The sequence below is a fragment of the Vespula pensylvanica genome, chromosome 2 (genome assembly GCF_014466175.1).
Source record: "Vespula pensylvanica isolate Volc-1 chromosome 2, ASM1446617v1, whole genome shotgun sequence".
NCBI classification, from domain to species: domain Eukaryota; kingdom Metazoa; phylum Arthropoda; class Insecta; order Hymenoptera; family Vespidae; genus Vespula; species Vespula pensylvanica.
In genome coordinates this window covers 10,153,170-10,219,902 of record NC_057686.1, presented here as the reverse complement: position 1 = coordinate 10,219,902, position 66,733 = coordinate 10,153,170, and the positions used below count along the sequence as shown (strand labels likewise).

The following is a 66,733-nucleotide window of genomic DNA, read 5'->3' as shown; positions in this document are numbered from 1 at the left end:
TCAAAAGAGGATCGTTTAATACGAACACTTTTTATCGGTCATTCACAGTTGCCATTGTGTGTAAATATCACGGGCGTAATGCTTTCACCCCCTTCCTTTCTCTCTACCCCACCTTCCTTTCCTTCCTCCTTCTTCTTTCAAAGACGTCGCTAACTTGTAACGCGTATGTAGTGCACGTAATGTCAGTCCGTAGCGTGTTAATAAATCTTGGAAGGAAGGAAGGAGCAAAAGAAAAAGAGCGAAGAAGAGTAAAGAGAATAGTAAGAAAAGACCAGCAGAGGATGAGAGAGAGAGAGAGAGAGAGAGAGAAAGAGAGAGAGATGAAGAGATGTTGCTCGACGCAACACATGCCACCACACACGAAGGGCGCAAAGAGGCGGCATCGTTTGCATTCGCTCGATCGGTTCATTAACGTCCAACGTAATTTCAAGCGAGCATGGAACTTTGACAACGTAACCTTGCCGAGAGAGAGAAGAGAGTCTCCTTTTATCTTCTTTTTTTCTTCTTTTTCTTTTTCTGCTTCTACTTCTTCTTCTTATTCTTCTTCTTCTCCTTCTTCTTCGATGAGATCGTTCCATTCTGGAAAACATATCTATATCACGGTATTCATATTTTTATTGAATAAATGTAAAGATATATAGCAATAGATTTGTCTCGTTTTTGTTTTCCTAATATTTTTGAAATTTAAAAATGATGTATTTAGTATCATATAAAATTATTATTTATTAAGTTTCTGAATAAATAATTTGTTTATACTAATATTTTGAAAATTTAAGAATGATACGTAATATCGTTAAAAATTATCTAGTAAGTTCTTGTAGAGTAATTTACAGGTGAGATGGTTCTACGAGTGAGATAAATCGGTCTCATACATTACGAATATTATCCGATTTTCAACTATTTTTAATGATAAGACTAATCATTATTAACAAGTGTTATTAATATTTTTTGTTTGCTTTCTATTGAGAAATTAAATTATTTGTAATAAGATCATTTCGGAAATGCAGGCCCACTTTTTTTTTTAAAGCTTCATTACGTTGTCAATTTAATCGATATTTGAAGAAAAGAAAATATATCTTCAGTAGTAGATGAAAAATTATTATATAAATAATTTTCAATTTTCATGATAAAAATAATTATAGATTTCTATAAAAAAAAAAAAATAAATAAATTATTTCCTATGCAAAAGGCCATACCATCCATACTGTCCGAATGAGATGAGCCATAATTCAAAATGTCATGGTCCAAATAATAAAAGAAGTTTTGAACATAACAGAAAGAAAAATGATTTCTTCTGCTTGCATAAAACCTCTTTGCAAAAATCACATAAGTTCGAAAATCTTAAATATCCTTCGTAAAACCATTTATCACATCTCACAACTATACATCGAATCCAATTGTCTTGTTTCAATGTATACCTATACCTAACTCATTCAACATTATCTTTTTCCTCATAACTTTCTTTAGGCTTTTGGGCTATAAACTCTGAACAATTTTCATCTGTAAATAAATCTTCTATAAGGGAGACATTTATCTTAATTTTGGGGTTTACTTGAATTTTTGGGTTTTCCTGAATTTTTAAAGGTTTGTTACTTTTATCATTTGAAACATTTCTTACGTTTTCTAACTCGTTGAATTACGATATACAGTAGATTGGATTAATTTTATTTACCATTGTCTTTTTATTAATAGCTTGCGAACAATCAAGTGAGACAGATTGTCTTTATTTTCCTTCGTATTTTTTTCAGTTACATGAAGTACACCTGGATTTGGTAATCTTTTTTCGTTTAAGAAAGCGGACAATTGATTTTTATCATTACAAATGATTAAAACAAAGAAAAAAATCCACTATCTTAGTAAGCAGTCAGATTTACATTGTAAGAACGTAATAACGTAAAATTTGACGAGATCAATTATCTTCGAAAAAATCGTGCCATTTATATTGAGTGTCAGGGAATGATAAGTCATTTGTTTTTTCAATAATGTTACAATAATATTTTATCGCACGGTTAGAAACTTATTCTTTAAATATTATATTAATATACAGAAAAAGTTATCATTTTTTGATAAATCATTAGTAAATTATGATTTAAAGGAAGTAGAAAATTTTTGAGAGTATTTAATTTCTATATTAGAAATAACTCACCTAATTTCTTAATTGAAAATAAACAAAGAGTATTGTATAAAAAGTTTTGTGATTATCAATTCTATATTGTAATTATCAGTTTTATCATTAAAAATATTGGAAAATTGAATCATATATACAAAATATGAAACTGAGTAGTTTTATACGCGATATTAAATTACCCTATAAAAATTAAATACTCGAAAGATTTCTGTTTGTTCTTTAAATCATAATTTATTAACAATTTATTAAAAAGTAATGACTTTTCTCTTTGAAAATTTTTCAAATATTGTAACTTAAGAGTTTTTGAAGAAAGTTTTGCGGAAGAAAATGCTCGAAAATATATCGGGTGTGAGTAACAGTTTATATCGAAACAAGACGACTGGATTTGATGTGTGAGGTGTAATAAGTGATTTCACGAAAGATGTAAATTTTTATGATCTTTGAGATGTTTTGAGCGAGTAAAATATAAATAATTTTTCTTCTTGTTATGTCTGAAACTTTTTTTGCGTCGATCATAATTCTCGGACAGTCTAGATGAGACGTATATAGAAAATTTCTATTCTTTTTACAAAATTCTATGATTGTCTTTTTAGTTTTATCTTGATATTATAATTTCTCGTATTTCTACCCTTGCAAATACATTTTTAAATATATGAATATATTTTGGAACGAAAGAATCATTAAATTTACCATGTATTGAAGATATAAAAAAAAGTGGGTCATCATTCTCCGATTTACCGTATATAAAAATAAGCCAAATTTAACAATGACGTGTAATATTATAAGAGATTATTGTCTAATAAGTTTTTCTATAAGAAAATTACGAATAATATTATACCGAAATTATTTTGAGCAAAAGGTTAAAGCTAATAGAAATTTATTGATAATCATTAGTTGTTAGCTTTTTATAAAGTTCGAATATTTTAATTCTTTAACAATTTAATTTTAGTTAATTTGTGAATTATGTACAGTAATTTGTTTACATTTATAAGATATTCGAAAACGAATGACGTATTTGATAATTGCTTACAATCAAATATTAATTTAACGACAACAAGTACTTCAATAGTTAATCATTAATCTATCTGGTAATTAAAACCTTAAATTAATTATACCATGTGATTAACGTTGGCGTAATTACAAATTTAATCGTTAATTGATCGATTGATTAATCAAATATTTAAATTAACCCAAATTCAACTGATCGGATATTGCAGTTTATAACAGTACTTATTTTGATAGTATTTGAATACCTAAAAATTGACATAATCTATAAAATAAATAGATTATTAGATCATACGAGAATAAAAAAAAATTTTTATTTATGAAAAAACGAAAAAAGCAGAAGAATGATCGTTTTAAATATCATGGTTTACACGACTAATATCGTTACCTATTTATAACTGAAAAGGAAGGAAGCAAGAGTGAAGGAAGAGAGAGAAAGAGGAGGATTCTCCCAGTCTTAAAAGAGGGAATACATTATCATTTGGCAAAATGCCAAGGAAATCGGTCTACGGCTGGCACGCTCGTGCTAGGGCTATGTAACAATGCGACTATGCTAGTAATATCACCAGGATGAAACACGAGAATCCTTTCCCTACTTACTATCACCACTACCACCTTTTACCTTCTACCTATGGATTTGCCCTGGTTTCGCAAATCCGAAAATGACGAGTTAGAAAAGTGAGATCTTTCACTGAATTCGATGAGCCATCTTCGTTTTTCTCTTATCTTACTACAATCTGTTCAAGTAGTAGTAGTTTCTTTTCACGTTCAACAGGTTCGTAAAAGTTCGATAATGTTAAATTAAGAGACCGTTAGAATGATAAATGGAATTACTTTTCTGAAAGTGAACTTCGTTATTATTTCTACATTGCAGATAATATATACATATATACATATACATCACACACACACACGTCTGTGATATACTAGAGAAATATCTGATAGCTCTCTGGACTCTCTGGACTATTGATGTTGGTGACACTATCGTTATGCATTGGACAACTTTTTTCAAGCGTATCAATAATCATTCTATAACACGTCCATGTAGGTATGTAGTATATCTTCGTATACGTGCTTGTTGTATGTAGAACTACTTTTATATCTAACTATTCGGTTATCACGTTCTTGACAGATATGTGAAAGTTAATTTTTTTTAAATCTCGTAATCTATAACTTTATTTATTATTGTTTTAATCTGTTGATATTATAAGTATATGTTTGTGTGTGTGCGAGCGCATACGAAGCTAATAGCTATTAATTGTGACTTGGTGAAATTTTCGTTTCTTAGATAAATGATCAGCTTTCAAACGAATTTCGAATTTGACCTTGAATATCTTTTCCTTTTATCTTTCTTATTCTCTCACTGTAGATCATCTTCCCTTAAAGTTTTATTTCATTTTGGCTAACGTTACCTTTTTGTTAATAAAGATACTTCTTGAAATTTATAAGCTTACTATAGTTCGCTTAAAACTAATCAACGAGAGAGAATGCTGATGGAAACGTTCGAACGTCTTATCATTCGATTCGATCAAATAAACGAGGTAAGGAAAGATCGATAGTTGGTTAGCTAATCGATTTTTTTTCCTTCGCACATAGCGTTTCAAGGCTATTTTTGTACTCTATTACAATGCTAACGGTCGTCTTTCGTACGAAATGGTTTCCAATCTCTTCCCTACGATTGATATAGCCGAGTTGGTCAGGTCCACACGTATCATTCGGCGCATTCGAGCGTTTCGAATGGAAGGGCCACCCCTCATCCTCCAATCAGCGATGCGTATGAGGCCACCACGGCAGGAGGCTTTAGCATACCACTTACTTCTCCTGTTTCTCTGATCCTTTGCCGAGACATCTATTGTCCTTAATGATGCTTGCCTTCTCTCCCTTCTACCTTTTCCTTTCATCTTCAACATTTCTTATTTTGCGTATTTTCTTCCTCTTTCTTTTCTTCCAAACTCTACCTTCGTATATAAGATTGTAGATATCGTTTAATAACATTTCTTATCTTTTTATTTTTTTTGTGGCACTTTTATTAACAATCAACTTTGTATAGACAAATATATTTTCTCTAGCAAGATTCACGCACAATTGATAAGAAACAATTATATAATAAGAAAGTTGTTTTTGTTTTATTCCATTTACAACGGTTGGTCGATTCATCGGCTTACGTCGCGTGAATGTTTCGTTAGGCAAACCCCATGATAATAGTGGTGGTATTCGTTAGCCTATCATTCTCTCTTCTGCTTTATATTATTGGCTTTTACACGGGTTTTATGCTTGTGAAAGTGTAACGAAGAGGAAAGTGATGGAAGAGAGAAATAGGGAGAAAAAGAGAGAAAAACAGGAAGAAGAGAGAACGAATGTACCTATCTATTCGTTGTCTATGATTTTATAACGACTTTTATTACTTTTTTTTTATATTTATATATGAAATATATATTATAAGATATGTACTATATTTATATAGAAGATATATATTATATATCAGTATTTTATTTTTTATATATGATGTCTTCTTATAGATATATGTACCATTTGTTCTTTATCTTATTTAAAGAAGAAAAAGAAATACATCGTTAAAGAAACTTAGGAGTGTTTGAAGAAAAAGGGTGCAGCAGACTATTAAATAAGCACAATTCGTCCGTATCGAAGCTTTAAAGTAAGATCTGTGATACTTTGTGTTTTATTCACTTAAATGGACTGACAAGTAGCCAGATAACACGAAGGTGCCGTGCCTTCTCTTTTCGTGTTCTTTATTCGTGTTTTCTTGCTCTTTTTCTCTCTCTTCGTTTCTCTCTCTCTCTCTCTCTCTCTCTCTCTCTCTCTCTCTCTCTCTCCTTTTCTTTCTTTAGCTCTTTCTCTCTCTAAGAACGAAGGAAAGTTTGATGTCGACCATCTTTACGCTTCATTGATTATGATAATCGCTCTTGCACGTAGGCGCTCGTTAGCAGCTCGTTAACTTCATTCAGAGTCTAGGGACATTTAATTACCGCCATTCGCAACCGTCAGGAACGAGAAATGAAGATACGAATTAATGACTAGAATAGTGTTCCGTAGATTGATCTTTTAAATTAATATTTTTATTTAATGACTTGGTTTATCTTGAATTTTTATATGTAGATAATGAAAAGTATTAGAACAGTTTCATATTTTTGACTTTTTTGTAATTATTATTTGTTTTTCCACAGTTAAAGATTTTTTTAATTTCTTTAACGTAGACTTTCACATAAAATGAATTATTTCTTTTTTCTAAAGAGGATAAAAGTTCAATTAGAAATCGGCAATTTTTAATGAAGATTCTTTATTTGTTTATTTTTAATCTTTAAAAATATATGATGAATACTAAATGTTTTCATTTATTTTTCGTTCGTAATGTACAATTTCTATGATAGTGAAGGTATTTCCAAAAGACAATGTATGTAGAATTTCCAACGTAATACAATAATTCATTTCAGAAAAGATTTTCTGGATCTGAATAAAGATCTCTTGCAGATTGATTATTTTATTTCTTTGCTGTTACTTTAAACGTGTTCAATGAAAAGTAGAGCATTTTTGTTCCTCCTTCTAAAAATAATTACTATTTTTTTAAATTAGATTAAAAAATTAACGAAATGTTATATATATACATACACACACACTATATATATATATATATATATATATATATATATATATAAAGAGAGAGAGAGGTAGTGTAAAATTTTTAAAATATTAAATTTTAAATAAAAGAAATTTCTATTTTTTAGTGATGATTTTTAAAGACTAAGAATCCAATTATAAATCAACGATAAATCTTCATTAAAATGAAAATGTGTTATGTAAATTAATTTTTCAATGTATTTACCATTAATATCTAAAAATGAACAATGCAAAGTACAAATTGCTTTTGCTCTTATCTTTCTCGTAATTTCTATTTTTTTTTGTCAAAGTTAAAAAACCTGCAAAGTGTCTGTCATAGTGTAAAATTTCAAACGAAAAACATTTTTCTCTCCAGAAAGGATTCTCAAAAACTAAAAGACCAATCTTTGATCTAAATGATGTAATGTTATTCCGTTGTGAATAGTTTAATTTTTTAATTTCTTTATTATTAATCTTCAATCGTAAGCGATGAAATATAGACAGTTGTTACATTTTTATTTCTCTTTTTCGTAATTTATATTCCTTTTATCGAAGTTAAAATATTCTTAAAGTGTTTCTCACAATGTAAAATTTGAAAGAAAAGAATGATATCCTGAGAATATTCTCAAAGATTAAGGGTCCAACCACGAATCGACGATTTAATGAAGATCCGTGGGAAGAAAGAAAGAATAGAGTCCGGTAGCGCCATTTGCTATTTGCCCTCGATGTTATAGCAGCAAAAGCGGTCCGATTGAGATTTCCGCGAGCAGGTGGTCCTCCGTAATAAATCGTATTGTCAGCAGTTCCCTCGGGCAGCCACCTGCCAATCGATATCTCGAGAGTCGGTCCAAGGTGAATCGTATGCAAATTCAACGGGATCGAAAAGAAGGGATTCTCTAGTTTTTCCCTATCGTCTTTTACTTCTTATTTTCCCTCCTTTTTCCTTTCTTTCTCTCTACTTGTCTGTTTCTTCTCTTTCTTTTTCTACTCGATTCTCTCCTTCTTAAAACGGTTTGTACTAGAGCTTGTCGATTTCATTAAATCAATTTCTAACTTTTCAATGAGATGGAAACTTAGAATTTTCCAAAAGTTACTTCAGTATTGATGAATAACAACGAGTCAAACAATTCATTAAATCGGTCGAGTTAATCACCGTACTTTTTTTATATTTTCTTGTCTTTCTATCCGATTTTCTATCAATTTCTCTTTCTTCTTATAATTTTTTTAACCAGATGAATTTCTACGTTTCGAATCAATTTGAATTTCTAGTTTTCCAATGAGATAAAAATATAGAACTTTTCAAAAATAAAACCAATTCTACTGTCATGGATGAGATAACAAGTCGAACAAATCATTGATTTGAACGAGTTAATCGTTATACTTTTCTTCGAATATTCTCCTGCTATAAAAAGAAAGAAGACGCCGAAAAAAAAAGAAAAAAAAAAAAAAAAAACAAGAGAAGAGGTCCGAATCAGAAGATTTTCAGGCGTTAAATGTATAATTCGAGAGGCGAATGAGATGATTCATTTGACGAAGAGGAGAGTGCTCTTTTCGACGTATAAAGGCGACAGCGAAAAAGAACGAGAAGGGAGAGAGAGAGAGAGAGAGAGAGAGAGAGAGAGAGAGAGAGAGAGAGAGAGAGAGAGATCTTGTGTTATACGTAGGTAAGTCTATATACAAGTGTGTGTTCGCGTGTGTGTATACCTACTATTTCTCTCTCTTTTTCTCTCATGGTGGCAGCCGGTTCGGCAAGTTTTTGACCGTCTGCCGCTAACTGCCTGGCCCTTGGTGTCCCACCTTCTTTGCAGGTACCGCTCCACGGTACCATCCCACACGTCCTCGTCCCACTCTTCGAGATATCGCTCCTGCTGGATCCTGTCCACAAACTCACGCCACCATCGCGCCTCCTGTACTTTTGCCGTTCGCAATTTCTTGCACGTTGGTATGCCACTGAAGATATACAACAGTTAAGATTTGAAAAGAAATTTGTATAAGAAAAAGAATATTAATACATTATAATAAGAAATTATTTATCTATATGTTCGAAAATATAGATTGCTCTTGAAACATATCTTCGATGATATTCTATACTTAAATGTCGTTCATTATTTCATCATATTTTTTGCAATGTCATAGATGAGGAATTGTTTTAGTGTCTCAAAGAAAGAATTACAAGAAGAAAAAGAGCGGGTACAATAAGGAATTACCTATATCTATATGTTCGAAAATAGTTGTAAATCAATATAAAATTTATCTTGGATGATATTTTATGCTCTCTTAATTTTGTTCATTATTTTATCAGACTTTTAAAAATATTAAAAATAAGAAATCATTCCAGTGTCTACGACCTGACTAAAATTAAAATTTGCCTTCTCTCGTCTCTATTTTTTGCTCGTTTCTATTCTTAAATAGACTGCACATTGACATATTGGTGAAGATATCCAACAAGCAAGCCATAGACTCTGATCATAAAATATAGAAAACATAAAATAAGCATTACTTGTATTTGAATCTTTGAAAATACCTGTAAGTTGTTTCTGAAATATGATTTGAATAATACTTTGTGTTCTTTAAATTTCGTTTATTATTTCATTAGACTTTCAATAATAAGTAGTTGTTTTGGCGATTGAAAGATATAACCGAAATCAAAATGTATTCTCCGTCTTGTATCTTGATATATTTATCAATATATCAAGTTCTTTTTGAAGTTGGTTGTAAATTGACGAGTTGATGAAGCCATTTAACAGATAAGATATAAATTCTATGGCTATCATAAAGAATTGAAAACGTAAAATAAGAAATTACTTACACAATCTTTACAAATAGCTGTAGTTTGCGTGTGAAATATGTCTTAGATATGATATTTCAATTTCATACTTTTTAAATGTCTTTCATTTATCCGAAGGCAATGTTATTTCCAACTTTTAGAAGTGTTATCAATAAGAAATGGTTCCGGTGACTACAACATAACAGAAGTTAAAATTTGTTTTTCGCTTCTTAACAAGTTACAAAATAAGACTGCACATGGACGTCTCAGTGAAGACATTGAAAAAACAAGATATGAGTTTTGAGACAAATAAATATGTATCGTAAAAAATAAAACGCGTGCAATAAAAACTTATCTGTATCTATATATCTAAAAATAATAGTTGATTGATCTGAAATATGATGTAACGTCTTATCTTAAGTAATATTTATGCTTTAATTTTGTTTATTTATACAAAGGTAATTTATTCTTCTATTTTTAGGAATCCTGTTAGCGAGTTATTTCATTATATATTTCACATAACTGAGATCAAAATCTGCCTTCCACCTTGTATCTTAACATATTTAACAATCTTATCCCTTTCGAGATAGATTACTCATTAGCAGATATTATTGTAGTATTCGAAACGTAAGTAAAGTTAAAATCTGTTCTTCTCGTGTATTTATATAGGTATCAAAGACATAATCTTTACAATACTGACCTTTTTTAGAACGTATATTATTTTAAAAGGAGTATTACGAAAACTCTGAAGAATTCGAACGTATGCAAAAAATATAAAAAATAAGCTATACGAAGTACATAGACGTAATAAACGAATAGAAAACTTCCAGGCAAATCTAATTTCACATGTAAATGCTAATGAAAACATTTAACAGACAAGTGATAGACTCTGAGACTACTGCATGTATATCACAAAAAGCAGAACAGGTAGATACAATAAGAAATCCATATACAAATTTCAATATAAAAATAGTACAAATATAAATAACATAAAATTACTATTGAACTTATTCTCTTCCAACGAAATCCAACTAAAAAAGAAAGACGCATCCGTAAACGATGTTCTATAGTACTCGAGGACGAGTGCTCGTTGGAAATCGGTCGAACGTGTCGGAAATAGAGTCGGGAGCGTGACGGGCGACGAACTTGATCAGGAAGGATCGAGAAGAAGACAGTCGAAGGAGGTAAACTATCGAGGAGGTGAATCGAACCGATGGAAACGGAGAAGTAGAAGGAAGAAGGTAAAGAATGAGGGAAGGAAACAAGTAATGTGAGTAGTCGTTGAGTTGGAAGTCAAACTAAAGTAATCATTCGACTTGCTTATAGAGCTAGCAAACTACATAAGTCTAGTAATAGCAATGGTAGTATTAATATTAACAGAGTAGTAAGTTGCAGTAGTAGTAGTAGTAGTAAATGTTGGGGATATAGATCTCTTTGCATTGACAAAAGAAGAAGAAAGAGAAGAAGAAAAGGAAGAGGAAGAAGCAAAAGAGGAAGAAGAAGACGATGAGGACGAGTTTGACCCTGCGGGCCAATATCGGCGAACGTCAGGAAGCCGAGCAACTTTTTTTCCTACCGAACGCAGACAAATCGATATCTACTCGCGCGCAGCGCCGGTTCTCTACGTTCTTCTACAACGTAGTGGAGTCGTTCGTTGAGCGCATACGAGCATAGGGGTCGTTACCACCCCATCGGTGTTGTCCCTATCTCAACATTGGCGGTGATGCTCCTAGTTTAATTAAATTAACAATTTTCTTTTCTTTTCTTTTCTCTACTTTCTCTCGATTAGTTCTTTTTTTTTTCATTCATTGAAAGAAAATTCTTTTTCTTGATTTACAAATTGATCGAATTAAATATTAATTATTATTTACGTATGTAGTCACAGAAATTTGATATATCATTTCGAACGACGAACTTTCATACTATACATTTATATTATATATTTTTTTATAAGTTTTGTGATTTGTTCGAATGATTCGAAAGATATCGAGAAACGAATAGGAAGTTATCCTAAAATTTATCTAATTATTCGGCCACATTGTAAACATCTATATAGTAAATAACTAGTTGAATTGTCGACTTAAACTATTCTAAAGAAAACTAAGTTATAAGTTAAAACATAATGCGGAAAGTTTCAAAAGAAAGAAGATAGGGTATATATTTTTACGATCTTACTCGTATCATTACGACTAGAGAGATAAAAAAGGTACTTTTAGTTATCACGTTTTCGATGCTCGATACTATGTGCTTTTACGTTTGTAGTGTAAAGCGTTAGAAGTTGACGTAGGAGTGTAAAGCTATGATATGCGAGAAAAAGAGAGAGAAAGATATATATATATATATATATATATATATATATATATATATAGAGAGAGAGAGAGAGAGAGAGAGCGAGAGAGATATGAAGACAGAGAAAGAGAAAGAGATAGAGAAGGGGAGGTACAATGCAAACTTCCTGCAACTTCTGAAACCTTGCTACAACTTAGCTCCTCTCCTCGTTTCTTCCATGCAGAACCGAGAGAGCGTGACTCGACTTTTCTAACGTGTGGCAGCACCGATTTAACCGCCCAGAGAGATTTCCTATTTCTCTTGTAGACATTTTTTCTTGTCTCTCTCTCCCTTTTTCTCTCTCTCTTTCTTATTTTATTATTACATATATATGCTTATAGTAATTCATATTGTCTATATATATGTGTATGTATATATATACATATATATATATGTATATATGTATATATGTATATACACAAAATAGAAACTAAAAAAATATTTTATATCACGTATACTATACTGTATGCTCTCCTATAACGATATACTATATTATAATAATATGTTATATATTATATCGTAGTGTATAAGAAAAATAAAAGAGATAGTATAGATACTTATATATATATTATATATATAAAATTAAATATATAATTATACCTATAATATATATAATATTAAATATATAAAAATATATATATATATATATTCAACACAAATTTTATGGTCTTTGCAAAAGAATCATTCGCTAACATTTGCTTTTCCTCTTTTCACTACCCTTCTAGTTTTCTCTCTCTTCTTTCTCTCTCTCTCTTTCTCTCTCTCTCTCGTATTTTCTCTACTATTTAAGAAAAGCATCATGATCTCCCGATACCATGGGCAAGTGAACGCAGACGTGTAAGATGGCACGCCTAACTGCCGCCACGCAGACGCCATCGATGCTCGGTGTCGATACGGAAACAGGAACGCATGTTTTTGATGCGTTCAGTATCATTCACGCTAGCTGGCTCCTCGACAAAAAGAAAGAGATGGTTGTATTCGATGCAAATTTCTCTATGTTATGTTTGTGAAAAAAAGACAGACAGAAACAGACAGAGAGAGAGAGAGAGAGAGAGAGAGAGAAAGAGAGAGAGAGAGAGACAGAGAGACAGAGAGAGAGAGAGAGAGAGAGAAACAGACAGACAGACAGACAGACAGACAGAGAGAGAGAGAGAGAGAGAGAGAGAGAGAGAGAGAGAGAGAGAGAGAGAGAGAGAGATGAACGTAGCGGTACCAGTGATAGAACTTTCTCGATGTTACTTCGTTAATGACGTGTCACCAATTTCGATGACAATTCTATCGAGTATACGTATATTCTAATCGTTTTGAGATTAGGAATGGATAAAATAATAACTTTCTATTAATAACTATTAATTAATAAAAATTAAGGCTCAAGTATCTTATGTTAAAAAATTCATGCTTTCGAATTAATCAACGATCCGAAGGTCCCACCTTCAATCTTTCTTCTTCGATTTTTCATCGAAGTTAAAAAGAAATGTCGAATTAAATACAAGGTAGCCGAAAATGGCGGCCGTGTTCACCGAATTCTAGAAAGTACCGACACGACACTTTTCTGATTGGTCGTTGCTCGGCTTCGGTTGAATTGTCGAAATGTTTTCTTCTTCGTTGAAGCGCCGCCATCCTGTAGCGAGCTTGCAAAGCTTTCCGTTCTTCGGCAGAACGAATATGGTGGTGGTACTACGTCATACAGACAAAATCATCAAGATGTATGCTACCACACTATGACCATAGTCATCCCTGTGTTCTCGCTCATTCTCTCTCTCTTCCTCAACGATTTTCCTATCCTCGCCAAGGGTTGATAATCTCACTTTCGAGAATGCGATTTTATCGGCCGTGTGGAAAGTTCCCACATTTTCGGAAGATCTCGTAAACGGTGACGAGGGCACTGCTTGTTCGTGATCCTTAAAAATTTGAATCTTCTTGATCCTGTAAGGTAAACAAAAAATCTGTAATCAATGATGAACCTTCAAGAAAATCGCGAAAGAAAAGATAACAATTGAATACATTCAAAGATTTTGATCCTTTTTTGTTTTTTTTTTACTTTCCTAAAAATTTAATCATGTTTATATGAATTAGAATAGTTAAAGTTAATAATAGACTTAGTTTAGAAACACGTCGAGAAAATAAGCTCGATAAATCGATAAATACGTACATATATCGTTCAACTAGCTAGCTAAGCTAGTTGTTTCCTTCTAAACTATTTCAAAACTACGTCAAGGCAAGGACGCGAAATCGATAACTAGTTATTCCCGATAAATTATTAAGCCAGCTTATAGAGAAAACGCGCTATATTTTTCTGACAAACTCGAGCGAGCACAAGTTATAACGACGAACGAGAGTAAAACGAGGAAGGAAAGGTATAATATTCAAGCGATACGATAAAACATAATATCCTGGCTACGATAGTCAGAGTTAGATTAGTTCGAGGTCTCGTTATCGAATATAAATTAGCAATAATTTGTAAACTCGTGGTATAACTTGAGACTCACACATTGCATTGCGAACCAGAACGATATTCCATTCAAAAGCGTTCCCTCTCTTTCTCTGTCTGTCTCTCTCACGCTCTCCCTCTTTTATCTGCGCAAGCTCGACCGACATCTGAAAGTTTGTCAAAACAGTCCGTTGACCATCAACATTTAGCAAGAACGACGAAGACATCGAGGTTGTTTTTTGAAGAAGAAAAAGAAGAGGAAGCGAAAGAACAAGAAGAAGAAGACGGAGAAAAGATTCTTGACGTCTACTCGAGAAAACACATGTGCTTTTCCTTCTAATCGATTTTTCCCTTTCAACTCCTCGCCTACATCCTTCCAACTCTCTCGGTTGGCTTGTTCCATGACGTCACGAGGAGCAAGCCAATCGATCGTCCGACGACATTCTACCGAGGGAATTCTAAAAGGTGCTTGCTAATTGATAAGATATACTTTAGATCGTTCGATCCTTATCTTAGTTAGATCTTTCAATGTGAAAAGTTGAATGATCGATAAATAACAAATACAAATTTATATATATGATTTAATCGAAGTGTTGTAAAGATTGTGAAATGTTCAAGGTCGAGTCAAAAATGTTTCCTGAACCTACATCAACAAAGATGATATCGCCGCAAGGCGATAAAAGTAAAGAGCGCGTGCCTCGTTCCTGGTGACATGTGCGCGCACGCGTCTCTCTCTCTCTCTCTCTCTTTCTCTCCTCTCTCTCGTTCTCTCTTTCTTCATGACGCGTTTGGCCTCGTATGACGTAATCCAGAGGTGTAAGCGCAACGAAAAGACTAGTACGCCGTCGAGGATAGCGCGAGCGTCGATGAATACTACGGGATGCCCTAGTTTCAGATTTCCAAGTGATTCTCCTTCCTTCCTTACATTTAGTTGCTTCGCAATCATCTTTAGAAACTTCTCGAACGTTTATCAATCTTCTTTTGTCTGTTAAAAGCTTCAGACAATCGTGAGAATCCTTCTGTTAAGTGACATCGTGATCGTCTCGTGATTATCACGTGACGTGACGAGAGTGACCAAAAAAAGGGGTTCAAAGTTCGCCTCTAATTTGTCTGTGATTGACGAATATAGAATTTGTTTTGATATCTCTTCGCTGATGATCTTACAACTACACATGGATGATTGTATGCAGCTTGCTGATGAAATTGATATTGAAAAAAGATAACGACGTGGGCTCAACGCTACGGCCGATTTACCGGTAGGCTTTGACCGTGTTAAAGTCCCTCTTCTCATTCTCACTCGTAACGAGAACCGTTGCTTTCAAATATCTACGAGAGTTTGGGGTAAGAGATTTTCTTTCGTTATAAAAAAAAATATTTATCTTATTTTCATGAGCGAGGGTATATCAAGGTCGAGATCGTTGAAAGGGCGGATCTAGAGGGAGTTGAAGTTCCATCACAAGTGGCCTTCAATATAATTTCTTAGTAGAATCGTTTGATCGATCGATTCGGCGAGATCCAGAATCGAATATTATGTCTATTGTTTGTAATATCGTATTAAGAAATGTTAAATTAATTTTTTTTTTATAGACATCTGATAGGAAGTTATTCTTGAAAAACCATTAATCTTCTATAATGCAACTTTAAAGTCATATACTCATATTTGCTAAATTATAATTTCTTTTCGTCACGTATCACAGTTTCTTTGTATATGAGAATTATAATGTTTATTAATGTAGATTATATTTAGTATAGTACAATGATTAGTACATACAATAATATAAGTAAAATATAACAATATAATAATAAAATTGTATAAGTATATTATCTATATTATAATATATATCTACAATTTCATTATATCATACTATACATAATTTTACTGCATTACTTACTACACTATACTATATATATTAAAATATATTTATAATATAATATATTATTAATAATATAATTAATATTATTTATAATATAACATCATTCAATATGTATAAATATAATATATTATAAAATATGTATAAATAGTTTAATTATCTATAGTATAGTATAATAATAGTATAATTATGCTTAATATAAGTAATTATATTGATGTATATAAGTCATATTATAAGTTTTACACTGCTTTGTTAGACACGACAAAAATTTGATCATAAAGTATTAAAAAGAAAATTGCATGAGTTCAATTGATAAAAAGAACCCAGTATGATGTTTCATTTTTTATTCTTAATATAATCTAAAACATTCGAAGTTAGGCTCATTCACATTAAATATGATTTTTAATTGGATACCTTAATCACTGAACTAATTTATCATTAACGTCTAGGTTATGACCGGCGAAGGCTCAGTAAACGACAATGTCTTTGACATGGAGGTAAATGGATCTTCGAGACTCACTCCTGTCGCCGCAGAGCAACGATCGGCTACAGCTCCTTCCCCTACCGGTTATCGAGACTACAAACCACCAGCCGAGGTCTTGAGTAACAGCTATAGCACGACATTTCACACGAGCGGTGGCTTCGATAGCGCGAGAGCCAACTTCAAGCGGGACCAAGAGAAGGAGGAGGATTTTGCGCATAAGGTCGGTGTATACATATATGTACTTACATGCTGCATGAATTAAGCCTTTAAACACTCGCTTTTATTATTATCTTTTTCGTTATTATTATTTCTACGATCGATCATCCATTTTTTTTCAAAGTATACTAATCAAGGACGTCGAATTGATTCGTTAATATTCGCTATATGAATCTTATTTCATAGAGGTTAAATAAACAGAAATCCCTATGTTTGAAAGATTCTGAAAATAATTCACGTTTATTAATTATTGGTGAACATGAAAGAATCGAGAATACATTAAACAGGTTAATTAACAATGGATAATTAAATATAAGTGGATAAGTGCTTGGTAATCGTTGTTCGATCGAGTAAGAAGATCAATAGTGATGTTTATTCTAGCTATGTTGACACGCTACTGAGCGTCCGACCGCTCCCAATCTACGTACTACTTACTTCTCACTCTTTCGACTTTACTTTTTACTTTTGCTCCAAATATCGAAAGTAATCAAACTCAAGGAAATTAGGTGTTATTATTTTTTTTTTTTTTTTTCTTGAAAAAATAATGCGCCCTATTGAAAATTAATATTCGACCGATAACATAGCTAACTTCGTCGGTAATGCAGGAGACTTTAATTTTGAATCAGAAAATATGCAATCTATGAGGTACGATTACTACCATCTTTTTGTTTTAAAATGATAATCGATTATTAATTAATAACAAAATTCATTTATGTTATTACATAGATATGTATTGAAGCGTTTGTTGTTTGACGACTAGAAAAGGTTCTTAACTCGAAATGATCGTTCTAACTAATCAAAAGCTATCGCAATGGACGTAGATATTTTTCATTCGGCACAACATACACACGTATTCACATATAAATACTCTCGAAAGTAGTCCTCGCTTTCACCAACGATATATAAAGCCAGTAACACGAGCGAAGGCGCCGTATTCGGTAGGCTATATATAACGCGAACCAAGTAGAAAACACGTTTGCCCATTAATAGTAATTACTTTGCCTTCCTAATTGACGGGGGAAACGTTGAGCGTAATTTACGTCCATTTCCGTACGTGTACTAAGGAACGCGAATTTTTCCTTGATGGTGTAGATCTTTGCCATCGAAAATTTAATAAATAAATCGAATAATCATTTAGGAAATTATTTACATTTCAGTTTTTATTGGTATTTTAATTTTATAGGTATCTTAGTCGCTACTATGTTTTATAACAAATATAATTTGTATAATATCATTATATATATATATATAATATCTTTTGTAACTTGTTTGTAAAAAATAAAAAGAAAGAAAAATTCTAATCTTATAGTTTTTTAATACATCTTTTTTCCTTTTTCTTTGGTTGCCCATATTTACCATATTTTTGAACGGATTTTACATAAGTTTGAAATTTGATGATCCTTCGTGGCAATTAGCGTGTTAATCACCTCTAGAATTCTTGATTGTATTTAATAAGAAATTACGTAAAATGAAATTTCTAACATTATTTATATTAATATAATTATACTACACTGAGAATATAACTTATAAATAGAAAATATTAACTTGGAATATAAGTTAACTGTGATATTTTTGTGAAGAAAAAATAAAATAAGATTTAAAAAATATTAATATATATGAGTATGTGATTTCAAAGTTAGACGACGTTACGGAGGGTTAAACGAATTCCGTTTATTATGAGGAGCTCTTTCCGACACCATGATAAAGGTAATAAAGTTCGAGAGTAGCGTATATCGAGAGCGAGAGTGAGAGTGGGAAAGAGAAAAGGAGGGCAGTGAACTATGTTTCTCCGCCCCTAAACTAACGTCAACTTATTCGTACGACGTATGGTTACGATTACCCTAGAGAATAATAAAGTTTTTTCGAAAAGATTCTTCGCGAATCGATATTGATGCACATCAGACTAATTTCTGATCAAAGATAAGTGCAATGACTGGTATCGCTTTGAAGCAGATTTTTGGCGACATGACCGAGCTCAAAAAGAAAAAGAAAAAAAAATCTTGGCTCTGTTATTCTATCGATTTCGATAAGAAGCATTCATGCGTGAAAACCAATACAGCATGAAGCCGAAAAAGAACTTGAACGAGAGCTGGTAGGTTCGATCGAAATTTTCGAGGTTGCATTTTATTGAATCTGAATAAAATTCAATTTTTATATTATCATGTTAAATAAGAATATTCATATATTTCCTTTCAAAATTGTTCAAACGCTGTAATTGTAATAATTAATTTCTATCAATATCGGATCATTTTTTCTTGTCTCTGCTGCTTCAAATATTTCATAATTACGTTTAAATATATACATATTAATATACACATTTTCTATTATATCGTCGTTTTTAAAAGATTTAATTTTTATATCATATTGAATTAAACGTTCAAATATTATTTTCAAAATCATTAACATTCTATATAATGAAATAATTCGTTTTGTCAATATTGCTTTATTTCCTTTTGTTTCTACAGCTTCTATTGTAATATCATATAATCACATACAGGTATATATAATAGTTTGAATATATATGATATATATCTATATATATACATATATATATATATATATATATATATATATATATATATATACATAAAAATATACAGGGTATAACAGAAGTGCACGGCAAAACTTCAGGAAGCATTCCTCATATGTAGATAAGAAAATGAAGGATTTTCGTTTCCGTATTGATAGAACCTATTTTTCTTTTTTAACATGTGAAAAATTCATTCCTGAAGTTTCGTTAAGAAGTTTTGTTATACTCTGTGTATGTGTATGCATATGTACATATGTATCTATATGCAAATTTTTTATCATGTTGTCGTTTCTGAAAAGATTAAATTTATATATTATCGTAAAACATTCAATTGTTCCCTTCAAAATTGTTCACATCCGTTTCTAATACAATAATTACCTCCTATATTAATATTCCATCATTTTTTTTATCACTCTTATTTGAATACGTATAAAATAAAATATACAAGTTTTTGTATCAAATTATTAATTATATTATATATAATTATTTTTCAATTATTTGACAAATTTAAATTATTATAACTATTATTTATTGTATTTTTAATTCGTTACAGACAATTCTCCTTGGCGACAGCGGCGTAGGTAAAACATCATTACTAGTTCAGTTCGACACCGGAAATTTTCAACCAGGAAATTTTGCAGCTACCGTTGGTATTGGCTTCACGGTATGTAACGTAGAGTTTAACACTGATACTGAATACACGTGTATACCGTGTAGTTTGTTTACTGCAAGCAAGGCGTCCTTAAGATCGCTTTCTCACCTAAACGCGTTGTAAGTACATATGTATATAAATATGTAACATATCCTCGACGAGGATCGTTCGATCGATATTTAGCATTACGAGCTATACAATGAGCTGATATAATGATACCATGCATATCTCTATACAAACTATGAAGAAATAAAACCTTTCTAAATTCTAATCTATCATATTTTTACAGTGATTTAGAAACATCTTTCAGTTGTTAGAAACATTTTTACAGCGGTTTAGAAACATCTGTTTTCAATTCATAGAAATTATTATTTCAAATGGAAATTATTATTGTGTGTATGGATTGATTCATAAATAAAATATTTATTATAAAAAAAATTACAATTATTTACGAATCAAGGTAATATTTCCAATTGCTTTCTATAATATTCGAGGATTTTTTAAATTTCGAGAATATTGAAGTGAAAGACATACATACATGTATATACACGTACAAATTGCTCAGATGTATGGATATCCGAGTTTTAAGTATTCGAATGATGTATTCGAACATTTGTTTAACTTAATTAATATTGAGGTATTTTGACACGACTGCTGGATCGATCGCTTCACCATAACTGATACATATATCATTTTAATATAAACAATAACAAATCGACTTAGTCCTAGCAAGGATTGAACACGCTGCGGAAGATTATCTACGACAGTATAAATTGTAACGACTAAGAAATGGGTTAAAATGACCTAGCATAGCCGAGTATCCGGATACTTGATAGTACCGGATGCTTGATTTAAATTTGGATATTCAAATATTTTTATGATTTGCGATCTAGTATCTATAAGGGCAGGCATACATGTATCGATAAAATCGGTATCGGTATCGGTGACGATATCGGTGATACTCATATTACATATAATCTTATGGCCAAGACGCACACGAGGCCGGCAGGACGACATTATCGAGAGGAACACCGATATGTCGGCGTAATAACGGCGAACCCTCGATAAATACACCGATATCGGTGCGCATAGAAAATGCGCACTCGTTTTCTACTTCATCTATCGAAAGAATAGATTCTTGTTTTTTCATTATTCTGTGTAACGGATTTGATATTGGTAATTTATTGTATAGATTCTGAGAATAGCAATTATTGGATAAAATGTTAATCAATTTCAAGTATGTTTACGTATTCAGTTTGTTTGAATTAGCGGAAAACAGAGCATGTTTGCGGGATCAAACAAGTGAGAAGTTCAAGGATCAGGAAATGAAAAAATTGTGTTTGGGTTTTATCACTTAGTAATGTTAAACTTAATTATTAACAAAATTTTAAATATAAAATATTAAATATTAATCAAGTGCTTTGGTATTAAAATTAAGAAAAAATCTAAAAGTGGAGTTAATCGCTTTAGCCTGAATGTTAGGGATTAAACATACTTTTAATGACCCATTAGCACATTTGGAAAATCAGATGTTTATGACAGATCTATTAGCGTCATTTTACGCCATCAATGTTTATGAAACCTATTAAAATGTATTTATCGCAACTTTTAGCGAAATTATTCATTTATAGTCAACAATCCTAAGTTTTTTCTAATATGTTTTGCAATGATATATTGTCATTAAATATTTGGTCACGAAGAGCCTCCTAGATCATTGTTATCAACCCGTTACATGGGACCTTACATGAACTCATTAGATAAGTTTGTTACATGAGCTTTTACATGGGTCCACTACATGAGCTCTTACATTAGATCTTTACATGAGTCCGTTACATTAGCCCGTTATATGAACTTGTACATAAGCCCGTTACAAAAATCCGTTACATTAGCCCGTTACAAGAATCTATTACATGAGTCCATAGATGAGCCCATTATATAAGCTCGTAGATGAGCTTATTACATGAGTCCGAACATGATCTTGGTAAATAAGCCCGCTACATGAGTCTGTACATGAGTTTGTACATTATTCCGTTACACAAGCTCTTACATGAGCGTGTCCATTGCATAAGATCATACATGAGTCCACTAAATGTGCATCTATATGAGCCCGCATATACTTGATACTTAAATTCAAATCCGAGTATCTGAATACGCAAATCCAGATTTCTACTTGGATTTCGAATAATTTGAATAATCTAATATCCGGAGAATAAAAGGTTTAACACACATAAACGTATACATACATATATAGACACCTATCTTTCTTTCACATTCCATATACTTATATTTTATTTATCTTATATACTGTGTGTGTATGTATGTGTGTATATATATCGTATATATACTATAAATATATGTACATATATGTATATATAATATTTATGTACTTCTATATCACGTCTATCTATACATACATAGGGTGAAGTAAAAACCTTCACACGATCGAAAATCCATATTTTTGTTGTTGTTTGCATACTGGAGTGATGCGAATCCAAATTGTATGTCAAATAGTAAAATGCAGGTTTTAGAGAAAATCATGTTGTGATGTGGTATCTAGGCTGATAGGATTTCTTCATTGATGGAAACCTGAATGCGAATATGTATCTGGTTTTGAAGGATCAGATCTTCGTATGAATCCTAAATGACTTCCCTGCATTCTACTATTATGACGGGATGCCACCTCACTAGTATGCAAATGCGTCAATGGCTGGATCAGGAGCTCTATTCACGAAATAGTTACGTATACGTAAATGATAAATTGCAAATGATCGCAATGGAAAATCCCTAAAACAAATCTCTTTGTTAGTCGTAAATACAAAAACACGCAAAAAAACATGTGCACTATTTTGTATACGATGCAGCGAATAGTTTATATCATACGTTTCAGTGGTGACAGTTGTAAAAAATATAGAGCAAAAATAAATGTATATACATATATATAATATTTGAATACAGCCACTGTAAAAAACATGCAATTTTTTCAAAAATGAATTTAGAAGATTTTATAATAAACGCTTTTATTATAAACGATTTTATAATAAAATTTCAAAAGTGATTAATATATATTATCAATTAATATAAAATATCTTTTTAAATAATATATATTATATAATGTTTATGGATTTATTTATTTAGTTTCCTTTTTTTTTATTGATATTTTTAGGATATCCATATATTTTCCGATATTGCCAAATTGTGTAAATCAGTGCAACTGAAAGCGTATACGTTATCGATTGCGAATATTACACATTTATGTTAAAGAATACCATGTCAGAAACATATGCACATTTTTATCATTCAAATCATACGCATACGAACAAGTTATACAATAGAGCTCCAGCAGTTTTCTAGCCATTGGATCGGTCGGCATGGCTGGTAGAGTGGCTACTGAGGTCACTATACCTCATCCCCATGAATTTTTATCTATAGGGATAACTGAGAGCTGTGGTATATCAGAAGGATATTACCCTTGAATATCGATTACACGAAGAAAAGAATCAAAGAAATTCGCAACCAAATATAGGATGTGTTGTCATGTGATTTTCTTGATTGGCTGTTTCACATTTGTTATGATTTACAGCGGAGATATATCGAACATATATTGTAATGTATTTGTTGCACAGTGATTGAAACTTGTGTATCACCGTTTATATGGAGATCTTTGCCTCATTCTGTACTTGTATAGCTATATCACTTTTTTCTTGCAGTCCACTTATGGAATGGAAAGAAGAAAGAGAGAAAGAGAAAGACATAAAAAAAACAATAAATCACTTCCGTCAGTTGTAATCGAGTATAGTTCGACATGACGAAGTGATTTCGTTCGTCTTCTTCCTTTCTTCTTTTTATCCTTTTCACAAAATTTTTGATGAGAATGATAAGATAATCGGAAGCGTCGTTGAATCGTGCGTGAAACATTCTTTCATTTTTATTCCTTGATACATGGATATATATCAAATAAATATTTAAATACATTGTTGAAAATTAGATCATAATGTTCTTTCGATTTTTATTAATCGGCTTTTCTTATACATTAAATATGTAAATATTACGTTATTCTATATTGTTAAACGATAAATCTCTATATTTGTTAATTTTATCTTGAAAATTAAAACAATTTGATATATTGAAATGAGTCTAGCATTTTCGGATGCAAGAAAGCAATTTAGATAAGTCTCGCCTTTGGGAAAGTTCATTTAGGATGTTAAATAATCAGACAAAATATAAATGGATTTATCATTACACGCTGTAGTTATCATAAACAACGATAGTGTGCGCGTAAATGGCAATGGCACTTCGATATTCGCCGAATTTCATACGACTGCTTAGCGATAGACAATCAAATTTATTGAACTTTTTATGGCTGGCTCAGCTATAGACATAATTTTTATTAAAATTTATTTAACTATCTATCTAAGAAAAACGTCTGCTGAACGCTTTACAAAATATCGAAATTTCAACTTTAGTAAAAAGAACATAACACGAAGAAGAACAAACGTGCTGTATCTTGCTTTTTCTCTGAGACTTAGTCAAGAAACTAAGCAATTTAAAAGTCCTGTTATCACTAGAGAATCCACGTCATTTTCGTAATGTTGTATAGAAAGACGTGTTGAATTATAGAAGTTATTTTGAATATAATATTTATAGAACTTGACTATGAGGAAAGCAATAGCAGTTACTCCGACAATATGGAGAACTTCAATACCGCAATCGACAAGCTACAGAAAGAATTTGTTATGTCATCAGAATTTCCAATAAAGGAATTTTTAAGAATTCAGATTTCGAAAAAAAATTAAACGAACATTATTATTACGTGGCATTGCTACATCGACAGAAAAGGTGCCATGTTTTTATTGTCGATGATGCTTTCCCTTTAAAAACTTGTTTCATGAAACCATATACTGACATTCAAACGAATAGTTAGAATAAGCATTTAACTATCGATTACTTAGAGTATGTTGAGTCGTAGAAAATGGATTTGATACAATGTCTTCAACAGTTAGAGCCCTAAGAAAGTCTATTTTGTACTATTAATGTCCTATATATAGATAGTATTATAGATAGTACTATACAGACATACATATATATATATATATATATATATATATGTATGATGTATGTCTGTATATGTTTAAATATATATATACATACATACATACATACACATACATACACATACATATACATATACATACATACATATATATATATATATATATATATATATATATATATAGAGAGAGAGAGAGAGAGAGAGAGAGAGAGAGAGAGAGCAGAGAGTATTATAATTGTACTATATATATTATAAAATATATTTTTTTATTATCATAGATAAACTACATATATAGGTATTCTACATATTTTTTTAAAATAAAAATACAGATAAATTTATAATCGTAGAGCAGCTAATTATATTTAATTGAATGGGTGTCTAGAAGAAGGGCAATACATTTCATAAAATTTACATAATAATGTAAAAATATTATTATGCAACTAAAAAAACAGTTAATGTAATATAAGCCATTCTTTCAGTTTGAAAAATAAATAATAATCCAATAATGAGAAAGTAGTTTGATAATTGCAAATACAAAATTGGGTATAAAAATCATTGTTTTTGTTCTGACATGTATCAATTTTTCATAAGGAATAAAAATAACTTTTCTCTTTTTTAATGAATGCATTAAGAATATTTAACTGAATGTAACATGGTATAAAATTTTATAATGTATAAGTATAAAATGTACTTACCTATAAATATAACATTTAAAGTTCAAAAACATCTTTCAAAAAATTTGTAAGATATGCCCTTTTTTTAGACATTCATTCAATTATCATCTAATTAATTTGAAGAACATTTCGAATGTTATTTTTCACAAAAAATGAATACTGAATGTTGATGTAAAAAGTGATTAAAAAAAAATATAAAAAAAAAAAAAACGTTGCAAACGTATACAGAATTTTAATGATGAAAACAAACGGGATGATTGGTAGGAAATCTATTCGAAAAAGAAGATCGAGTCTCGATGAAAAGATCCTTAAAAGCAGGACGTATCACGTTTTGAACTTTTTGCTCGTACCTACGTGTGCCAGCGGATTGCGCGTTATTCTGGTCACGAACTCGTATTCCTCACTCTCTCTCTCTCTCTCCCTCTCTTCCTCTTTCTCTCCCTCCCTCTCTCTCTCTCTCTCTCCCTTCCTCTCCCTCTCTTTCTCTCTCTTTCTCTGACTCCTTTCTTCTTACATTCTCTCCGTTCTGCTTATTCGATCCTCGACGTTCCTTATACACAACCAATATTTATACTCACGTGTATCATCGAATAAGCGTAATGCATTGCACATAAGTTCTTCTTTATTCATATATGTATGTATTCTCAATGAGCGAATCTCTTCTGTTCGAATTCGTCGATTTTCCACGGAATTCCTATGGGACAGAGGAATCCTCTTCTGTTTTTAGTTTTCACAAATACGAAATCTTCTACGTATTTGTATGCGACAGAGGTATTCGGCTACTTTTATACAAATCGCGTATAAGATCTTCAAGGTCCGACAACAAGTGTTCTTTCCTCTTGTTTTTCTTGAGAAAGAAGATCGATCGACGAATGATTGTAACAAGAGGGCAATGAGATTAAACCGATACTCCTTGAGAAACTAACTCCTTCTCTCGAAAACTTCTCGACCTCTTTAACTTATAAAGTATGTATTATATATACATACATCATAGGATGAGAAAACTGGTCGAGTGAATTTTTAAAATGATACATGCCCTTGTATCATATCGAAATGGATCATAGATATTATATATATAATATTTATATTAGAATAGTACATCACAGATTTTTAACGTCGTTGAAATCTTATTTATGTGTATGGTTTGATAGAACTAACTAAACTAACAATTATTTATATATTATAGACCGATTCGATGATATATATATATATATATATATATATATATATATATGTATATGTATATATACACCGAGAGAACTGTGTCCTTGAATGAATTTTTTAGATGGTGTATGTCTCTGAAACGAATCGAAGATATAGAACATACTTATATTAAGATATTTAGATAATAGAAGTTCTATTCTAGCAAAAAATTTGTTATACATAATGACTTTTTACTAAAAATTACTTAAATATTCTGTCCAATCTGCTCAAATAGATTTTTCTTATAACATCTATCCTTGAAACAAATCGAACATACAATATACATTTACATCAAGATATTTATATCTCAGAAGTTTTATCTAAACATATCTATGTTTTAATTAAAACATTCTATATAAAATGATTTTTTCTTCTAAAAATTGCTTATATACACACAAGTGGATTTTTTGAATGTCCGTTCTAAAACAAATTAGACATATGATGTATACTTAGATTAGAATGTTTGGATTATAGAAGTTCTATCTAAACGTATGCCTTATTAAAATTATTTTATCAATAATAATTTATTCTAGAAATCGTTTCCCGACTAGCTTTTTCAAGGTTTCGGTTAAGAACTTGCGGGAGTTTTGAACGAGATCAATATCGATTCGCACGTATGGTTTCTCTTTTGTTATATAAGCTGCTTTTTAGTGCTTTTCCTAGGGGTGGTTTTATTCTTCTGGACCAGTCCAAAACCTGTTGCCATGAGATGATAAAAGCACGTCAAATGTATATATTCATGTGAGAGGAAGAGAGAGAGAGAGAGAGGTACATAGAGATAGATAGATGCATAGATAGATAGATAAAGAGAGAGAGAGAGAGAATACGCGCTGGCGCAACGAGGAACAGGCGCGCGCTCAGCATGTCACCATAGAAACACTGAAGGCTCCTGGTAGCCACGAGCACAGCTTAGTGCGAACACAGACTCTCTCTCTTCCTTTCTCTCTCTCTCTCTCTCCCTCTCTCTATACCTCTCTCTCAATATTCCTCTATAATTCCTACAAGTGTATTCGTGAATGTTGCCGACGTGTTTGTGTGCGACAGCCTCCCTCCTCTTCATTCGCCTCTTCATGGCCTTCAGGTGGTACTCCACTGGGGGGTAGAAAACCCCTCGAATCGCTTGACAGTACCAAAGCTTTCGTCGTAGTTGCCGGAAGAGATAGATCGCGAGAGTAAGAGAGTGTGAATAGCGGATGTTGAAGAGATCGAAGAATTGTTTTCTTTTTCTTCTTAGTCTTATTTAAACTAAAGATTTTTAAAAGATATAAAGATCACGTCGAAAAAATTTGGCAAGATTTTATCGAAAATCGAGTTCTCTTTATTAAAATCGGTATAACATCGATCTTTGTTAGTTACTCTTTTGTCTTTGGAGTAGGTGAGTTTTTTCAAAGTTTTTATGACATTTCAAGAATTTGTGATTAATCTTCGTCTACTTTTCTTTTTTTTTCCTCGTTCGTTCGTTTGCATTTAAAATTCCTATACGTTCGAGAAATGATAATTTTTTTGTATAATTCTGAAAGTATATCGAATGTCAAGGATAAAAATGTAAGGAGTTACAATGAAATTGTTTTAAAAGAAAAAGGAAAGACGTTGATAAGATGATAGAATTTATAAAACTTCCCAAACAAATTTACCATGAAAAGTATAACAGAATTTTTAGTAAAAGAATATCATCTCGTTTCATTCTCTTTGATAAACTTTCAAGATAATATATACGCGTAAAAATGTCATCGCGAGAAATGCGATAGAAACGAACGAAAGAGAAAGAACATATCAAAGCTAGAATAATGATACTCCAACTGCAGCTGTTACGTCCGCATGATATTAATCTTGTGAAATTGGTACCTACTACTAGACATGTTTATAAATTTGTATATGTATGTATGTACGTGTGATCATTTTTGCCATTATGAGCCGATGTTATTTTTACTGAGTTCATTTGTCATGCAACTACATCTGTACATATATACATGCTCACAAAATATGTGTGTGTGTGTGTGTATGTATATATATATATATATATATATATATATATATACTGCAACGTCGTGCTCAACACACTTTTCAATTTATATAGATTTTATCTTCGGATACATGGCATTTGTATTCGTAATAACCTATTAAGAGTGGATATAAATTAATTAAGCATTCAATATGGCTTTTACAAAAAGTATCTAAAAGAAAAAAATGCATTACTTTCCCATTCGTCGACGTAAAGAACAATGTTTCGTTAAAATTGTTGGGCCGAAAAGATGGCGTCTTGCCTGCGTATATCGCGTATCTCAGTTTTCTTTGATCTTCGTGCATCTTACCTATAAAGAAACAAGCAACGAATATTTATCAAATATACAATTTCATTGGTCTCTTACTAATTTTTCTTTGCGAATCTCCCGCTGTGAAGATGGACGCTGGCGGCAAACGATCGACGTAAAAGCGACGTTCAAAAAAGACGATATAGATGCGCGCGCATCGTTGATTCGATTGGTTCTTTTTCTTGCTCTGTTTGACCATGTAACCTGTCCTCTCTCTCTCTCTCTTTTCTCTCTCTTATATGTAATAAAAGAAAGAAAGGTTTTTTCTTATAAAAAAAAAAACATTCATATATGTGAAACTAATTAATAAAAATGTCATTCAAGTTGTCTATATAATAAAATGAATACCGCACTAGCCAATCACGTCGTAATGATATCGAAAAGAAGAGAATCTTTTTACGATGTCCACGGTAAAGGGAATCGATTTTTGAAGGAACTATAAAAGCGATAAGAGTTAATTTCACTGGTGAAGAAGCTTGAGAAGAGCCTCGTAAGGACCTAAGGAATCTGAAGAGGAGCGTCTAAGAAAGACGAGGGAAAAGAGGAAAGCGAGATGGAAAGATACGATAACTGAGAGAAAAAGAGAGAGAAAGAGAAGAATCCCTGCTTTTTCGATAAGTTTACCGTCGTACTTTTTCCACTCTAAATATCATTTCTCCACATCGTTGTGAAGAAAATCCTTCACTTTCATTTACGCTTCGTGATTTTCTTTCGATTTATAACTCTGCTTTTCGTTTGCTTTGATTAAAAAAAAGAAAAAAAAAATTAGAGAGAATCTCCTTTTTCCATCGTATTTCTATTTTTCCTTGTATTTTTAATCCTGCAAAAAACCAATAAGAAGAATATTAACTCGTTAACTGTATCAACTTAAAAATTGCAGAAAAATTTTAATTATAAGTAATCGAGATGGATAACGAAGCAATCTACGAGAAAGAAGAGATTCGAGAAACTCGAGTTATGGAAAGTAGACTGAACGGAGTCGATCTATTTAAAGCAACTCGCGTGAGCACACCGAAGATATGTAACACTTGTTCAAACGTATCTCGAAATTCTCAGTGCGATAAATAAACGCGATAGTTGTTCTATTTGATAAAATTGTTCTATGAAACGCGTAGTTATGTATGATATCGTATAAATATATGTTTCCGTGTTCATGAACATATATATTTTTAACAAACATTAAATATCTTCTTAAAAGGTATAAATTTACTATTTTAAACATTCTGTTCGTGGATGCCTTTAGTGAAGCGTCTAGCGTGCCGGTTTACGGACCCTCGGATCGTCTTCTCTTCACCCGTTCCGACGCAGGTTCGAATCCCGTTCGTCCCACGGTACGACTTTTTCGTTTCTCTTCCGCTTATACACGCTAGCAAACTCCCTCTTCTTTCTTTATTTGCAAACAAAACAAAATTTGTATATCCAATTGCGGGGCGGGGGGATATGAGTTATATTTAGGGGGTTGGGGGTGTAATTTCTCATTCTTTGTTTGGTTCTCTCTCTCTCTTTATTCCTAACTTTCCCCTTTCAGACGTCTCCACCCCTGTTTAGAATCGCAAAAAAAATCTATCATGAGGGGTTCGTTCCCTCCACTCTGTGTGTGTGTCCCTTCTTCTCCCTATCTCCCCCTTTCTCCTTCTATTGAAGATAATAATATACATTATAGCAGTGGTCACAGCCCTCTCCTTCCCCCCTCTGCCTCCTCTCAGTTTCACACAATGATGATAACTCTAAAAGTTTGCCGAGATTCTAACGATCGAACCTCCAATTTGGAGGATCTCGTTGAGTCGATGAATTCCTTTGCAACTGCAGTCATAGTTACTCTGAGTGTGAACTTTTGTGAAAAACCTCGAAGAAAAGTGAGGAGGAGGAGGGGGGGGATTATTTTAAAGAGATTTTGTGTAGAGGTGTATATTCTGTTTTTTACAAAAGCGTACAACTTACTAAACTAATAACGAACAAAGAATTTCATTACAATTCGTGCGTATATGCGCGCTGCCTTCAAAGGAATCGAGGACAAGAGAATATAAATGTATTATTTGCATCCGCCGTCTATCTATCATGTTCATACAATTAACTGTGGTAACTTCGTTGAATGCACGTTTCGAGTGCACCGGAAAATAATTACCGATATGTTCATAGATACAAAATTGATACGATAGAAAAATAATACAATTATTTTGTTATACACTTTTTTCAATGAAAGTAAAGTGCTCTAATAATTTTTTCTTTTTACATCGTATCTAATAAAAATATTTTTCCTTGTTTTAACGTATGGAAAAAGTTTAATTTAATTATTATAAACTATATCCATAGGTTCCTCTTTTTTATTTAAAATATAAAATGTTTTTTTTATTATCGAATTATAATAAAAGATTTCGTTCAAAATAACTTTTTTCGATGAAAATATAAGAGTAGTTCATTGTTAGAAGTGACTTAGTCTATTTCATTTCATTTCATTTCACTTCATTCATACGTGCCGTTTTATATAGATGTATTCTGTTCGATGTAATATTATGAATGGCGCCACCAATCGGGTCATCCCCATTTATCATCATCAAAGAAACTTAGTTTACGTTAAGTCCTAAAAGGTCTCTTTCGAACGACAGGTGTAACATAAGTTGATCCAAAATAGTAGGTTGAACTGATTCTGTTTTGTATCCGTGCTGTTTCGAGTCGATCCAACTTTTTGCTGATCAAACTTTGAAATTCTTTTTATACGAGTCTCTCATTATCCATCTGTATGAGACATAACGATAAAAATATTCGATATTTATCATAACGCTTGACCCAGATTTTTATATTATATAATTGAAAAAAATATTCAGTAGTTTAGGAAAGATATTTGATTAAAAATGATAAACTATTAAAACGTGATCTTAGAAAAAAAGAAACAGGAAAAGAAAAGAAAAAATAGATATTCGAAAATAATAAGAGATCGTTATCTTAATGTAAGATGATGAAACAGCCAAAATCTTATGGCTTCGATAATATCTTCGGAGGAACTTTCACTTGGTCGGTCTTTGTCTGTTAGGGAGTCGCAGTTTGTAGCAAGAGGAAGAAGAGGAGGAGAAGAAGGAAAAGGAGAAGAAGAAGAAGAAGAAGTACGAGGAGAGAAATACGAAGAAGCTCGTTCTCGGTGGAACGGGTCCCGATTACGTCTGGAGTTGAGTGACCCTTAGACCGTGTGGCAGGAGGTATAAAGAGAGCGAGCGAGCAAGCGAGCGAGCGAGAGAGCGAGAGAGCGAGAGCGAGAGAGAGAGAGAGAGAGAGAGAGAGAGAGAGAGCAAGAGAAGGAGAGCGGAAAGTCGAAGAGAAGCAAGAGTAAAGCAAGGGCACGGGACAACGACGAAGATCAAGACGATCGAGAGGAGTAAGAGGAGAACAAGGAAGACGACGAGGACGACGACGGCAAGGAGTGGCTGAGAAGAAGAAGAGCAAATTGGTGCTCCCGGTAACAGGGGTCCATGAGTACCGTGGAGGAAAGCGTGCGTAGCGTGACAAAACGTAACAAGCTTGGCTCACGTTGCGGCACGAGCGAGCCGACCGATTGGAGCAGCTCGACTACTCCCACCAGTGATACACGGGACCCAGTCCAGGTGGTCCCCACCGCCGACACATCGAGATTCTCGTCCGCCTCTCTCAGGACCCAGGATCCGTTGGGCCCGCCGAGCCGTCGCTTCGACAACCTCGACTCGACCGCTCGGCAAGCCACACCCGATCAAGTTGATTTCTTCTTCAAGGTCCTCCTTTCTTATTTTTTCTTTCTATTTTTTTCATGTTATACTTAAATATCTATATGCTATTGAGAATCCAGCAATTACCGTAAAATGAAAAAATGCTTCAGAAGGATATCGTTTGGTAACGACAATGATCGTGGAATAACTTTGGAAAAGAAAGTTTTTCCTTATATTGATTCAACAAATATATATAGTCATCCTCATAACGATACGTTACAGGGTTGACTATATATATATTTTTCTTTAGCAATCCCAAAATCGACTCTTTCCCTTCTCGTTATCTTTCCATCGAGATAATCCTTCCTTGTCTCTTATTTTATCCTATCACTTTCATATACTTCAGGTTATGCTATTGGGCGACAGTGGAGTCGGGAAGACCTGCCTACTCACTCGATTTCGCGATGGTCGTTTCTTATTTGGAAACTACATAACTACCGTCGGCATTGACTTCAGGGTGAGAACTAGATTCCATCCTGCGTATCCTATGACAATCTTCGATATTTTCTATTTCTAAACAGAATTCAAATCGATGGGAAAGCGATCCTCGTCGCGTTGCTCGCACATTAGAGAAAATTAATGAGAAAACAATAGAAACAATAGACTCTGATAATCAATAATTTCATTTTCTATTTCAGAACAAGATCGTCACCGTCGATGAAACAAGAGTGAAATTGCAGATTTGGGATACCGCCGGGCAGGAAAGATTTCGTAGCGTAACTCATGCGTATTACAGAGACGCTCATGGTACTATTGCAATTATTATTATTGTCCTTGTTGTTTCGTAGGAAATTTATCTCCTTCCCTTTACGGTGGAGTCAAAGTAAACAAAAGATCATTCCTAGCTGTTTATCGCCTTTGTCGATAAACATAGCGCGTTTGCTTTCAGCTCTTCTATTGCTGTACGACGTAACGAACAAGACGAGCTTTGATAACATCAGAGCCTGGCTCAGCGAGATCCGGGAACATGCCAATGAGGACGTCGTTATCATGTTGCTCGGTAATTTTTTATGATTATTATTTTTATTATGATCATCATCATCGTTATTATTATTATTAATGGCAGTAGAGAATTATTATTCCTTAACCCTCTATAATATAATTTTGTTCTATCTACAAGAAAATGATGTAATATGGAATAATATGGAATAATGAAAGTTATAGTTTTATTTATTATTAATATAATTATAACATACCAATCTTAAAAACACTTCATTTTCGCTTATATTTTAGAAGCATTTTAAAATACGTTCGGATATGAAGTAGCAATTAATTTTGTGGCGATAAAATGAAATGAAATAAAAAATACACGTACGTAAGTGTTTAACTTCAAAGGTATATGAAGTTATAGAGGGTAAGATCGTAAAAAATGTGTTTCAGTTAAAACGATTAGTCAGAGTTTACCGTCATTTCATCGATCTAAATACTCTGCTCCGCACTGTTGACCCGATCGAATTACAGGCAACAAATCGGATTGTGGACAGGAACGAGTGGTCAAGAAAGAAGACGGCGAGCGATTGGCGCAAGAGTACAAAGTTCCTTTCATGGAAACCTCCGCCAAGACCGGACTCAACGTCGAATTGGCATTTCTCGCAGTAGCTAGGTATGTACCTACTCTGTTCTTATATAAGAAAGAAACAAATAATTAGATCGAAATAGAAAAATTCTTTTTTTTTTAATTAACGACTCGTTCTAATCACTAAATTCATCAATTAGAATCTATTAGTCAAGATAAAAATGTATTTTTATTGATTTTATAGAGAATTGAAAGCTAGAAAGAGCAGTGATCCAGACGATACGAAATTCAATGTACAGGATTATGTGCGTCAACAATCCAAACGAAATTCTTGCTTCAACTCTAATTGTTTGACAACCTGAACTTGATTGCGGCATGATTATAGTCCCTCGCTCGTAAATCTTTTTAACCGTTTGGATTGGCGGAACGATGGAATGGGAACCGGAACTGGTTGGCCGTCGAATTGTGATATGCTATTTTCATTAATTCGAACACGACGGACTGTCAGCATGTAAAGAAGTAATGAGATTTATTTTGATTGCTATTTAGTTCGTACATTAAAAAAAAAAAAAAAAAAAAAAAAAAAAGAAAAAAAATAAAAAAGGAAGAAAAAAGTAAAAAATGACGATGGATCTCGTCAAAATTCATAGTTTGGAATTTATATGTAGATTAGATCGAGATAAGATAATCAAACAAAATCACTACGAGCTAAAATCTAGTTTTTTTTTTCTGCAAAAAACAAAGATAACAATTTATAAGGAATCCCCGACTTGACACAATTCGTTGAGAAAATTGTGATATAATAGAAAATATTGTCGTTAATGGCACAAAGTAATTAGCAATAGGAAAAAGAAATGAACCAATTGTATTCGTTTTGTTAAATATTGTTTTTTCGATCGATGATCATCGATTTGAAGATAATCTAATATTTATGAAGAAATTACGCTAACATGAAAATTTGTAGAAATTATCTGCAATTTGGAGACGTCGTACGTTGGCCACACGAATTAGTAGAAACACATAGAATGTAGTATACTTTTTGAAAAATTTCGATGCATTTATGGTCCAAATAGATAACAGAACGATTAATGAGCTCATAATCTCATTTTTCAATAACAAATTTTTGATACCACCTTAGATATTATTTTTTCAAATCCTAGTGATTTCTAAACACGGACATTTGCTCAAATGATTAATATAGACGATGATTAAGGCATGGTTTTTTAAATATGCTTTTTAACAAGCCAAATGTACGAATAATTTAATCGATCTCGTTTTTACTAATTATATGATAAATCCATCGTTGAATACGAGCGTGTTGTATCTGGACAAATGAAATGTGCATCATATATGTTACATAAGGTGTACATATAAAATGTAAATGTACAAGGTGTATGTTGAACGTATACAAAGGATAACAAACAATGTATGATAATGAAAGATCGAAGAATAAAAACTGATCGCAAAATTACAAATATTGGTTTGATTTTTCTTTTTATATAAGAAAAACATTCTCTCCTTTCAAAACAATCGTTGTATGCAATTTTTTTTCAACTTTTTTTTCACCATGGATCTCCGTCAAGAATTGTTCGACGTGTATCAAGTTTTAATCTATTAATTTATATTCTTACTTCAGATGGCAGCACTGCCATACCAACTCGTTTCGCACATCATCACGACGGTGTTGAAAGCGTTCTGACTGGTTCTTACTGGTAAGAATGTTAAATGGAAGGAACGCTCCGAAAGGGACCGCTCGATTCCGTATTCAAATGTCGACTTACAAACAAAACTCTGCGTCCCTAACCTGGCCCTAAGGAGGAGACGGATTCGTGACGGTTCGAGTGGTGCTTCGGAAAGCACCAAGAAGTTTTGCCGTCCACAATGGACGACATCGTTGAGCTATTGAACGTTGAAAACGTGTGCAGATTGTGTCTATCTGTCGAAGAACCGAAATCGTCGATCTTCGGGGCACAAGATTCCTCTGCTGCTGTACCACTCGTTACTAAAATACAGGCATGCCTATCACTTCAGGTTCGTTTTATTTTTATCACACGTTCAATGATCGACGAGATCGACTTTACGTCGGCGAATTATAACGTAAGGCGTTGTACTTTGAACGAATTTAGTTTTTCTCCTTTGGAGGTTATGTCCACAGCGAACGATATAAGAACCACTTAATAATGTATTTTCTCTCGTGTCTCACGATTAAATGTTTATGACAATAGAATCGTTTCTTCAAAATTGTATGAGGCTTTTTTGTAGGATTATTATATTATATAGTGGAAAGTATACGTCGATGCGATACGATTCTTCTTTGGTACAGTCCATTCGTATGTTGTTTTTTCCTTTTGTTCCAAGTTTATAAATAAGTGATACGACGTTTATTCTATATCAGATACTGCGACCAATAGAATTGTAAAAGAACATCGGTCGAGACGATTTATGTAAAGATTACTCGATCGAAATAGAGTATGTTTCAAAGTTATATATTCGTATTTTGTTTCAGATTTTATCTACCGACAAAGTGTCTACGTTGATATGTTCTTCATGCGTAAACAATGTAAATCAGTGGTACAACTACAAGGAAACTTGTTTTCGTTCTCAGGATAAGTTGCAGAAATGGCTAGAAACTCATCCACAGACAAACCCAGTGGTATTATTATAATTATTCTTTGGTTGGATGACGTCGGAGGAAAACATTTTTAATGCAAAATTATTTCTTTATTAAACAGGTTGTAAATATAAAAGAGGAACCTATGGACATAGATTATTGCGAAGATAACGCTAAAATATCTGAATGCAACAATGAATCAAACTCTGTAAGTTCGAATACAAAAAAGTTTCGCCATTTAAGATTCTCCTCCCAACTTCTTTTTAATTTTCATTTCAGCGTGTAAATCATGTAAAGTCTGCAAGTAAACTTCATTCTAAAGATGAAGCTCGGACGGGAGAAGTACAAATTGACAAGACGCGTGACTTAGGTAAAGATAAGGAATTTAAAGCTTTTCAGTCAACTCCATTGAAGATGGCAGATAGGGAGGAGCATAGAATGGATAAACAATTTTATGGTGTATCGATAAAAACTGAGCCAGAAGATGATTATGATACGGATTGTACGATAGAAATAGAATCGGTCACTGGTAACGAATTACTATTGAATCCAATGGCGATTGCAGGTAAAGAGGACAGAATTATGGAAGCTGATTCGACTCAAAAATCAAATGCGGCTACTCCAAGCAGTAGAAAGAAGATGAAACGTGGTCCTCATACGCATTTCCGAGGTACTCGTGTTTATAAACAAAAGTGTACGCATTGTCAAATAAATTTACATTCTAAGTACACGTATATAAGACACATGCAAAGATTTCATAGTGACGAATGCGAAAATAAAGAGTTATCCAAGTCGATGTCTGCTGACGAAGAAGAATCGATCGAAGATGTGGAAGACGAATTAACGAGTATGGAGAACGATGCACCATTGACAGAGGTACAACAAAGTATAATCAGCCAATTGAAGACATTCTCGTGTTACTCGTGTCAGCAAACTTTTTCCGACAGAAGAAATACGCTTTCTCATATTCGTCAACACATGCCAGACTTAAGACCGTACACTTGTATCGCATGTTTAACGGAATTTCCTGATCGATCTATGTACAAATTGCACTGCAGTGCATCCTTCGAGTGTGCTATGAAAATTGCGTTGGTTATACCTAAGGAAGGGGAGGAAAAGTATTTCACTTGTAACATGTGTTTACGACCGATGCCAAACAGAAAAGAATTATTGAGTCATCTGTCGAAACATTCGGATAAGCAATACGAAGAAATGATGTCACCAATGAGATCTCCACCCAAGTTACAGCCTATGGCACCCTTGCCGTGCCCGAAGAAGGAAACGTTGCCGAAAACATCTCAGATGAATAGGGTCATTCTTGGACCTTATAAGAACGGCGATCCAGCGCATAATCACGCCTGCGATTTATGCGGCATGATTTACAGATACAAGCCTAATCTGTTGAAGCATCGTGTAATCTGTATCAGGTTGTCACCGGAAGTAAGAACTTGTTACAGATGCATTCATTGTGGTATGACTTATCTCGTCTTTAAAAAATTTCATAATCATATCACTATCGATCATAAGAAGAAAGAATTCGTTTGTTTCGAATGTAACGCCAAGTTCAGATCACCGAGTGATTATCTGACGCATCACGAGAAGCATCGACTGATGAACGTCGATCAACATCATCAGCAGGTTGCTAGTAATCAAATCATGTCGCCTCATCGTGGGCAGAGTCCTTTAAAATCGTGGAGTGATAACGAGGAAGCTACGGTATCGAGACGAAGCGTCGAGGGTCAACGATACGTTTGTAATCTTTGTGGTCAGGATTTTACTACGAGAGCCAAATTGGCTGAACATAAGAACCTTCATCTAAAAGTAAAGATATATTCGTGCGTTATTTGCCGTAGTATGTTTAGCAGCGCTGGTGCTTTAGAAATTCACATGAAAGATCACGGCATTGAAGATCCACAAGAAAGAAATGCCAATAGTTCTTGCGTCGAATACGAACGACTCGACGATAGTCCGCAAGGAATTAATTCTATTAACACAAGTGCGGTCTCAGATCCAGGCGAACGAAGAAACGAATGTAACATATGCGGAAAGGTATTCTCCAATTATCCGAATCTGAGAAGGCACTTTAGGAATATTCACAAGGACAGCAAAGCACGTTTCACTTGTATACGTTGCTCGTTATCCTTCAAAACTAAAGAGCTTTACGAACGTCATGCGAGACTCGATCACAAAACGAAAGTTATGTTAATGTGTCGTCAGTGTCCTAAAACGTTTACCTTCAAAGCTAATTTGGATCTCCATTGTAGGAGTGCTCACGGAGATAAATCTGGTAATCAAGAATGTGATATTTGTGGTAAAGTCTTTTTAGAGGAAGCCTCGTTAAAGATTCATCGAGGTTGGCACAACCGAGCAAATTCGCGTTTGTATACTCGGTCCTTCTTGAACAATGAGATTAAAGCTGCAACTTCGCTCTCTCCTGCCGAGGGCAGCGTCGGTAGTTTAGTCGTTACAACGCCCGAACGTCCAGCCAGGGCAAGAAAATCTTTTCCCAATCCACCACCTACGAAGCCACAGAACAATTACCAGTGTCAAGTATGCGACGGCAAATTCGAGGACGTGGTTGAGTTAAGGAAACATTTGTGGGACGTCCATTGTGCTCGTAACAAGCCAGAGAAAAGTTTTTCGGGTGACGAACTTCAATGTCAGTTATGTACCAATATTTTTCCTGATCAGAAGACCCTAAAAACACACATGGATTGGCACAAAGCGAATCCGATATTGAGCGATTTACAAAAGCAAACTTTCCCTTGCGAGATATGCGGCAAGCATTACAGTTCGAAGAAAGTCTTGACAAAACACAAGAAGCTTCACAAAGCGAACACGGTAGCTTCGATGAAGTTCCAATCTCTCGGTAGAAAGAACGCTCAATTCTTCTGCAACATCTGTCGAAAGATCTTCAGCAGCAATCAATCGTTGCAACGACATAGAATGTCTTTCCACAGCGATTTACAGACTAATCAAGCACAGAACAGTAGTACTCAGCGAATATCTAGCGAGGAATATAAATCAAAGAAAATTGATTTCGAATTAGAAGAGGATGTCGCGAAGGAATATACTTTGAATTTAACTAATGCCGGTAGGAAACCGGTTACTTGTCATTTGTGTAAGAAGATATTTCCGAACATGAGTGTTTTGTACAAACACAAACAATTGATTCACAAACCAAGAGTAGCAAAGGTGATCGGTAAACTATCGACGAACGAGTGCGTTCCTATACCAAGCGCTGACGGTCGAATTTCGTGCAATTTGTGTGGTAAACAGTTCTCGGCATTGTCAAATTTGAGACAACACTTCTCCGTGAAGCATAGAAACAATCCGAAAAGTCGTTGTACCACAGCCAGCTGTAACCCTACGTATTCGGTTCAATCGCAGTCTCTAAAGACCGAAAGTTTACCGCACAAAGCAATGATTCTCTGTTGCAAACTCTGCAATCGTCACGTTTGGAGCAGAGAAGAGATAGCTAATCACATGGTTTCTGTACATGGAACAGCTTATGAACCCGATAACAACAGTAATTTTCATAGGGAAACTGATCTTACCACTTACGTCGTCGAAGGTGCCGTTAATGCGACCTGTCCTCGTTGCAATATCAAATATCCTAACAATAGAGCTATGAAGATCCATTACTTTAAATTCCACGAAGCTACAGATTAATCCACTTTTCCAATCAATTAGTGAATCCAGATAGCATTGATTTTTTTACTACGAGCCTTTCTTTCTTCTTCAATCTTGTCTCTGATTAATGATACGTTTGAACGTATATAAGATTCGTTCCAGAACGTTAACTGGCTATTCTTCCTTCTCTTGGACATCATTATCGAATATTGTAATAACAATTACACAAACTTGATCCTTTTTATCGAAAAAAACGTATCGTTTTGTTCGCTCGCTCGCTTGATCGATGGATCGTTCGCTCATATATGTATGTGTATATGTACTTTCACAAACTATCCTTTGGGCTATCTACTTTGACCAATCATTATCATCGTCAGATTTTTCTCATTCAATTAACTTGCAACACGACGTTTGTGTAAATAGCCATTTTTCTGTTAAGAACAGAGCCATTGTACACTTATATTTACACGTTTATTGTTTATTTTATATATATATATTTTATACATATATAAAATATATATGTAAAATATATATAATAAATGGCTATTATATACATATATATATATATGTATGATGTGTGTATGTATATATATATATATATATATATATATATATATATATATATGCTTATTCAAACGTAAAGTCACGCTCATATTCTTTTTTTCTTTAAATAAGCTTCGCATATTCATTGAGTATCCCCTTTGATGAAGATGATGTAAGTTATCGTCAGATATACGACTCTATATGAGAGAAGGGTAGAAGAAAAAAATGAGAAAGAGACTTTGGGGATTTCAATTGTTTTTTTAGAAATAAATGATAAAGAAAAGAAATAATAAAAGTAAGAATGAATAAAAAGAAGGAGACATCGTTTTTGATTACTCCCCAGAGATGATTCGTTCGATTTACTCAGTGTATCGTTCTAATCGTGGGACAAAAAAAAAACTAGGAAAGTGTTTTAGGTTTTTTCGTAAAAGGCATATTTATATATGCAACGTATAAGTTGTAGCATTTTCCATGTAGCAGTAAATAAAGATTATTGATATAAATTCGTTGCATCTTCTTCTTTTTATATAACGATCCTTCTTAAGCCTTATGATCTTCATCGATGAATTCCAAGAACAAATTCTCTTATTCGATTGAAATGTTACCTTGAAAAATAAATAACGATCATGGAAAAGGGAAATGAATATTATTTTCAAATCTAAAATATTACAAACTACATAAGAAGATGGAATACGGAGGTAAGGCATGAAAACTCATTACGAGACGAGTATTGGTACTTTTTTTTTATGAATGCACAAAATATTTTAATATAAACTTAAAAATTCGTACAACAACATGAAAAATTATAGACTATTGTACACATGTATACAGACATACGTCGTACCTTTTATTTCTCATTTTTTTCAAAGTTTTATCAATATATATATATGTATATATATATGTACGTGTATATACGTATATATATATACCTTTTTTATTTTATTTTATTTTCATTTATTTATTCATCCGGAATGGAAAACTTCCGTTTCTCACTAAAGTTATTATGTGTATTTTAAATATTATTAATGTAGAAATATAAAGTGAATCATCATACGGCCGCGCGCTACTTCTTACATTCAAGATACTTGAGTTTTTTTTTTTTCTTTTTTTTCCCTGTTTTTCTTCTTTTTCTTCTTCTTTAGCGTGTTTAGTATATACATACATATATATATATATATATATATATATATATATATATACACACGCACTCGTTTGAAACCTTACTAATTCAAAGATATTTTGTAATAATTGTACTTGTAATACAAACAGCGATGATATAATAATAATGTTAATTATATATAATAATTAATAATAATAATAATAATAATAATAATAATTAGAATAATTAGAATAATAATAGTAACAATAACAATTGATATAGTACGTTCTTCCTCGCTTCTCGAGTTCCTTGTCCCTTTTTGTTCGTGACACGACCGTGTATGTTACTTATGGTATTCTCTCTTTTTCTTTTTCTTTTTAATTACTACTTTATTATTTCTTTAATTTCAAGTGTAGCATCGAAGCAATATACTCTTGCAAATGTATTTTTGCTATTACGGACAAAGAACTGTCGGGCAAAATTTCGCTGGAAAAGAAAATGGCGTCGCGCATTCTCGGACGCTACGGAAACGGAAACGCGACGCAGTTTCTTTCGTTTGCGAGATTTTCTACCTTGAAATATAAGAAGAATTAAAAAAGAAAAGAAGAAGAGAATTTTCGTTTTAGTTCTAGTGAAAATGTTTCTCTTTTCTTTTTTTCTTTTTTTTTTCTTTTTTGTTAATATTTTAATTAGTATAAAGTTTTGCGCAACCGATAAAAATCTTGTATAGACGGCGCTCGAGATATTGTTCTTTCTGATATTAATCGTTAAATTGATTTTATTAAGAATTTATTTTTGTTGTTCCTTTTCTTTTTCTATTTCGATCGAACAGTAAACTACATAGAAAGGTGAAGAGAACGAGTATGTTTTAAATTAGTTTGGTTAAAAAAATTCACGATTCATAGCAAACAACTTTGACGATTTCTGTGTTTCTTTGTTTAGTTTCTTTCATAGACGCCGTTCATTGTTCAAAATTAATTGATTAACGTAAAAAACTGATTAATTAATAAATAATACAAACCACAGAAAAATTCATATTAATCGCGCTCGACACAAAAATTCCATGGTTTTCCGTTTCGTGCAATTCCCTTATAGTAATGCATAACGCAGATATTTTTATTTTGGCAACATTTCACCGTCTAATCCATGGATAAACACCGTTTAAATTTGCCGCGTTATCTCAAATTAATCGTTTACTTCGTTCTTTTTTGTATTTTTTTCCTTTTTTTTTTCATTTTTTTTTTTTTTGTTATACTTTTTATAAACACCTTAATTTTGCTTGTCTAACTGATACTTATGCGAAGGATTATTTAATCTTTAAGATTCATGTACGAGATGTAGCTGCGCTCTTCGAAACTGTTCGATTAGTTAAGCGCCCACGAATAACGCGTCGTCATACTTTCCTCTCTCTCTTACACACTTTCTCGCATATTCTTTCACTCTCTCTCTCTCTCTCTCTCTCTCTCTCTCTCTCTCTCTCTCTCTCTCTCTTTCTCACTTTCTCTTCTTTTTATCTGTTCCTTTCACATGTCTTATTCAACCATTTTGATTATGCTATAACATAGTTTATAGTCGTTAACATTACGGAAAGATTTTGAAAAAAAAAATGTAACGTAATGTCACAATTGGTGGTCACAAAAAGATACATATGTATTTTTACAAATCCATTAAAAAAGAAAAAAAAAAATAATAATAGAGATTAACGAAAATCCTCATTCTCTCGTCTTCAAAAAGTCTTCATTCGTATTTAGAATAGCATTGCGTTGTAAAGTCGGTTAACTGAAAACGTTTCATGCGTTTTTTATTTTCTGTTACTGATCGGACATGATCGGATCGGATCGGATATGTTCGAAGGTGAGCAACGCTGTCCCAGTAATGGCGGCGCTCTATATACGGAGAGACTACTTTTCTATCGCATATTTTCTTTCTCTCTTTCTCTTTTTCTCGTTTGCTCGCTCGATCCGCCATCGACCCGACGCGCATTCGTGGATGCGCGAGAGACCATATATTATTTTTTTTTCTTTTAATCCAAGTACTATTTATAATAAATACTAATAACACTTGTCTAGCGAATGTTATTACGTATTCACATTCATTAATCGTAAAGAGAGATCATATTTTAGGGCTTGTAGAAATAGATACGACATCGACATTGAACCAACAGCGGCTTATTTTTTTGTTCTTTTTTTGTTTTTTTTTTTTTATCTTCACTTAATTAGCTGTATGTTGTACGTACGTATACTAGCTGATGATAGGTGATAAGAAAAAAAGAAGTTCTCTTAAAGTTTATAATCTCTTTACACGTACGATCGGTCGCGAAACAAACAAACTCTCTACCTCTCTCTCTCTCTCTCTCTCTCTCTCTCTCTCTCTCTCTCTCGCTCTCTCTCTCTCTCTTTCCATCTTATCCCTTTTTTGTCACTTTTTTTCAACAATTTCAATCGAGCCTTACCGAGCTTTCTCTTATTTCGTAGTAGGTTAGATACATTTATGCGAAATAAACATTGAATTATTGGACGTCCTTGTATCTTCGTTAATCTGCAAACTTCCTTTTTTCTTTCCTAATCTACAAATGAATTGCAAACGAACTTTATACAAGCGTCGTTTTAAGAGATTCGATTTAAAATTACGACCCTGTTACATATTCTCATCTCTTTTCTTCTCTTTCTTTCTCTTTCTTTTCCATCCTCGTCAATAACAATTCCTTGTAATTCGATCCTAATAACGATCGTGAGATTGTGAAGATGCTTTTTCCTCGTCGTCTAGTTTCTATCGTATAATCTTGATTCTCTTTACATTATATATTCTCTTGTCTTTGATTTTGCATTTTTGTATTGTGCGTACAACGATGTTTAGTAATAATAATAATAATAATAATAATAATAATAGTAATAATAATAATAATAATAATAATAATAGTAATAATAATAATAATAGTAGTAGTAGTAGTAGAAGTAGTAGTATTACTAGTATACTACTACTATTAATAGTAATAATAATAATAATAATAAAAATAGTGATAATAATAATAATACTAATACTAATACTACTACTACTACTAATGATAATAATAATAATACTAATAATAATACTAATAATAATAATAATTAGACGTATAACCTTTTCCTTTTCTAATTCTCGTGTGTGCACTTTGTGTTTGATTTGCGTTACAGTTATGAGGATGTCTTTCTCTATTCTTCTTTCTTTTCTCTCCCTCACTCTCTCTCTCTCTCTCTCTCTCTCTCTCTCTCTCTCTCTCTCTCTCTCTCTCTCTTTATAAACATAATTAATTAATCACATTCGCAATCAAATAATGAGACACTATCTCGTTGTTCCTTTTTTAAAACTCAGCATACTTTCAATTCATTCATTCAAAGAGAGAAACAAAAAACACTTACTAAAAATTGATCATAGAAGAAAAAAAGAAAAGAGAATAGCGAATGTCATCGCTTGCTTGAAATTCGTTCGTCTATATTTATTGTTACTTCTTTATTTATAGCTCGTAAGAAAAAAGGATTTTTTTTGGAAGTTATAAAAAAGTTCGCGATTTCAAAGTGCGTATCCTCTTGTTGCGTATTTTTGTACCATATCATTGTTGCGTATCATTATCGTATATTATTGGTGCGTGCATATTCATATAAAAACGGAGAACACGAATTGTGTTTTACCTATCCATATTGATACTCAACGGTGATACGATACAATACGAGTATACACAATAAATGGATACGTACCTTAAGAAATATTATAAGTTATAAGAAAATAAACGGAAAAAGCAAATCCAGTGATCATGTAATCACTCATTTGTTTCATCCTATTGGATCGATAGCCATTTATGGACTTCCTTCTAATCCTGTTTTGAAACGGTCGATTGTGACTTCTTCCTGAAGATATTAAAAAATAAAACTTTGATAAATATATTCTCGATACATTAGCGTTGTTGGAAGGAACGGATTTTACGAATATTTAACGAAAGAGAAAATCTAATTGATTATTAAATAATCGAGCGCGTACACGTTGATGATAATTTCATTTTTCGTGGAACGATCAATCGGAACTTTAATGAAAAATAAGGAAAGTGTTGATAAGTAGAGCATTATTGCAAAAATAAGGATTATTTGAACTTTTCCTTAGATATTTATATATACATGATTGAAATGAAACATTGAAAACTATTTTCTATTGAAATCGTTAGAGGCAATGATTTGAATCTTTTAAAACGAAACGAAGATCTGGAATAGTTCTAGTGAAAACAGCTCGTAACATTTTATTTGTTTCCTTACGTAAAGAAGAAGATAAAAATCTAACGAATAGAGAGCAAAAGAAATTTAATTTTCGTGACCTTTAATCGAAATACTCATTATCTGCGTCGTAAACCAATGTTCGTCCCTATCCAATTTTCGAGGTGGTTCTAACCCAATAATCATTACGTAAATCGTTGTACACGTGAACACTCTCATCTGGTTTAATCTCGTAAACTAATGAATGATTTTGATATACGATTCGTAAATAATGAATTAAAAATACGAATGATCTCGATGACATTAATTTTGCAAAAGAAAATTTATCGTTGTTTCTTCGTTCAAATAAAACTGTTTAATATATTTTTATCATTTTTATTGTTTTAATTATAAAGAAGTAACAAAGAATAGTAATTTCGTGTTTATCATCGGATCATTTGTTTCTCTTTTTCTTTCGTTCATCTTTTCTCTCTCTCTCTCTTTCTTTTTCTCTCCTTCTGTATCATTCGTACACAGCACAACACACACGCACGCACACACAAGAAAACTTGTCCTTCTTATTTTTTTATTTATCTCTCTCTTTCCCTTTCTTCCTCCCGCTCAGTTACTATTTTCCTCTAGATGCGCGTATTTCTTGAGATTATTACATATATGCATGACGTATGTATATATCTATCTGTCTATTTATCTATCTATTTATTACAATTAATACTCATGTTCGCATATTAAATACCGCGGGGAGTGCGTATGCGAATGACAGTTTGGACCGATCGGACTTGCCATCGATGATGCGTGGAGAGCATAACACGAGCTTGACTTTGTCGTAGGACGAAGTCTCACAGCTCGATTCGAGCGTACTTAAATAATCGAAGGAGTTCTAGTTTGACTGAAGGGCCTCTTGTTTTAGTGGAAATTTTCAAACTAGATTTAAACGATAGAACGAATTAGGAGAGATTTCGATTCTTTGATGATTCGTTTATTACAAATGATCTCTCTCTCTCTTCCCCCCCCCTCTCTCTCTATCTATCTATCTATCTCTCTTGTCTAATTTCAAACAAGAAAAAAGAACAAACTATCTAACTCTTATCAATCGTTATACAGACTTCATCCGGTTTTCGTCGATCATTTTTCAAATAGACAGTAGACGCAATCTCATATAACATGACGCAAAAATTGTGACTTGTATTTGTTTATATAACACGGTAAAAAAAGATGTCCTATCAAACTTGAGCATTTCGAATATTTCATTTATTTTCGATGATTGATAGGAATACGTTTCAGGATAAAGATGTATTGTTTCAATAGGAAATACAATGATATGAAAACTATGCAATCTATATGACTTGCGTATAATACGGATATATTGTCATGTTATATGAGTTGTATCTATCGTAATCTTTTATGTTTTTCCTTTTTTTTCTTTTCTATTGAAACGGACTACCATACACATACAAACAAATAGAAATAATCATTAGCTAATAAACACCCATCTTATGAGACAAGTTGCTCTCGAGGATGGTTGAAGCGAAGCAAGCTGCGATTCGCTCGAGAAGAAATGGTAATAATTCCTCCTCCTATGTGATTTAACTTCGACTTTTTTCTTTTTTCTCTTTATATTATGATTATTATCGTTATTATTATCGAATACAAAAATTCCTTTAACCGAGCTAACGAGTTCACCCCTTCGATTTCCTTTTTATCTCTTTCTCTCTTTTATTTTTTCTTTTATATCGGAAAAACTGTATTATATGTGTATATATATATATATGGTGTGCAAAACATAGCAAAATAAAATAAAAGAAGTTCAACATTCTAAAAGTTTGAAATGCAGAGAAAGCACGGAAGTAGTTGCGTATTGCGAAATCTTTATCATTTTTTACTTTCTTTCGTCGCATTTCTTATTTTCGTTTATCTTCTATCCCTTCCCATATTTTTCCTCTGCCAGAAAATTTATCCGACTCATAATGTAAGAACTCGAGAGAACGATTCAACTATAATAATAATAATATGTATGTATATATATATATATGTATATAAATATTATATGTTTATATATGTATACGTATATACATATACAAATAACGTATCGCGAATCGTACTTCCTAGTAAACTACAAAAATTCCAACAATTAATAGGACGCCCTCCAATCGAAGGTCACTACAAACGTGTCCTAGCCAATCGCAAGCGATTGGCCTTTGCCATCGATTTCCATCCATCCATCCATCCATCCATCCATCCCCCTCCCTTTTACTTCACCATTGCCAATGGCGTCCTCAGATATATCTCGTCTTTCTTTCTTTTCTTTTCTTTTTTTTTTTCATTTGGCATATTAACTTTCGACCCTTTTTCGAACGTCCTCTTTCGATACAAATTTTTTCGATACAAATCAGCAGCCCTTCGCATGCTAATTTAAAAGCGTCTTGTGCCTCCATTCAAGCTGGCCTAATTCGTTTTCAACAAAGTACACACATGTAATTTTTCTTTTTTTTCTTCAAATTTTTGTTTTGTTTACAGTACGAATTTAATTGCAAAATAACTATAACGATCGCGTCACGTTCTAGTATCAGCTTAGTTTCTTTCACCGAGTGTTTTTTACGAGGAAAAGAGAAAAAAAAGAAGACGAAAAGGAATGAAAGAGAAAGTTAGGATGATTTAAAGTGGAAATGAACAAGGAAATGAAAGGACGAGCAATCCCATCGATGGATTATTTTGTTTAACGCGTTGACTGCCGAAGCCAATTTCTTCTTTTTCTTTTCTTTTTTTTCAATCGATATGTCCATCTAATGTTTTCTTTTTTTTGTTCAGTATAAAGATACAGATGAATTTACTATGATATTTATATTAGTCTCATAAATTTTTTAAACAATTTGAACGCAAAATTCCCCTATTTCCCAATCTCACCCCCATGACATTCAACGTGTTAAAATTTATGAGACGATAGCATCCAGAGAAAATTTCTTATCGTCGAATCGTTTATATCGTATACGTGGCATGTTTTAGATTTAATCGCTATTTTTGATCCGTAACTCCATTCTCCCTCTTTTTTTATTATATCAAAATCATGTTTTATTATGCGACGAATATATCGATCCAATTATATTTTTTGTTTAATCCTTGAAACGAATAATAAATTTCTATTGAAAAAAGTATATAAACGAAATTTAATTTTGATACGTAAACGTTACTTCATTCTTTGTTCTTTCTCATCTCTTTTTTACTATACTAAAATTGTGCTGATTTCAATCCTCCATTTTACATTTTAATCTTTCAAACAAATATATATAGTGAAAAAAGTATGTAAAGGAATATGCATGCAAAATTAATTTTTTAAATATAAAATTGTAAGGTTCACCATAAATGGAGTTTTTTTCGCGTAGTTTTCTTTCATCTTCCTCCTTTTACTCTATTTTCTCTCTCCTTCTCTTTCACTCTTCGTTATTCATTCCTCCTTTATGCGTGTAACACGATGGTAGAAACGCATGTGTATCGCGTCAACTGAACGATCAATAACAAAACAACATCGATAGATATTTAAAATATATAATAATATTATTATGATAATAATAATAATAATAATAATAATAATAATAATAATAGTAATAATAATAATAATAATAATAATAATAATAATAATAATAATAATAATAATAATAATAATAATAATAATCATTATTATAGTAATAAACAAAGCATTGACAAGTTTGAAGATTACAAATTACAAAGGTACAAATAATAGGGAACGAACTGATATATCGTATATCACCGAAAGAAGGGGTTATCGCGTGTGGAATTAAAATTATTGTGTGTAAGTGTACGTGTATGAGTGTATATTTACGCGTATCTTTAAAAAAAGGAGTGACAAAGATAGAAACGGTGATATATATATATATATATATATATATATATATATACACATATATATAAATATATATCGCGTATCGATTACATACATACATACATATTATATACACTGCGATTCGCTTTCGAAGCTACTAATTACGCTTAGCGCCGCTCTCGATCAACGAAAGGGCTATTAATTAGCAATCGACTAATTCGTAAATATCGTTGGTGTGATCGATGCATTCACGAGAATGCAACGCGTCGTATTTTACTTTCCCAAATTTTCTTTCTATTTGTCGGATAAAACGACGCTTCATGACGTGAACGCACACCGTTTCTTCTCTGTGTTATATACCTCTGCGCGCGCATGTGTATGTGTGTGTGTGTGTTTATATTGTTATGTGTACGTCTATGTATACTTGTTTGCAATCTATATGCGCGAGCATTTGCTCCTTCTACATATATATATATATACGCGTACGTTATATATAATATATTATATGTATATGTATGTATATATAAAAATACAAAAAATAATTTACAAACTGATAAGTATATCACACGCGAGTTATTCCATTTTTTTTTCTTCCTTTTTCTTTTCCTTTTTTTGTTAAATATTTGGGATCGCAGCCTGTGTGTGTTCATGTGTACGTATGTGTGTGTGTGTGTGTATATATGTTTTTGTCGTGACGCTCGAGAAAATTCTTTTTTTCATTGTCGAATCCCTGTGCTCGTATTCGTCGTCTACCGCTTCGTCGTTTCTTTTAAAAGCGACGAACGAACGTTGCTTGCGTGCTAAATAAAAAGTGTATAGCGTATATATGTACGTTAAAAAATATAGCTGATGCATCTGTTCTCCAAAAGATTTTTTTTTATACAGGCCGTATAAGAAACTGAAACAAATTCAGATGATCAACCAACTATGGTATTAACAAAGGAACATGTATGTATGTGTCGTATGTTTGTACGTGTATATATAATATGTATATATATAGTTTATATTATATATATAACTTTTATAATATTAAATCGTAATATATTATTATTCTGATGCGCCATTAGAGCACCGATTATATCAAACATCATACAAAAAAAACAACGTTAACAAACTATCAAAAAAGAAGATGAAATAGGAATCCTTAAGTCTAACTTTTTCGTCTCGTAAACTTGCGAGAAAATAATAACGGCTTTTTACACGATATATATATATTATAATTACACTATTCGCTAACGTAATATGTCTAAATATGTATATGTATATATGTATATTTGCGCGTTAACGCGTAACGATAGTGTATACTCTATGTATGTGTTTTTACGTGTTTGCGTTCGTGTGAGTGTACATTTGTATGTGTATATAAATTCGTGTGTGCAACGTATAATAATAAACACGTGAATAAGCAGAATCAGCGACGATGTAAATTCACGTCGATTTCTCATAAAAAAATAAAGGAACAAAAAAAGAAAACTAAAGTCAACGGAAAGTAAAATCTTTATCATATAAAAAAAAAGAAAAAAAAGAAGTAAACAATTAAAGAGAAAATGATTAATAATAATAATCATAATAATAATAAAAATATAATGATAATAGTTATAATAGACGTGATAAGAGGTACCTATATACATACATATATGTGTATATACATAGGTGCTTTTACTCACAATCTTACATTCTTTCTCTTTCTCTCTCTCTCTCTCTTTCACTCTCGTCTCGTTCATTCATTAAAAACTAATAAAAATGATACACGCGTACGGTTTTGATCCTTAACGAGGTCCACGCAATGCTTCGTCTCCTTTGAGTCTTCTTTTTTATTTTCTTTTTCTCTTTCTTCTCAAGTAATATTTGTTATCGTTTATCTTTGTTGCTGTTTATCTTGATTCTTGGCTTCTTTGTGTGTGTCTCTTTCTCTCTCTTTCTCCCTCTCTCTCTTTCGCATTTTCTTTACTACGAAGAACAATGATAGTTGGGAGGGGTTTCTCCTGCTGTCTCTCTCTCTATTATTATTATTATTTTTATTAATAAAAAGGGGCAATTATTAACGGATATTACCGTTACTTCGCGCTTATACGATTAATGAAGTTTTTTCTTTTTTTTTTTTTGACACCGAGAGCGTGTATGTGATTTTGGATAGGGTACAAAAATTGGTTTTTCCCTTTCTCTCTTTCTCCCTCCCTCCCTCTCTCTCTCTCTCTCTCTCTCTCTCTCTCTCTTTCGTGTTGTCCTTTTCTCATCCACATAAAAAGCGTCGAAAGGAATCGGCATCGATCTTCAACCGACTAGAACGCGTTTTATTTATTCTTTCTATCAACAAACGATGGATGGATCATCGTTTGTTTTACTTTAATTTTTGCTTTTTAACGCTCATACAGTGAAAAGAAGTTACTAGGGATCCATTTCTCTCCCTCCGCTTTATGCGTCTTCAAAAAGCCGATATTTTCGGCTCTACTCAGCTTATTATTATTATTCTTCTTTTTCAAATGTGTTTTGTGTAATATATGTATATGTATAATAATATGTATATAGTTTACATTCAGCAAGTAATTAAAGTATTGAAAAATATATATATATATATATGTATGTATATATATAATCAATTACAAATCTAATTATCATCCTCTCTCTTTCTCTTTCTGGTTAATTCCTTACTTGGTAGAATAATCTATATAGTTTACTTTTTCTTTTTCTTTTTTTTTTGCTTTTTGTTTCTTCTCGTGACACTCCAAAGTGTGAGTTAGAGTATAATATGTATATGTTTAAGGTGAAAACATTTGAAACGGATTTTTAGCCGGAAAAAGTTTAATTCATTATTCTTAAAATTAGAACAATATCTTTCGGATCAAAATTTGTACGATTAATGTTTAAGAAGAAATACGATAAGTATAAGAAATTTATTATGATGTCTTTCATTTTACGAGATATTATAAATCAAATATTATTTATTATTTTCTTTTAAAAAATATGTCTTATTTGATTGAAAAATTATTATCTATTTTGAGCGTTCAGTAATCGAATGAAATTCACATCGACATGTCCTATAATTTATATATACAGGTATATGTAGACAAAAAACTTTATTATTATTATATCCTTTGAAAAAATAGACTTTTTTTGGCATCTCGTAAGAAAATAAAATACGTTTCATAAAAAATCTATTACAATTCTTATTCCCTCCTAACAATAACCGAATCAGAACAAATATTATCCGAAAGATTTCCTTCTATTTTCATAAATAAAAAAGTTATATAATACCCGATAATGAATACCTCGAATTGCATATACGTATATATATATCTTCTTGCGCGCGTGTGTGTGTGGAGACGTCTGCGGCCATTTTCTCTCTTTCTTTTTCATTCTCTTCTATTCATAAGTAATATTCTCATGACGTAAGTTAGGTTTAGAAAAATGCAAATCGCTGTTTGTCAGAAAAATATAACAAAAAAAAAAAAAAAAAAAAGAAAAGAAAAGAAAAAAGGAAGAGTGACTTTTGCCAAGTAGGCGAGAGTCGTTTACGCAAGGGAGTTTTTAATCGACCTTCTCTTTTTTTAAATCTTTCTTTACCGGCACGAAGCCAACGTAAAGGAAAGCCGGTAATCCGATAAAAGACGATTTCAGACGGTGTCCTTCGTAAATCAAGATTTGCCTCTGCTCCCGCCCTTCTCTTTCCACGTTTCGACTTCGCATACTCTCGCCACTCTTCTCCGTTATCTCTTCTTCATATACAACAGTAGGTAGATAAGTTAGGTAGGTAGGTAGTTAGGTATATATATGTTATGTATGTAAGTACGCTTTCAGCGTGTTCCAATTTTTGTTACGTTAGCAATATGCGTTTCATTTCTCTTCTCCTTTTTCTTCTTTTCCTTTCATTCTAATTGTAAGAATATATATATATGTATGTATATGTGTATGTATATGTGTATATATATATATATATCATATATGGTGTATTGCAAAGTGTCCGATTATCACTATATGACATTATACGACATTACCACGGTTACTTGTTTACCATTTATGTAAGAGACAATACCGATGGCTATTAGTTATAGACACATGACATTTTAAAGACAGATTATTTTGTTGATCTCTCTCTCTCTCTCTCTCTCTCTCTCTCTCTCTCTCTCTCTCTTTCTTTCTTACGTAACTCTCTTTCTCTTTCACTCTCGCATTATGCGTGTCTCGGTTTAGCGTCTTCATATTGTTTCCTTATTATTCCATTTGAAACGTATTTTATATGTAATTTATGTGGCCGTGTGGTATGTATATCATAAATTTTCTCTTTCTCTCCATTATTCTTTTTTTTTTTTTCTAAACAAGTACATCGATTACAGAGTATGGAAAACTATGCGTACTTCTTTCCTTGCTTACAGTGTTAAGTTTAATTGTATTGTAAACGTATAATACTATATACTTCCTCTTTCGTGTACTCTTTTTCGTGTATGCATCCTATATATCGTTTAGTAGTTTAAATAAAATCCATAGCGATCAAAGCCCTTCTCGATCTCTTTTTTGACTTGACACGTTCTTTTTTTTATTTTTTTCTACATCTTGCATACTTTTTTTTTCTTTCTTTCTTTCTTTCTTTCTTTCTTTCTTTCTTTCGTCGTTTCGTTTCTTCCCCTTCTTCACTTTCTCTCTCTTTTTATTTTAAAGAGTATACATCATGTTTGATTCTTCGCTGAGCTGAGCCTCTCGTTTCGAACCGAGATCCGTTTGATTCGCGTACTTATTGCAACGTTTTGCTTCACACTTTGTCCTCATTCTCGCCTCTTCCTTTCTTTTTGCAATTTTACGACAGAAACATCCGATCTCTCTCTTTCTTTCTTACGTACATTTGCACACACAACATACATTTTCGCTCTCTCTCTCTCTCACTCTCACCTTCTCACTTTCCCATTATTCGATACGAAACACGGAGGCCACGTGAAAGACAAAACGATCACGAACAATTCTCCATCTAACTCTCCTTCTCTCTTCGTTTTCATTTTATCTAATCTCTCTCTCCCTCTTTCTTTCTCCCTCTCTCTCTCTCTCTCTCTTTCATATCATAAGTACAACACGTAGAAAAAAATCTGAAAGCCTCGTACAGATTTCGTATCGCGGACTAGGAAGGTTCGAATTACTCTTTGCCATTCGTAAATCCCATTTTTTTTATTTCACTTTTTCTTTTTCGTTCCTATTCCCTCACGTATAAAAAGCGGAAGCACTAGGTTACCCGAGCGTTTCCTCGTTGCCGCAAGATGGATTTTTACCACAGTTAGAGAGAATACGGCAACTCGGTTCGCAGCATCTCAACTTTTTTTCTTCTCTTCTATCTCGATGCTTCTAAGGCCTTCCTAGTGTTTTCCTTTTTCTTTCGTTTCTTCCGTGTCTTTCTGTTTGTCTGTTCCTCTTTCTCTTACTCACTTTCCCAATCAATCCATCTCACACCACCACATCGTTTTTTCTCTTGTTAATAATAGCAGGTACTAGCATAGCTACCACAGTCGTACGTATCGTTAATAGTTACAATTAAGTTTAGATATTACTACAGGGTACTGCCGTGCTTCTCTTTCACTTCTTCTTCTTCGTTTCTTTCTCTCTTCATTTCTCTCTGTATTTTTTTCTTTCCTTCCTTGTCTTCGTGTCGTTCTCATACGTCTCTTCTTCTTTTTATTTAACACTTTTACCCTTTTTATTAATTTTATTAGTATAGGTTTTCGTAGTTAAAAACTCATATATTATGACCTCCCATTCCAACACGCCCCGTGCATCCGGAGAGGACGGCTGCCGAGTGGCCCGCGCATATACATATTTTATAGGGACTATTTTATACTAATCGCGGAGGATATATCGTTATAGGATCCTCGTTCGTTCTGAAGTCAATCTAACACGGCTATCTTCTCTTCTCTCTCGTGACTCAATGACAATACAACAACAACGACATCGATCATCAACGACGATGTTCCTTCACGTACATTTGAAATCGTCGAGATAAGCTGAGAGATTCTCAAGTAAATTTCGTTCACTCACAGAAGAAGTACGCAAAGGAAGGACGCTGAGCTGTCGCCATTTTTTTCTTTTTCTTTGTTTTCTTCTTTTTTTCGATGGTAAATAATTTTAGAAAGAGAAGAAAATCAACGAAGAAAAGGCGACAGAGCCGTCGAACATTTGATAAACGTTGACGCGTTCCGTAAATGATATACGTTTATATACACATTTTTTCGTGCTTATTTTTCTATCCTCTTCTTCTTCTTTTTTCTTCTCCTTCTCCTCCTTCTTCTTTACATAATACGTATGTAAGTACGAATGTTACTAGAGAGAGAGATGCGTACACAGAAATGAGGAATTCGAATTTCCTCTTTTATTCCACTTTTCTCCTCGTTTCTAAAATTTCTCTCTTCCTCTCTCTCTCTCCTCTCCATCTCTCTTTTTTTCATTTTTCTATTATCCAACTGTTGCCGGGCCTGTCGACGGTCTCCGGATGCGCGCATCCTTACGATTTTGTCGCATTTACGATAAGTTAAACACTTTTGTTTGTTTGTTTTTAATACTTTTAGCACCTAGTGTACCCCAGCCCGCGGCTCGTAACACTTCCTCCTTTTTCTTCGCCTATCAAACTTTTTTTTATCATCGCCGCTGCTGCCGCCGTTACTGTCGAGTTATATTTTTTTTCTGTTTCTTTCTCTCCCTTTGCTTTGTATTTCTTTCCATGTATTCTCCCTGCTTTTTTTTTCTCGACGAGAGCTCGCGAGAGAGGTTCGATCGATGAAAATGAAAAAAATCCCCTCCCCCCGGCAAAATCTAAATTGTTCGAAATCAAAAAAGTTTATTCGATTTTTGTTTTCCTTCTTCCTTCTGCTTTTTTTTTTCTTTAATTTCAGATTCATCAGAAAAAGTCGATAATTCGAATAGACGCGTGTCTTTTCCCCAAAATGAAAACAGCCGAGCCTCTTTCTTTAATTTAAACGTCGATCGGACAAAATCGCGAGCTCGCATGGGACACCGTAAGACAATAACCGCGGCCTTTTAACCTAATTTTCTAATCTCCAAGATGGTACAGAGACGACGTGTCACATATCAAATCTTTCTTCCTTTCGATCTTATATAGTATATAGGATTGATAGATTCGAAGATCGATAAATATGACTTCGTCGTTCGTACGCTAATCCTTGCGAGTACAACGCCCATCGTCTTCGTCCAATTCTTCCTCTTCTACTTTTTCACCCTCTCTCACATCATCTCTTCTACGTTCTACTGCATTTATTATAAAAATAAAATGTAAAACCGTACCGAAGACGAATTTTCCGAACGGTATGAAACTGCATGCGCTCTCTTTCTTTCTTTCTTTCTTTTTTTATCCGTGCTACCCACGAGAAAGAGAGAAATTCACTTCCTCCCTTTTTCGGATTTCGCTCGGCGATCTTCAGATATTTTCTTTTCTCTTTGCCCCCCCTCTCTCTCTATACCACCGTTTTTAATCACCTCTTGTATCTCTTTCCCCGTTAATAATATCCGTCGTCAAGCTCGACAGAAATTGACAGATACTTCCTACCGTTTCGCGAGAACCCGTAAAGTGAGTGCATCTTGAATATAATACATAGGCTCTACAGTTATATTCATTATCAATTCTCCGACTATACCAGTGAAAAAATAAATTATTACGTCTTGGTAATATGTATGTGTGTGTACGTGTAATACGTGCCGTGTAAGTATGCATGTATGTATTTTTATGTATATGTGTGTTCACCGTCGGACCGTCATCCTCGAACGTTCGTTTAGCTGTTGTCCGTCAGTTATCGCTGTTTTCTTCTTTCTTTTCTTCTTCTAGAACGTTTCACGGGATTCAAAGAGTAGCATCTCGTTGCTCCATCTTCAGTATATATCGCATGTAAAAGTGAAACGTAATGCGTTCGTGCACACGCATACGTAATCGTCGCGGGATCGTGGACCATGATGCTTTCTGTAAGCTTCGTTTTCGAGGTAGTTTTGTGTCCTTGTGTGTAGCTTTATGCGTGTATCATCTCTTTTCTTCGTGACATGTGTGTATGTCTGTTCTTTTAATAATAATAATATATATATGTATATATATGTGTATGTATGTATAGATACATATATATATGTGTGTGTGTGTGTTTGTGTGTGTGTGATACGTTTCCATGTCGGCGGTAACGTCGTGGATGCGTTATGTTCGCTCGTAGAGTACCGGACTCGTATGATCGATTCGGTTTTATCGAACAAACTGCTGCGCTGTCTTCGTGTTCGTCGTCCTAGTCGTCCCTGTCGTCGTAGTCATCGGGTCTCTATTTTGGGTATGCATTGTTGTCGTTATTTTTACTTTTACTTTTGTATCGTTAACGACAACGCTCCCACGATCATTTCGACGTCTACCTCCTCTTTTCTTCTTCGTATCGTATTTCTCTCTCTCTCTCTCTCTCTCTCTCTCTCTCTCTCTCTCTCCCTCTCTTTCGACTATCAAAATACAGGAGTCGGAGAACGGAAACATGTAAGAAACGCGTCCTCTTCTTCAGATTCGTTTTCTATTCTTTACGGGGACTTCCTAAGAGGAAGGCGATAAACCGATGGACAGACCTTGTTAAAGGTCGGCAAGAGTCGTCCTGGCGATGGGGAGGTCGAGGAGGAGCGTCGCGCTGCGGAGCGTATCGTTAGGCGCGTGGCAACTTGCCGAGTAGTGTGTAAACGCGCAGGATATTAATTGGCTACAAGGAGATGCTGATATTGGCTGGCAGGATAGGGTGCCACCGAGCCGAGTCCGAAATTATTCAAGCCCTCGACGAGAGCGTTCTTGTCAGGCTGTTGTTGAGCCGTCGCCGCATTTACGCTGGCAGCACTGGGTGTCACTGCTGATCCAATAGGTCCAAGATTCGCGGCGTTTTGCGCATTACCACCATTACCAGCTGTAACGATGCCGTTGCTGCTGGTGCCGTTGCTACCGCCAGTACCGTTCACGCTACCACCGTAAAACTGATGCCCGGCGATCGTACCGGGGTCAAGATAAGACGACGGGAACTTTGCGGCACCGGCGTAAAGATCGCTTGGAAGGTAACCGCCGTGGCTCGACGAATCGAAGATGTTGCGATGAGAAAATTGAGGATGATATGCGGCAGCAGCAGCCGCAGCTGGACCGTGCTGGAAGAAATATGCACTCGGATCCGTGTGCTGTTGAGTCGCTGCTCCACCAGCGCCGACTATGCTACCCGGCGATAGGCTGCGATTGCTCGGTGAATTCTGCGACACCGGTAGTCCGGTGCTACCTTGCTGTTGACCCTGTTGCTGCTGTGCCTGTTGCGCCTGTTGCTGCTGTTGTTGTTGCTGTTGCTGCTGTTGCTGCTGCTGGTGTTGCTGATGATGATGATGATGATGAATCTGTTGTTGCATCGCACGCTGCTTTATATAATTCGAAAACTCGGTGGGCGACATCCTGAAACCGGTCAGACATAATGCTGCTGAACGAGTCTGTTTTTTTCTCAAAGATTAGCGGTTACGCTAAGGTGCGTTCTTTTTATCGTTTGATCGTGAACGACACACAGGTGATAGGGGAAGGCAGTAGGACGTACCTGTTCGCTCGTTTGCTGCTTGTCTTCAGCTTGGTGCTGCCAAATTTGGTTTGAGCGAAGGTGGCGGTCGTGAAGGTGAGCGGCGCTGTGGTACGCGGTATGAAGTTTGGTACGGGACTGGGCGAACCCTTGAATGAGCTACCGATAGGCGTGGGCGAGGGTGCCGAAGAAGAGCCGGAACCGTGACTGTTCTGCTGATTGTTGGAGGAACCATTGCTGTTGCTGCTGCTACTGGCTAAAGAATTCGGGAAGGGCGAAGTGGATTTGGGACTTAGACTGAGACCACCCAAGGACGTACCGACAGCTTCGATCGGTCTGAAGCATTGAGCCTCCGGATTGAACGTTTTGGTAACTTCTCGATCGGCCGAACTCTCATCGTGGGGATCTCCAGTTTCAGAGTAAAGGATCTTTACGGCATTCATCTCGCCTATTCGATAGCTGACTTCACCAGGGTCCACCCACACAGCTAATTCGGCCGGTAAATTCTCCAGGATGTCTTGAATCGGTACACCGCTTTCTTTCGCGGCTCGTTCTAGGACAGGATCCACAGGATCGCCGGTTTTCAGGCATCTGAAGGCCGAACCCTTGAACGGCTTCTCCGGATACCAGTGTCCTTTGAACTTATCCTTTAGAGCCTTCTCGAGCTCCTCGCCAAAGATATTGACCCGCCTCCGTGGTAACTTATTATAGAGATACGATATCACGAAATTGAGCGCCACCTGCACCTCGATGTGCATTTTGGACCTCGGTGGAAAAATCTTCGGGCTGTTCTCGCTCGTAGCGACCACGGGATAATCGAGAGTACTACCGCACGATCGGCCGTCTTGCCACCAGCGCGGGAATATTATATTCGTTAAGGCTCCTGCCGACTTTGACGCGGCGTTGATGACAACGTTGTCCTTCGTGACGTCGTCGTGGCTGATCTTGGCTGATCACGAATCTTTAACAGAAAATAAAAGCAACGATGTCAGTCGAATGTAACGTTAATAGCAAATTGATTCGGACATGAGAACGTATCGTGACGTCGGACGAAGCCTTTCTCCGACCTTTTTTAGGTAATTCTTTTATTTACATGAGAAATATATCGCTCAATAAAAAAAAACTCCCATAAGACCTTACGTCATTAATTTTCCGAGATACAATATCTAACTACGTTGTATAGTTTAAATTGGCACTATTTCGTACGACTCGCTTCTCCACCTTATACTTTATTCTATCCACGTTTTTCATTTTAACCGACTATATCTATGTAATGTAGTCTAGCCAATACGAATTGGCACACATTATGGAACCAGTATTTCCTAGCTCGACGAAAGGGGAGGCAATAAAGGAGATTATTGCTTGGAGACCTTCGAGAATAACTTCCCCATTGCGAATGTCGTTCCCTGGCCGTAATATCAAATGACTATATGATATCCTAACAGGATGTAGGCTGGCACGGAATGGTCTAACTTTGTATTTCTCGAAAGAAGAAAGTCACTTTTATGCGATTACTCGATCGATAAGAAAATAACACCAGTATCATTGTTAATAGAAATTCTTCTACTTCGGTAGATATTCAACGTAATGTAAAGTTTTACCTCACAATTTCATAGGAACGTACGTTTTAACCACTCAAGCCACTAAAATCCGTAGGAAATTTCAACGGGTGAAGTCGAGGCAGGAAGCTCGATATGTAGGTTAAAGCGAACTCGTGTATCCTTCTTGCTTTCAGTAATACGTAGTACATGGCACAGCGTAGGGGGTGGTAGATATTGATCCCGGCAGAGTCGCCCGAAGGTTCTCAAGTTAAAAATACACTCGCGGCCTTGCAAGTAGACCTGACTCTAGTAGGGTGGTTTAACACGATCCGAGTATTATAGATCAAAGTAATAATCCTGCCAAATTTTTTCATCCCATTCGTTTAAATAAATTCGATCGATTTGCTTAGAGAAGCAAAGAAGGATAAACGATGAATTTGAATTCAATTCTAATTGGATGTTGCAATTCAAGTTTGATCGTCGAAATGAAAGCGTAAGGAAGGAAAATAAAATAGGAAAAAGACAAAAAGTCTATGGTGCAGAGAAACACATGAAAAGGCAACGAATGCACCCTTTACGTTTGCATTGAGCCTGAATGGAGGTCACCATGGCAAAAGGGGGTAGCAAATGTGGGCCGGAGAAGTGTCCTTCAACGAACGAAGTCAATGGAGTACGGTTCGCGTAGCGTACTTGTACTCGGCGTGTACGACGTACTCGTCTATACGCATTGACGTGTCCTCTAGAGTGTTTTAACCCCTTTCGATTCATTTTTTTATTTGTTTGTTCTTTCGAATAAGAATCAATGAGAAGAAGATAAAAAATTTATCTAGCTTGTTTTTCTGTCAGAAATATTTGACTTGTTTTGTTTACTCGAATTTTCTTGTTTCGTTGAATCGATAGAGAAGAAGATTATGATTATTCTTTAGATTACTCATGCGTTAACAAAGTTTTATTTGTTTTCTTACTCTAATAGAAATCGATAAAAAGGTTACCATTATTGATTGGTTTATTTCTCTATTGGAAAGATTTGATATGTCATTTATTTTTTCTCTCTATGAGAAAGATTACGGTAAATTAATCATAGAGATCAAATGGCGAAAACAGAATATTTTTGATCCGAAGAAACTATTCGAACTATTTCTGAATTTCCAATACGTAATGTTACGCGATACATGCATAAAAGAGAATACCCATTAAATCGATAGAAACCTTTTGACATATTCTAATCTGACGTGTCGGTGAGACGAACTATGACATTTTGCTGAGGGAGGCACGTGATCTACGCGTCGCATGGCACTTTAGATGTCGACCTATGATAATTTCCCTTTCCTTTAGGAATTTCATCGTCTTTTATGCATTATTGATACGATTAAAAAAAGAGTGAAAATAACTGGGAAACTTAAATGCATACGATCGAAAAGAAGACATTTTTTTCTTTGATAATGTTTTTCTTTGAAGAATATTCCAATTCGAAGTTTTTCTTTCGTTAACAAGTAATTTCAGAGAAGTATAGTAAATTTCTAAGAGAGCTCTAGAATGAATATTCCTGTAGTTTGCATCGACCTAATCCACATTCCTGAGTTTGTTGGCTTTCTCAGGAAAAAAGAAAGAATTTGTTTTAACAGTTTCTCTTCTTCATTTTTTCTTTTGTTGATTTCTTTTTTCAGCGTATCCTTTTCTCTCGATGAGAGTGCAGAGAGCAAGGCAGAGAGCGAGAGAGAGAGAGAGAGAGAGAGAGAGAGAGAGAGAGAGAGGAAGAAAGAGAGATAGAGAGACAGAGAGAGAGTGTGAGACCAGCGGACCGACAGATCAATACACCACAGCCTCTCCGCAGACACAGGCGTTGCTGCTCCAAATAACAAGGTGAGGACCTGTCCTATAAGCCTCCATTTAAATACTGCTGAAAACGCAAAATTTCCTTTTCTTTTGACCTAAAATTTCTTGACAATAAGATATGAAGAATCAACCATGAAAAGTCTTTTCAAGTATTTCCAAAGTGTACTTTTGAAAAACTAAAGTAATTTCATTTCAAAGTGAATTATCAAATAAATTAAATAACGACCAAATAATTATAAATTAAATCATTTTCCGGTATCTTCCAATTCTCCAATTCTTCGATTGATAATAAAAGCTAGAATTTTCTTGGTATCAGCTCAACCAAAATATTTTTTTGATAATTTAAAAATGGTTAGAAAAATATGTAAATAATATGAATTATAAGTATCGTTCTTGGTAGGATAAATCGAAGGATTCACGGAACGATGATTATTTCATCTTGCGAAGGCGTTATCTCGATAAGTTTTTTCCTCGAGAAATACTCTCGCCAGTTGCTCCAAGAAAATGAGTTTATCAACTACAGTTAGAGAAGGAGCGAGAGAGAAAGAAAGAGAGAAAGAGAGAGAGAGAGAGAGAGAGAGAGAGAGAGAGCCGTAGACACGATAGAGGTAGCCACGACACTTGGGAAATCCCAGCCAGGATTATTGCAAGTTATCGCCGTTCACTCAGCCATATCGAATATCTCGAGAGACACAAAGGTAATCCACCGGTTATGCTGGTGTAACCCTACTACACATTGAAAGTGTATTTGCTCGACACGCTGTAGATTGGTATATTTGCGAAACTGACTTCGTGTTTACATCACGACTCCTTTTTCTCTTTTAGAAATTTTTCAAATATCTATTCAATAAAATTCAATGAAATTCGTACGACGTAATCATCTTGTTTGATCAAGAATAATTCAATGAGATAACTCGAGTTATATAAGTCCCCTAAGAAAAGACTAAGGATGCAATTACTATGCTGTGTTGAAAAGAGTAGAACATATGGAAAGCACGTGTTATCTGTTATCGACACTTGCGAAACGATCAGAAACATTACTCTTAATGTTAGGCCTAGCTATCTAATTTGACCCTGTCTTTGAGAAGATATCAACAGGAACGTGATGTAATTAGACTCGTAGCTTCTTTCGTAGCTTCTTTGGGGATCTGGTAAAGACACCTGCCATTCCAAGTTCTAACCGCAGTGACAGGTCCATCGTATAAAAACCCTTGAGGCTTTTCTTTTCAGTAAGAAGACAATCAGAAAGAAGAAGATAAAGAGGAAGAGAAAGAGAGAGAGAGAGAAAGAGATAGATAGATATAGATAAATACATAGATATATAGATAGATAGATAGAGAGAGAAGGAGAGAGAAAGAGAGAGAGAGAGACTTTTACCATGCCGTTGCGATAATTTTAATAATAAAAAGACGAGGAAGAAAGAAGAGATACATGGGTAGGTCGATCGATCCAAGGCAAGACGCCTCGAGTGGTGAAGAGGGCTGGACTAGAGACGACCTAGAGAGTCGTAGAGTTAATCCTACGAGCTAGAGAGGTCGCCTAGGAAGGAACGTAGGTACTAGTCGATATCCGAGAAACACCAAACGAATTTCTCGAAGGATCTGGACATTTTCTCTATATTATGATGTACGATTTTTTATGATTAAAACTTTTATTTATACTCGATTATATCCACCAGACTTTTTGCAGTCAAGAAGTTCTCTTTTATTAGAAAAATAAATAGCAAAGAAATCAACTAAGAAACAGGCATCGATGAAACCAATTATCTAAAACAAACTCTTTATAAGTTATAAATTTGCTATAAAATAACTTATATAAGTTTGCTTTTTGACTTTATATAATTGAATCTTTTTTCTAAATAAAAAAATTATATCATTTGAAATTTACAATAAAAGAACTATACATATATATATATATATATATATATATATATATATATATATATCATATTAACTATTACTATAATTTATAATTAGAAAACATTAACTTTTAGATATAAACGAGCAATTACTTTTTAACCTATGAGTGTGACTTTTTACATGTTATTATAAAGGGTGTTCTTTTTTTCTTTGTAATGGAAGTCTTCGTAAAAGGAGACAAGGTCATCGAAGATGCGTAAATACTTTGTATATATATGTTACAGGATATAAGATAAGAAACGACGTAAGACGATGGAAGAGGTAGAGGAGGAAGAAAAAGAAAAAAAAAGAAGACGATGGATAAGGTGGAAAGGTAGAAAATAAGAAGCGTCGAAGTAGGATCGATACTTCTCGTACAATGGCCGTGTTCCTCCTACGTCTCGAAGGGCGTAGCACTGCCTACTAGCCTGCTATCGTAGGAAAGCGTGTCGTGTGATTCAAGTAAAGATATTTCAGACGAAGCTTCTTTCGACCCTTTTTTCTATTCATATTCGTTATATTCGCGACTTTCTATATAACCACTTCTGGAGGTGAAAGGAGTGAAAGAAAGAAAGAAACGAAAAGAAAAGTGTATCGAGCTAAAAAAAAAAGCAAGGCGTTGTTCGATCAATTTCCTGACTTCTTATTACAAAGCTTCTTACTTTTATACCATAGTTAAATGTTTTCAACGAAGATCGAGTACGTATGCATACTACATTGATTTGTGATTTATCTACATATGTTAGTATTGGCTTGACCAATAAGTAATATCGGAATTTTTATATTTTATATTTAATTGAAAGTTGTAATTGAAAATTATATATTTTTCATAATGAAACTGATTTTATTATTATTCATTTTCAATAATTTGGTGTTTGTATTAAATCAATAAGTAATGTCAAGATTCTTACTGAATCATGTAGTTATATGGAACTATAACAATACGTTTTTTTTTTTATATTTAATATTTCGACATTATTTATGAATATTTTTCGTAACGAAATATTGATTTTACAACTATTCATTTTGAATATTTTGATAAATATGTTAAATTGATTAATAGGTAATAGAATTTTCAATATTTTATGTCTAAATAAATAATACTAATATTTTTTAATGAAAATTCCATCATAATTTATGTACATTTGTCATATTATATTGATTTTGTTATTATTTATTTTCAATAATTGGACGTTTGTATTGGATTGACTAATTAGTAATATCAGTACTTTATTTTTGAATAATCAATATAATATAATATATTATTTATGCATAACAGTATAATATTGGATTGATTAATAAATAAATAATATATTGATATTTTCCATATAAAATATTATTGTATATAAAATATTAAAAATTCCATTATTACTTATTGTCCAATCTAGTATGTATATATATATGAAATTAGTCAAAATGAATACTGAAAAGAATATTTTAT

The 66,733-nt window shown here is 33.5% G+C and overlaps 3 protein-coding genes and 1 long non-coding RNA gene across 13 annotated transcripts in view; 2 read left to right on the top strand and 2 right to left on the bottom strand.

Annotated features, from left to right (window-relative positions):
- Positions 1 to 7,074: 7,074 nt before the first annotated feature.
- On the bottom strand, positions 7,075 to 10,170 carry LOC122638128. Its single transcript, XR_006329353.1, has 3 exons — positions 9,558 to 10,170; positions 8,457 to 8,698; positions 7,075 to 7,568 (listed from the first exon to the last, which is right to left on the bottom strand). It is a non-coding gene; the product is annotated as an uncharacterized LOC122638128 (long non-coding RNA).
- A 4,324-nt stretch (positions 10,171 to 14,494) lies between these two features.
- LOC122638126 (ras-related protein Rab-37-like) lies at positions 14,495 to 35,991 on the top strand. 5 transcript variants are annotated; one of them, XM_043830834.1, is made up of 8 exons: positions 14,495 to 15,615; positions 16,595 to 16,849; positions 19,929 to 20,039; positions 33,347 to 33,457; positions 33,639 to 33,747; positions 33,890 to 34,000; positions 34,462 to 34,603; positions 34,761 to 35,991. In XM_043830834.1, the coding sequence occupies exons 2-8, from the start codon at positions 16,598 to 16,600 to the stop codon at positions 34,876 to 34,878; spliced, it is 954 nt and encodes a 317-aa protein (XP_043686769.1). In that variant the 5' UTR covers positions 14,495 to 15,615; positions 16,595 to 16,597; the 3' UTR covers positions 34,879 to 35,991. The 5 variants fall into 5 exon arrangements, with proteins under 5 accessions (XP_043686769.1, XP_043686768.1, XP_043686767.1 ...); XM_043830833.1 differs by lacking the exon at positions 33,347 to 33,457 and having other exon boundaries at positions 15,044 to 15,530; XM_043830832.1 differs by lacking the exon at positions 33,347 to 33,457 and having other exon boundaries at positions 15,048 to 15,615.
- Positions 35,992 to 36,185: 194 nt separating this feature from the next.
- Positions 36,186 to 41,295, top strand: LOC122638124 (zinc finger protein 616-like). Of its 2 annotated transcripts, XM_043830823.1 has the most exons (5): positions 36,186 to 36,547; positions 37,023 to 37,169; positions 37,249 to 37,335; positions 37,407 to 37,497; positions 37,693 to 41,295. In XM_043830823.1, the coding sequence occupies exons 1-5, from the start codon at positions 36,398 to 36,400 to the stop codon at positions 40,797 to 40,799; spliced, it is 3,582 nt and encodes a 1,193-aa protein (XP_043686758.1). In that variant the 5' UTR covers positions 36,186 to 36,397; the 3' UTR covers positions 40,800 to 41,295. The 2 variants fall into 2 exon arrangements, with proteins under 2 accessions (XP_043686758.1, XP_043686757.1); XM_043830822.1 differs by having other exon boundaries at positions 36,187 to 36,547; positions 37,407 to 41,295.
- An 11,810-nt stretch (positions 41,296 to 53,105) lies between these two features.
- LOC122638125 (protein Tob1) overlaps positions 53,106 to 66,733 on the bottom strand; it is a 33,818-nt gene continuing 20,190 nt past the window's right edge. For all 5 annotated transcript variants that reach the window (XM_043830825.1, XM_043830827.1, XM_043830829.1 and 2 more), the window contains 2 exons: positions 60,039 to 60,978; positions 53,106 to 59,902 (listed from right to left, as the gene is read on the bottom strand). In XM_043830825.1, coding sequence (XP_043686760.1) covers positions 59,173 to 59,902; positions 60,039 to 60,775 — 1,467 coding nt within the window. In that variant the 5' untranslated portion in view covers positions 60,776 to 60,978 and the 3' untranslated portion in view covers positions 53,106 to 59,172. The remainder of the gene's footprint in view (positions 59,903 to 60,038; positions 60,979 to 66,733) is intronic.

What these genes read in the sequence shown, in the direction of transcription:
- LOC122638124 (XM_043830822.1), top strand. Translation starts at nt 36,398, where the DNA reads ATGGACGACATCGTTGAGCTATTGAACGTTGAAAACGTGTGCAGATTG. An exon ending in AGGCATGCCTATCACTTCAG is followed by an intron (nt 36,548 to 37,022) that starts GTTCGTTTTATT and finishes ATTTTGTTTCAG; the next exon opens with ATTTTATCTACCGACAAAGT. An exon ending in ATCCACAGACAAACCCAGTG is followed by an intron (nt 37,170 to 37,248) that starts GTATTATTATAA and finishes TTTATTAAACAG; the next exon opens with GTTGTAAATATAAAAGAGGA.
- LOC122638126 (XM_043830834.1), top strand. Translation starts at nt 16,598, where the DNA reads ATGACCGGCGAAGGCTCAGTAAACGACAATGTCTTTGACATGGAGGTA. An exon ending in AGGAGGATTTTGCGCATAAG is followed by an intron (nt 16,850 to 19,928) that starts GTCGGTGTATAC and finishes AATTCGTTACAG; the next exon opens with ACAATTCTCCTTGGCGACAG. An exon ending in CGTCGTTATCATGTTGCTCG is followed by an intron (nt 34,001 to 34,461) that starts GTAATTTTTTAT and finishes ATCGAATTACAG; the next exon opens with GCAACAAATCGGATTGTGGA.